The following is a 72,089-nucleotide window of genomic DNA, read 5'->3' on the forward strand; positions in this document are numbered from 1 at the left end:
GTAAGATTATTGCCGACATATGCTTTCTGTGGTCTCGCGAGATGAGTGACATATGCTTTCTCTGGCCTCGTGAGATGAGTGACATATGCTTTCTCTGGTCTCGTGAGATAAGTGACATATGCTTTCTCTGGTCTCGTGCTATGAGTGACGTATGCTTTCTCTGATCTGAGTTTTTTGCCGTGACGTATAGAAAGTATTTCTTTATTCAATTTTAACTTAAAATTTACGATGTATAAGTATATGTATATTCTTTTATATGTTATCTCATCCGGAATTTTAGATTTTATGCATTTTTAATGCTTTTTTATTTGTATGTATATTATTTTTTAACTTCTCTGTAACCTTTGTCATGTTTGTACTTGAGAATAATAATATATATATATATATAATTTCATTTAAATTTTAATGAAATTATTAATTAACTTTTTTAACTATGATAATTAAATCAATCTACCGAGAACATGTACATTGTATATATAAATCATTAAGCAATTATTTTTTTTTTATAAAGTCTCATGAAAAGTGAAAGATTTAATCAGTTAAAAATCGGTACAAAAGATGTCACAGCTAAGAAGACAATTTTATTTTCTCTGTGAAGTGAGTGAAAATTGACAATGAGATGTTATGAATGAATGAAGCCGATTCGTTGTTAATTAAGACTTGAATTGACAAGAACTAACACACTAGGTGAAAATTCACTTGTACGGATATACAAATGTGTCCCCTTTTGAACCAAAAAATGCATGTACAGAAGGATCTGTAAGGTTAGAAATTATTTCATTCGTCTAAATAATATAATTCGTCTAAATAATATAAATTTGAAAATAACATAATCATTAATATGTTAACTAATCTATCTGGGTGTGATATGGTGTAAATATGAAATATTGGTTTGTTATTGTGTTCGCGAACATTTATCACAGTGTTAAGAAAAGCAGACACAAAAATGACCTTGTGATACACACATGTTTTTATCGAACACTGACATAAAATGTTTCGCTTACAGTGCAAAAATAATTTACTTGATTTTTTTCAGAGAACATTTTTGTCGAGCCTGCGACTTTTTTCGCAGAAAGCTCGACATAGGAATAGTGATCCAGCGGAGGCGGCGACCTTAACTTACTTCTTAAATAAAAGCTTTATATAAAAAGGTGGAAGACCTGGATGCTTCATACTTTGTAGATAGGTGTCTTATGCTAAAAATTTCCGTCTGTCACATGTCTATTGTCCTTGGCCTCATTTCATGGTTCAGTGACTACTTGAGAAAAGTTAAGATTTTTTGTAATGTTAATTTTTCTCTTATTATGAGTAACAGGATAACTATATTTGGTATGTGCATACCTTGCAAGGTCTTCATGCCCGACCGACAGTTTTTACTTGACTTTGACCTCATTTCATGGATCAGAAAACAAAGTTTAGTTTTGGTGGTCAAGTCCATATATCAGATACTATAAGAAAGGTATAGTATATTTGGTGTATGTAAGGCATGTAAGGTGTACATGTCCAACTGGCAGGTGTCATCTGACCTTGACCTCATTTTTCATGGTTCTGTGGTTACAGTTAAGTTTTTGTGTTTTGATTTTTTTTTCTGATACTGTATGCAATAGGTATACTATATTTGGTGTATGCAATGATCATAAGGTGTACGCGTCCAACTGGCAGGTGTCATCTGACCTTGACCTCATGTTCATGGTTCAGTGGTCAAAGTTAAGTTTTTGAGTTTTGGTATTTTTTTTAATACTATATACAATAGGTCAACTATATTTGATGTATTGAAATATTTTATGATGTACATGTCAGTCTCACAGGTTTAATTTGACCGTGATCTCATTTTCACGGTCCATTATTCAGTTTTAAGTTTAACTGATTATTTTGTCTATTTTTCATAAGGTTTAAGCAAAAGGTAAACTATATGTTTTGAAGGATTTTAAGCTGTTTATGTCGGTCTGGCAGGTATCGTCTGACTTTGATCTAATTTTAGTTGTTCATTGGTCAATGTTAAGTTTTCGTGGTGAAGTTTTGTTTCTTAGATACTATAAGCAATGGGTCAACTTATTTAATGCATGATAGATTGATTGTAAGGTATTCATGAATACCTGACATAATTCATCTGACACCTTGCCCTCATTTTCATGGTTACAATTTACTGATAATGCTAATTGCCTTGTAATTGGTCAACGACGAACCAAAAAACAAGTCTTTAATAGGCTATTTTAATTCCCAGAATGCATCACTTTTCCGTCAATAAGTTATCAGAATACTGACCTATTTATGATGTTTAGGATGTTCTTGCGTATTTATGCAGCCTATCCTTTTCTTAGCTTCCACAACCTCAGTACATCACCCTATTTACCAAGTTTGTAATAACATGAACAACACGACGTGCGCCACATGTTGAGCAGAATTTACTTACCCTTACGGAGCACCTCAGATCACCCTTAGTTTTTTGGTGGGGTTCGTGTTGCTCAGTCTTTAGTTTTCTGTGTTGTTTCTTGTGTACTATTATTTGTCTGTTTGTCTTTTTAACTTTTAGCCATGGCGTTGTCGGTTTATTTTCGATTGATGAGTTTTTGACTGTTCCCCTGGTATCTTTTGTACAATTGTATTGTATTTATAATTTTGTTCTTTCTAGATTGTACTGAACTTTTGTTTTATATTTCAGGTGTCTACCATTTACCGTCATTTCAATTATATAACTGCGTGACTTGTAAAGGGTACATCCAAAGAAAAACTATTATTTCAACCAATCAGATTTGAGCAGATATAAGCCGTTAAACTTTGTTCCAGTGGTATGAAAATGGGATTTTCCGGGTCTATCTAAACTGAGCGTTATTGGACATTGTGTTTTAGGGATTCACTCTTAAAAAACAACGTTTTACCATGCAGAGCAATCATAGTAATCAAAGTTATGACTTAACGTGTGAGTGTAACTATGGAAACGACTACGTGTGTGAGCAAAGGGAAATGTTTATACCAGCTCTGTTTGACAGTTGAATGCCCAGTAGTCAACATATTTATCATCGTAATATTTTTACATCCTAAAAATAGAACGCCATCAACTATTCTTTTGTCAACACTCGCCGCTTCAGACTTTTTGACAGCAATACTAGCACCAATACCATTTCTGATTGGATACGCATTTAACTTTAACGAACTCATAATTGCTGAAGATTCAATTTTGGGCGGATGGATATGGCCGGAACTATACTCGAAATGTACTATATTGATGCCTCTTTCGATGGCCTCTTCTGTGTTCCATATGATGTCATGTTGTTTTACGTTTATGTTAAACATTCAAAAGGTCATTGCCCTGCAATTTCCACTCTGGACTATGAAGCATATAGGAAATAAGGCAACACTATTAGCAATATGTCCATTCGTACTTGCCGTTCTTGGATTTAATACATGGCGTACAATTACAGAAAATGGATATTTTTTCGAAGGGAACAACAGTGTTTGCTGTATGGTTAAATATACGCCAAATAGCCATATAAAAGGTTCCGTAACATTTATTGGTATGTGTCTTATGATTATAACGCTTGTGATAATATTAAGCACGATATACATTTGTTGGAAGCTAAGAACTCTTGGAAAAACATTCAGATTCCGAACGTTAGAAAAAAACAGTAAAAAGATTCCGAACGTTGAGGAAAACAGTCTGACGACTCCTAACGCTAAGGGAAATACTCCGAAAACTCCGAACGCTAAAAGAAACAGTATAAAAATTCAGAACCCAAAGGCCCAAGCAAAGATTCGCCGGTCTGCTTTCATAGTGGTATTTATATCTGTGGTATTTATACTTTCGGAAATGTTCACTTACTTATGGACAATCAACATATCAGGAATGATGTCATTCAGTCACACTCTTGACCAGTTATGTGACTCTTTAATGATATTAAGTTGGCAGTTCGGATTTTCTGTAAATTTCATTGTGTATTTTATGATGAGCGCAAAATTGAGGAAAACACTGCAGACATTTTTTGGCAAGTTATTTCGCTGTAATAAAAGAAAGAAAGATGAAAACATCTTTTCAAACACCATTACATCAACTCCTAGCTCTACGATTATCTGATCAGGGTCAGTCAACTTCCTACAATCCATTTTTGCGATGTCATCAACAGTTATAATCATGGTTACAGCTGATATAATATAGAGTGACTGTAACTATGGACAGTTTACTACCGAACCATTACACTCATTTTTTATTCTATGAATATTTTTTTTTTAAATGGGACCTTCCTTTTTCAAGGTGACCTTACGGAGATAGACTTGGGATGCGATACATAACTCTTAAAATCACCATTACGTTTGTGTCAACCATTTTCATAAAAGTATTCTAAACTTCTAGTCGACATAGATTATTTGCAATCTGTTTCAGATAAATGCTAAAAATACTTTGATGAAACTTGACTTTTACAAACGTGTTACTGATTTCAAGAGTTATCTGCCTGAACCAATGTCTACTTACTTAAATGGTCAGCTCATTAATAAAAAAAACAACGTTTGAATAAAAATGAAAACAATGGCAATCTTTTGTGAATATGTCCCGTCTTCTAGCTCCGCTCCCTCGGATATGTCATTATGACTGAAACTTTTGAATAGTTTACAAGTTAAAATCCGTATCTTGATCTGTTTAAATGGCACTTCTCATGATAAAAGAGGGGCGAACGATACCAGAGGGACATTCAAACTCATAAATCGAAAATAACTGACAACGCCACAGCTAAAAAAGAAGAGGACAAACAGACCAACAATAGTACACTCAACATAACACAAAAAAAAAACCGACTAAGCAACACGAACCTTATCAAAAACTGGGGTGATATCAGGTGATTCAGAATGGTAAGCAGATCCTACTTCACATGCGGCACCCGTTTCGTTGCTCATGTTAGTAGTAACCTGGTAATAAGTCTAATTTGGTTGGTCACATTCGTGAAAAGGGAACGAGACTGTGGTTACGACATAACGAAATATCCGTTATCATCTGTAAAACGGATATTTCATAACGGTCACCAAACTCGTGATTGAGTCTGTAAAATTTACAAAGCAATGATATCAAACCCAATTATAATTAAATAATTTATATAAACAGACACAAAGCACAGACATAGTCTAATAGCGAACGAAGCAATGCGACATTTTGTTTCATGTATGGTGCCAAAATTTATTTATTTTTTCAGATTAAAAAAAAATGGTGTTTTGGGTTAGCTCCCGCCGGTCAGGATTCACCTCAAAAGCTTCTGTTACGGATGTAGATTTGATAAAAAAAATGTAATATTACCATAGATATGATTGATTGAAAGTTTTTATTGGCCCGCACGTGAGTTTTCCTCATCACTTAGCGTCTGTCGTAGTCGCCCGTCGTCGTCCCCTTTTACAAAAATCTTCTCCTGAAACTACCAGGCAAAACTTAACCAAACTTGCACACAACAATGACCTGACATGGCTAAAAATACAACATAGGGGGTAAAATGCAAGATTCGTCTCTTATTTTGAAAACAGTTATAAATAGAGAAAATCTTACCCCAGCAAAAATGTTCTGAATCTGGAGTTCTACGAATTGTCCATGTACGTCAAAACTGTCAGACAACTTCATATAGCTGTTACTAGAAAACACCCGCGAAATATACTTTGGTTCAAAATTTTATGCATTGATATGAAGGGGGAGGGGGTTAACTTTCCAGCCTCAGTTCTGTACCCATTTTTTAACCAAATACGAAGTAATCCCCACCCTTTTCATGTTGAATCGCTGCGGTTTCACGAAAGGAAAAGCTCTTGACATATAAAAAATCTGTTGTTAAATTGCCGAGAGCGTCTAGGTAATATGTATTACAGTGTGTTTCAGTGTAATGTCAATCCTCATCTGATTGCCGAGAGCGTCTAGGTAATATGTATTACAGTGTGTTTCAGTGTAATTTCAATCCGCATCTGATTTCAGGTGTTACCGTGCTCAGAACCACCCAAATATAAGAGTGGACTGAAAATGTTACTAGTATGCAGTAATATATTAATGGGGGTGGGTCACATGCCAGCCGCTCTTCGGTAAAACTGAAGTAATCCCCCACCTTTTCATGTTTAATTGATGCAGGTCCCCGGAAGGAAAAGCTCTTGACGTGTTTAAATATGTTGTTAAATTGCTGAGAGCGTCAAGGAAATGTGTATCACAAAGGGTTTTAGTGTAAGGTCAATATTTACCTTATCTGATACGAAATGAAATAAAATTTAGCCTGGCAGACGTGCAATGACGGAAATGATGAGGCACGTAAGTTTCAGAGCCGAACGTTTTGAAGGACAGACGATCCGAACTGGCCTTTTCCCAATTTTTAACTCCCAAATGCCCGCAAAAGATCTTGAAATGAACACATAATACACTACGCTGGTCATTGTCCCTTTGTGGGTTAAAACAATATTCGTGGATTTTATATGAAAGAAAAACGCGGAACCCAATTTCAACTCTATTCATTTAGTAATATTGATTGCCCTTGAACGACAAATTTTACCATTTTTCATTTTTCATTTTTGCCTATTATCTTGAAAACTACGATGGATAGAAAGAAACTTCACATGCAAAAATAACCAAGACAAGTTCAACAAATAAATCTCAAGGTCAAAATCGTCAGGCGACTTCTTAATATTAGTGTTATTGTCCTTTGAAGATGATTTTTATGGATTTTTTGCGTGTTTGTCTTATATCGTTAAAATGATAAAATATAGATAAAACTTATATAACCAAAAAAGATCAGCAAGCCAAGATCTACAATTAAGACAATCTGGAGAAAACCTTATAGGAGTTATTGCCCTTCAATGACATTTTTTTACCATTTTGATTGCGTTTTTTGGTATATTTGACAAAAAACCTTATGATTTTAGATACATAAACACTTTAAATCACAAGCAAGATCTACTAACAAGTCAATTATTTAAGATAGTTAGTAGACTGTCACTTAAATGAAAATTTTGTTGACCCTCTTTTGTGTTTTGAGCCAAACTAAATTAAAAGAAGATAGAGACAAAAATTAACAGACTAAATAATCAGAATGCAAAATCAACAAATCAAAGATTTTTGTCTTGAATTCTATTCTCGTCTTCACTGTTGGAGAGTGTTCATTGTTTAATATTCACATAGACCAAGGTGATCGCCTCTAGTTTCTTACCAAATAGCCCGGAACCTTTGCTGACAATATTTAAGAATTTAATGCTTCTTTTTGTAGCTTCATTTGGGTGTTAAAGCGTTGAACGAAGTACATTTTTTATGAAGCGCGGAAGTGCTTCATTCTAAATATGTGCACACGGTCAACGCTTTTCCAACCCTATGAAGTTACAAAAAGAAGCATTCGAATCAATACTAAAGTCTTACAATTTCATTTTTTAGCTAGAATCATGAAAACACGATTTATCAAGGTTTTTTTTTTTTAATTATCTGTGCACTTTATTGTGGGACCTCGTGTCATCATGAATGATAAATTTTATTGTGTAATGAAGTTGATTAAGGAATAACGCGAGATGTGCAGTTAGCCAATCAGAATAACGTATTATAATGAAACATACATCTAATGTAATTATTGGTATTTATTATGTTGAAAATATCAGGGTTTAATTCTTCCTCTTTCTTTTCCCATATATTTTATTTTCGTAATGAGAGGAGGTTTTACAATTAAAAAAAAACTAAAAAACTTTAAATAGTTCTTTTTGATGATTAAGTGCTATACTAATGTTATAGCAAAACAATACATGACTGGATGGAATGTAAATCAAATCGTTTCCGTTCATTTTCGTTAATTTCCGTCATTTAATAGATGCATCTTCCTCATTGTCATCATTTTGATTTTTTGGAAATTACAACTTTTATTTTTAAACGACTTTAGAGAGCTACGCAATTTAGAAACAATTGTGCTCTCTACTTCAAACAAGCAACTTTTGTACTGAAAAACGACATTTTAAAGATGACTAATGTCTTGATGAAGATTCTGCTTTACACAGTGGACTCCTAGTTCTCTCCCTTTTAACCTACGGGCACCTGACCCAGGACTAATTAAGTCAAGGACAGGTACTCAGTCGACATTGTTTTTATTGGAATATATCAATATTAAAAGATGAATAGTACACTCTCTTCTTCGTCACTTGAATGAAGCTGGATATTGTCTAACCTGTTACCTGTTACATATTCTGTAAATTTCGCCTCTGTTAGGCGCACCACCAAATTGTGTAACTTTGGATTTAATCATAATTATCATTATTACAAGTGCTTACTTCTACACCACTACTAGTACGTATTTAAAGATTCTTACAATTTGTCAGAATGGGAAATGAGAATTCTACTGTTATATATAAGAATATTTACCAGGATCCTTACGACACGCTTCCGCTCGTACTAACTCTCATATCAGCACCGTTATCGATAGTTGGAGCGTTGTTTATCTTTATTACATTTAGTTTGGTCGATGAGGCTAGGAACGAGACAAGAAAGTTACTAGTATGTTTAACTATATCTGATTTCATCATGGCGATAAGTTCCACTGTTGGCAACGTTCGGTACGCCGTAAAATACGGAAAATCAGAAATAATAGAACTTGCCTGCCCTAGTGCAGAATGTGACTACCTTTGTCTGATTCATGGCAGTGTCAAAACTTGGGCAAACTTATGTTCATTTTTCTGGACTACAATCATTGCATTCCATTTGCTAACGAATGTTGTTTTCAAAACGAGGGAACATTATTTCACATTGAGGCTATGTGTTCATGGTGTAGCATGGGGAGTGCCTCGTAAGTATACTATTATGCTTTGCTCATCGTTGAAGGCCGTATGGTGACCTATATGGGTTAATTTATGTGTCATTTGGTCTTTTGTGGAGAGTTGTCAAAGTGGCAATTATACCACATCTTCTTTTTTAAATCTTTCATTTTTTTTTTATAATTTTATCGATTTAATGACCAAAATCAGATTATTGTATTTTGATCACTTAACACTTCGGAAAACACATTTGTGCGAGTTTTATTATAGAAACAGGAAGAAAACCCAAGGTCGCCGATCTATGTTACATAGGAAATAAAAATGAACTGTATACTTTCCGATTATTAAGTAAAGATATTTGTTTTATGCATAACTCATTGGCGGTAAAAAGTTTTAGGAGAAAAGAAAAGATATTGCGTATGACGCAAATATCAACCTGTACAAGAGAGAAACCTATAACGCAAATGTACAACGCTTGTATTGCTGTTCTTCAACACGAAGTCACAATATGGCTTTTGGCATAGATCAAAAACTTTAATCTTACCGCAAGTTATATTTTATGCCAAGTTGTTGTCCATAATTATTATATTGCTCTTTTTTCTACAACATTGTTGTGTTCAATGTTATAATTTACTTGCAAAACATGTTACCTACCTTGCAAACACAAAACAAAAGATTTCATCATTTTTGTCGGTTTTCCACAAGGATGCTATTGGTTGTTATATGTTAACAGGGAAGCAACTTGATAAATAGTCAAATTAGAATAGATTAAAAAAAAAATAATACAACCCACAATGTAAGTTAACCATTTTTCTTAGCGAACAAGTCTTTATTGATTTCCGTTTATTTTTCTGACTGCTGATTTCCTTTTTTGTCTATGTTTTTACGTTCTCAGCCTAACTATCTTCCGCCCAATTATTGAATCATTTTCTAATTACAATTTCAATAATTTAATATATTCCTTTTTAATAGATCTATTGTCTCAGTGGTTTTATGGTAGCATACCATGGAAGCTTACAATAAAAGCATATTATCTTCAATGCAATAGATTGTACAAGTTAAAAAAAAAACGTTAATATAAAAGAGAAGATGAGGTATGATTGCCAATGAGACAACTCTCCACACGAGACCAAAATGACACAGAAATTAACAACTATCGGTCACCGTAGGCGTACGGCCTTCAACAATGAGTAAAGTCCATAACGCATAGTCAGCTATAAAAGGCCCCGAAATGACAATGTAAAATAATTCAAACGAGAAAGCTAACAGCCTCATTTATATTTATAAATAAAAATAAACGAAAAACAAATATTAAGACTGATATATTTCTACGTTAAGAACGCAGAGAAAAACAAAGATTGAAAGACTTGCAGTAACAAAATGTGTCTTGATTATAAAAATGGACCATTACCTTGTTTGTCAGGGTGTTAAAAAGTTTACTTCAGTCTAATAAAAAAGAACGTTTTCATCATCTTTGATACGCCTGTAATGTTTGTCATTGGCAGTTTGACATCACTGAAAAAATCAACATCATACTCGAGTAGACCTTTCTTGATTTTCTGTTTACAGTTGTTATAGTAATACTAGCAATGGTCAATGGGGTTATAGGTGAAGATTACAGGGTCGGCAGTGGTCTGTGGTGCTGGATCTCAGCATGCATTACTCCTTCAGAACAGTTTTTCTGGATGATGGTGACGGGTAAAGGCTGGGAACTACTCATGTACCTTCTAACTGGAGCTTCGTATATCTTGTTAAAGGGATATATGATACAGAAGGTGAAATATTAATCTCTTTTTTTTTCAATAAAAGAAACATGATTTGTTTGTATATATAAACTTTTGAATAATATATAATAATATATAACTTTTTCGTCCGTTTTTCCCCTAATAAGAAAATTAACATGTATACTGATTGCTATTGGATGGAGGGGCACTTACACACGTGTTAAACCCTGCCACCATCCTTTATGTATAAAAAGAAGATGAGGTATGATGGCAAATGAGACAACCTTTTACAAGAGACCAGATAACACAGAAATTAACAACTATTTTCACGGTACTGTATATTGTAATATCGACAGTATAAATAGACAAGAGTTATCTATCTTTACATTGAATGATGCTGTGTGGCTTATCTGTAATTGTATCTGTATTAACATCTGTATTACATGATGGCAAATGAGACAACCTTTTACAAGAGACCAGATAACACAGAAATTAACAACTATTTTCACGGTACTGTATATTGTAATATCGACAGTATAAATAGACAAGAGTTATCTATCTTTACATTGAATGATGCTGTGTGGCTTATCTGTAATTGTATCTGTATTAACAGTTGCAAGACCGGACGTGTGCATTAAAGATTGTACATTCAATGGTGTTATATATTTGTCCATGCCTTTGGTTAAATCCTGTATAATCGTCCGATAGAGACATTACAGGCACGACCATCAACAATGAGCAAAGCCCAAACCGCGTAGTCAGATATAAAAGGCTCGGAATGACATGATGGGACAGACATATACATACATAATATGGCGGGATGCAAACAGTGCACCGTTAACGAACTGTAAAAAGAGCCTGCACCAAGCCAAGATAAACATACATTTCGGTGGTTGTCGTTTATTGTTATTTGCCATATTTGCTTGATTTTTGTTTGTTGTATTATAAGTATTCGTAACTTTTTTGAAAGGGCAACGCTTAAGTACTGTTATTACAACTATGCTATATTCGTTGCTAATAAACTTAATATCTTGCAAAAAAATAATATATCTTGTCATAAATAGGTAAAATACCTGTACCTTTAAAATTTTGATAGTGCTCACAAAAGTTAATTCATTTAACCTCAGGTCTTTTCATTTTAAATGGTTTACATCTTTGTGGTGTTTATGGATATTTGTCTCATTGGCAAACATTCCACATATCCTTACTTTTATATTGGTATAATGTATTAGTTTACACAATAGATTGCAACCTGATACAGTTGGACGCCATATTTCTTAATATAATGGCTCAAGAGTAACACAATAGGGACGGAAGTTATATGTTATCTTTGTGTTGCGTGCTGGTCAATTTTGGTTCATCAATTTATGATCATGGAATCGTTTAGACTCAAACCTGAACTTTGGAAAAAATAAATCTCAGCATAATCTGGGTCATCATTGCTGAGTACCAACGAACACATATTTCAATCGTTTTGATTATTTTATATATTTTCACAGAAGGGCAGTTTCGGCGGGAAAAGCTGTCCTATGAAATATAATTCTTTCAAAGTATAGCAAGTGAGAAAAGCGTAATCTTTGGAATATTTTTAAAATGTTCTTTGGTAATCAAACCACATCTCCATTTTTATTTCAATTATATAACACAAATACGTGATTTGATTTTGGAGTTTGTGTACAACACATTCTGCATTTTTCTCCAAACAAGAGAGACAACTCTGATTTTTGAATCGTTTTATTTCAATACCAAAAGTCTCCTCTTTCAAAGATACTGTTACTTAGATATATAACGTCGTCTTATGTACATTAAAATTCTAAAATAAATATGCAATAATTTATTCTGTCGTCTACTTTTTTTGTATCTAAGCTTAATCAATGCATAAATTTTTATCTTTCTTATTTTCTGGGTTTTTTTTTTAGAGAAAAGAACGAAAACAAGCTCGGTTGAGTTTTAATGATTTATCCGACAACCTCAGACCTTCAGATGGGAATTACTTGACACTGTGGCTAATAATCTATGTTCTGAGGATATGGGGAACAATAAGATTTGGTGTTGCAATGTATAAACACCATACCAAAGACCAACTCGAAAATTATGCAACGTTTGACAAAATCTTTTTCTATATTCAGTGCTTCGGGGATTCTTCACAGGCTTTCTTCTCATGTATTTTATTTTGCCTTTTAGATCCTGTTATTCGCAATTCATTACTGGCCTATCGTCGTCGACAAAGTTACCACAGACTTGATTCAGTTGTTGCTTGAATGAGGGAAACAGGACCTTTATCGGGACGTCGGGATCGGGTGTTTTTATCTCGGGATTTCGGGATTGATTCTTTTGGGATCCGGGAATTCTTTTTTCGAATTTAGCGATGTCGGGATTTAAATTTCTTTAAATTCGGGACCTCGGAATTTCATGTTTTTAAGCCCGGGATTTCGAAAGCAGGACGCCTCCGACACCCCTCACCCTTTTTGAATGTTTGTTATTGTTTTTTCGTTGTGTATATTTTGTACAGTTTTATACAATATGTTTTATTGATACATGTAACTATGTATTAACATTTTCCTTTTTATTTTAAGAATGAATAATGAGATGTGGTATGATTGCCAATGAGAGAACAATCCACCAAAGTTCAAATGCAGTTGATGTTTTAAACAATGCTAGGCAACCGTACAAACTTCAATATTGAGAAAACCCCATACCAGTTTTAAAAAAGCTCCGCCATGACACAATTCAAATAATTTAATAATAAAAGAAAAATTACGGCCTGATTATTGACATAAACTGTTATCACAGAGATATGTCTCGCCTTTTTGTTATTTTGATTATGCAAATGTTGAAATCAAAATAGCAATACCTTAACATTTTACACAAGTTATGCAAACATTCAAAGTCAATGAACCATGACTGAGTTACATGGCTAAACAATCAAATATTTCGCAAGAATATTTATAGAAATAATATTTAAATTCAACAATAGCATATTACACTGTAAATAAAAAACTTAGTAAAAGCACAGTTTGGAGTCTCCTGTAGATGGTAGCCTCATTGGTAACCATACCATAATATATGATATTATATCTAGAATCACTGAACTTTTAGAATAAAATGTATAGAGAAAGATATGTCTCCTTTTTTTTTTGTAAATATGAAAATCCTGAAATGAAAATGGCAACATGTAAACTATGCAAAACATTATCTATGTAACTATGTGCCTGTCTTTAGTCATGAGCCTGTTATTTAGTGGTTGTCGTTTGTTTATGTGTTACATACTTGTTTTTCGTTCATTCTTTGTACATACATAAGGATAGTAATGCCCTTTACCGTCAGGCGTCAAACTGCCAATTTCAGCCACCGTTAGCGTCAAATTGGTTAAAATTTTACCGTGATTGTCGAAATATATTCTTATCGTGATTCGTCAGGTGTCTGAAATAATTATCGTTACCAATATATTTGGGGGGGGGGGGGGGGGAAATTAACGTGATTCGACAAAATCAGTCAATTTTTTTATTGTCTAAAAGTGTACATTTTATCGTCATGCATCAACAATTACCGTTAACGTCATTTGGCAAGAAATTTTACCGTTATTCATCATGAAGGTACCCCCATTACTACCCTCATAAATTAGGCCGGGAGTTTTCTAGTTTGTATTGTTTTACCTTTTCGGGGCCTTTTATGGCGGACTATGTGGTATGGACTTTGCTCATTGTTGAAGGCCATAATGTGACCTACATTTGTATAATAGTTAATTTCTGCGTCTATTTGATGCCAATGCTTATAAAACTACATACTAAATATTATTGGCTTATCACGAGTATAGTTCCCTGTCGACAAACCAAAACACGAATTTAAACTTTACTTGTAAACTATGCAAAAGTTTAAAAGTCAAGACCGTACATGAGGAGGCGGAGCCAAGTATTTTCCGTGGAAATAAGATATTATAATTCTAATACAACTGCATACCAAATTTTACTGACCCACCACTAGTGATTGTCAATTGAATGACATACTCACAAACTCTTGCATGAGTGAAGCCGACACCGAAAACAGCAAACCTTAGTCTCGCTAAATTTTTTAGTATCAAAACAAGCTAGCCTGAAAGTTTTAGGCTAGCTTGTTTTGATACTAAAATTTTAAAAGTTGTGAATTAGCAACTGCCTTGGTTTATAACTTGTGAAATATGTGTAATTGTTTATTTGTATATTAATTTTGTGGCACAATAACTACTGACTGTAATATATAGAAGATTTTTATGGTTTGCAGTTGGGTTTAACCGTTAAACCTGCTTAAATAAAACTGATGTTAAATGACAAAGCACATTATTGACGTCGATCGGCAATTTTCGGGTGAACCCGCTACGAAGGTACGGAATCGGCCGGGTTGTCACGAATGGGTTGATGTATGAATGATTGTATAACAGAAGACGGTAAATATTCATAAAAGATTGCCTTTGTTATTTACCATTTTTATTAATTCTTTTTATTTATCATTTCTTTATTAATGAGCTGAATACTTAACTTAACACCTTAATATGTGATTACACACCCATTTTTGAAAAACATTTATGGAAATAAAAATTAGTGTAATGGTTCGGTATTAAACTGTCCATATAGTTATAGTCACTTTTTAAACTCAGCTGTAACAACAATTAAAACTGTTGATGACATCACAATAGTTGATTTCCGGAAGTTGACTGACCCTGCTCAGATAATCGCAGAATTAGGAGTTAATGTAATGGTGTTTGAAAAAACGTTTTCAACTCTCTTTCTTTTATTACAGCGAAATATTTTGACAAGAAATGCCTGCAGTGTTTTCCTTAATTTCGCGCTCATTATAAAATAGACAATGAAATTTACAGAAAATCCGAATTGCCAACTTAATATCATTAAAGAGTCACATAGCTGGTCTAGAGAATTACTGAATGGCAATAATCCTGATTGGTTGATTGTCCATAAGTAGTTAAGCACTTCCGAAAGTATAAATACCACAGATATAAATATCACTATGAAAGCAGACCGGCGAATCTTTGCTTGGGTCTTTGGGTTCTGAATCTTTAGACTGTTTCTCTTAGCGTTAGGAATCGTACGGCTGTTTTCCCTAAAGCTCGGAGTCTTCGGGCTGTTTTTCTCTGCATTCGGAATCTTCGGAGTGTTTACCCTCGTGTTAGGAGTCGTCAGACTGTTTTCACCAACGTTTGGAATCTTTTTACTGTTTTTTCTAACGTTCGGAATCTGAATGTTTTTCCCAAGGGTTCTTAGCTTCCAACAAATGTATATCGTGCATAAGATTATCACAAGCGTTATAATCATAAGACACATATTCATAAATAATAAGGAACCATTTATATGGCTCTTATATTTAACTATACAGCAAACACCGTTCTTCCCTTCGAAAAAATATCCATTTCCTGTAATTGTACGCCATGTATTAAAGCCAAGGACGATAAGCACGAATGGAAATATCGCTAAAAATGTTGCCTTATTTCCTATATACTTCATAGTCCAGAGTGGAAATTGCAGAGCAATTACTTTTTGAATGTTTAACATAAACGTAAAACAAACTGACATCATATGAAACCCTGAAGAGGTCAAGGAAAGTGGCGTCAATATAATACAATTGGAGTAGAGTTGTGGCCATATCCATCCGCCCAAAATTGAATTTTCGGCAATTATGAGGTTGCTAAAGTTAAATGTGTATCCAATAAGATATGGTATTGGTGCTAATATTGTTGTCAAACAGTCTGAAGCGGCAAGTGATGACAACAGAATAGTTGATGGCGTTCTATTTTTAGGACGTAAAAGTATTGTGATGATAAATATGTTGACTACTGCGCATTCAACTGTCAAACAGGGTTGTGTGATGGTTATCCATGCAGATGGAATAAACAATTCACTTTGCTCACAAATGTGGTCGTTTCCATAGTTACACTCACAATTTAAATCATAACTTTGATTACTTATATTGCTCAGCATGGTAAAACGTTGCTATTAAGTGATATTGAAAGTCCCTAAAACTCAATCTCCATGTATATACTCAGTCTAGATAGATCCTTGAAAATCTCAATTTCATAACACTGGAACAGCCGGGGTATATTTGCTCAAATCTGATTGGTTGAAATAATCAAGAAATATAGAGAACAGGTTGCTTCTTTGCATGTACCCTTTACAAATCAAGCAGTTATTCAATTGATGACGATAAATGGTGGGCACCTGCAAAATAAAGATATTAAAATAAATGAAAGTATAATCTACAAAGAACACCAGATGTTTTATCAATACTATAATATATTACAATGATATTACATGTATTAACTGGTTGTTTCTGTATTGGCCCTGCTATAGATTCGAGGTTAGCTGTATAGGATTCGAGACTCAAAGAGTCAAGGAACAATTCAGCTGACCGAAAATCTATAACAGGACCAATACAAAAACAGCCAGTTCATAAAACTTTTATTAAGTGATTGAAAGAAAATAAAAAAACCGGAAGTGAACGTTCCGTATGTTTTAATTCATAACGATACCTCCAAAATTAAGTAATGGCTTAAGAAAATTGAAACCGGAAGTGGACTTCCTGTATTAGCCAATGGGGCGATGCGGCTTTATTTTCGTATTGGCCCTGTTCGAAAAGCAAAATTAACTCTTGGTTTATATCGACAGTGGAACGTGATCAGTATTGCACATGCTGATTAATCTGTATTAGGGCTGATTTACTAATATCATTTTTAATAATGAAAAAAGATATCAATGGTTCCATGGAAGTCCCTAAAACTCAATCTCCATGTATATACTCAGTCTAGATAGATCCTTGAAAATCTCAATTTCATAACACTGGAACAACCGGCGTATATTTGCTCAAATCTGATTGGTTGAAATAATCAAGAAATATAGAGAACAGGTTGTTTCTTTGCATGTAGCCTTTACAGAGGGGGGATAGGACCTTTATCGGGACTCCGGGATCGGGTGTTTTTAAGCTCGGGATTTCGGGATTGACCCTTTCGGGATCCGGGAATTTTTTTCTTCGGATTTCGGGACGTCGGGAATTACTTTATTTAAATTCGGGATTTCGGGATTTCGTGTTTTTAAGCCCGGGATTTCGGGATCAGGACCCCTCCTATCCCCCCTCTTTACAAATCAAGCAGTTATTCAATTGATGACGATAAATGGTGGGCACCTGAAAAATAAAGATATTAAAATAAATGAAAGTATAATGTACAAAGAACACCAGATGTTTTATCAATACTATAACATGTATAACATATTACAATGATATTACATGTATTACTGGTTGTTTCTATATTGGCCCTGCTATAGATTTGAGGTTAGCTGTATAGGACCCGAGACTCGAAGAGTCAAGGAACAATTCAGCTGACCGAAAATCTATAACAGGACCAATACAAAAACAGCCACTTCATAAAACTTTTATTAAGTGATTGAAAGAAAATAAAAAACCGGAAGTGAACGTTCCGTATGTTTTAATTCATAACGATACCTCCCAAATTAAGTAATGGCTTAAGAAAATTGAAACCGGAAGTGGACTTCCTGTATTAGCCAATGGGGCAATGCGGCTTTTTATTCCGTATTGGCCCTGTTCGAAAAGCAAAATTAACTCTTGGTTTATATCGACAGTGGAACGTGATCAGTATTGCACATGCTGATTAATCTGTATTAGGGCTGATTTACTCATATCATTTTTAATAATGAAAAAAAATATCAATGGTTCCACGGAAATCTGTGGTTTCGCCTTTGAATGCTGCGGTCACTGTAAACGTGTAATAATAACTGCCTGGAGAGAACCACCGACATTCGATAGGTTAGTTTGTAATTTAATGTTTATTTTTGTATTGTTTACATATTATAACTATGTAATTTGTAGTTCTAATGAGAAATAAAATCGATTCATTCATAGGAAAAGTGACAATCTTAGTCAATTAAGAATGTATAATATATATATAAAAAAAAGATGTGGTATGATTGCCAATGAGACAACTCTCCAAAAGAGACCAAAATGACACAGAAATTGACAACTATTGGTCAATGTACGGCCTTCAACAATGAGCAAAGCCCATACCGTATAGTCAGCTATAAAATGGCCCCGAAATGACAATTTAAAACAATTCAAACTAGAAAACTAACAGACTTATTTATATAAATAAAAAACAAAAGACAAAAAAACAAATATGTAACATGTAAACAAACGAAACAACCACTGAATTACAGGCTCCTGACTTGGGACAGGCACATATATTCAGAATGCTTATCTTCTTAATATATTAATTCCCTGGATAGTTAAGTTATGAAATACTTGCTGCTGGACATGAAGCAAATAACAATAAATGGTGACATAATCACAATAAATGGTGACGTTATCACAGTATCACAATAAATTGTGACATATTCACAGTATCACAATAAATGGTGACGTTGTCACAGTATGACAACAAATGCAAACGTTTGAGAAACATATGAGGCAGAAGATAAAAAAAATAAAAAAAGGCAAATATACAATTTATAGACTTTACAAAATAAATGTAGACATGATCACTGATTCGTAATTTTTTTATGCCGGCTTTTCTACATACTGTGAAAAATGTTCGCGAACACAATAACCAACCAATTATTTCAGATTTACTCAATATAATACTGAAACACTAGTTTACAAATATATAACAGCTAATTTCCTAATGAATGTGGATATATACTTTGGTTGACTTGCTTGCTTTGTTTGTATAAATATTTGCTCATGCATTGTAATTGATATTGACATCTGCAATCAATATAACTAGGCGAAGTTACACCAGTATACATCTTATTTAGATTTGATTGGACATAATTAAATAATTAAATTCAACCTTTATACAAAAAGGCAAGCAACCAAAGTCTTCATCTACACGCATTAGGAAATTAGCTGTAACGATATATTCAATTTACATTATTACCAAATTATTTAAACAAATGAAATATTTTCTAACCTATAATTAAAGCTGCATCAGTCACTGCTATTATGTGGTTCAAAAGTGGAAATTATTGTATATCCAAAATTAAGGCTTACATGTGAACTTTTATCTTATGTGTTAGCCGTCTAGTCAATTAAAGTCTTAATTATCAAGAGTCGGCTTCATGAAAGGATTACAAAAGATCTAATTGTCAAATATCACTCAGTTAACAGAGAAAATATAATTATTGTCCCCTTTATAGCTGTGACATCTTTAAATTTTGTATCGATTTTTAGCTGATTAAATTTGTCACCTTTTCTGAGACTTTATAAAAAAAACATTAATTGAATTACATTATATACATGTATCTAATAGATTGATTTGATTAACACAATTAAAAGAGACACACGTCAAAAAACTCATTTGACGAGAGAAAGCACATATTCATGAAAAATGCAGCAAATTTTCCAAAAGATAAATAGCCTTAATATATAGCTTGATTAACTGAGAAGATACTAGCTTATGAAAACTTCGAAAAATTGACAATTTTCAAGTTTTTTCATTATACATAAATTTGTGCAATTTATATACTAAATACATGTATGAGACCACTTATATGTCTTTGGACTAACAACAGAAAAAGACAAAATACATGTAAATTGTTACTAGTCCTATAATATAAGACGCTGCAGGTTCTTCATATCCATGAACCTGTATTATAGGACTAAATTGTTAACAACAGTGTAGGGACGGAACTGTACGTTTGGGGGGCATTTGTCAATTTTCCGTCTGGCAACTTGTTATGTCTCGAATGTAGGAGCCCTGCTTGACAGTCTTTCAGATGACCAAATAAAGAATAAATATTAATAAAATGTACAGTTCCGTCCCCTCACTATGATTCCCGTATTTAATGCTAAAATTTGACAAATTGAATATCACTTACTGTGTCGCCTTGGTTAAATCACTTCCAATTAACTGTCTATCTATCTTGTGGGTATTGCCTTGGTTAGATCACTATCAATAAACTGTCTATCAATATTGTGAATACGATTTTACTTGTACCTTTTTTAATGGCTGAATGAATAAAGGGATAATATTTCTCTCACTCGTACATACGGGACCTACTAATTCACAGCTGACTGACATAATTGGTTGTTATATAACATGATTTGTTGTTACGTACGTTTTAACGGTGTCCTTTTAACATTGACTTGAACACGGCCGACACTCGGCTAACCGAGAGATTGGTCGGTTAATCTATATTGAGTATGCGGCTATATCGGCGGTTGGTCTGTTAATCGGGTTGGCTAAAGTCTGTTAATCAGGTGTTATCGAGAAAATCATTGAAAGTTCAGCATGTTTCATTGTATAACTTTCTAAATACATTTTCATCATAAAAAGTACTCATGTCTAACAAAACAATTCAATGTACTGAATTCAGTGGTATAATTATTATTTTTCTAGCTTCGATGTACGATCTATAAAATGGAAAGGCGGGTTACTCATCAATAAATTTATACACATTTTACACACATCAAATGTACACAAAATGACACATTGGTTAAATTTACTTGCATTCAATATTTTGAACATCGAAAAAAGATAGGCATTATGTTTGTTAACCATATTGATATCATTGTGTGAAAAATCTACACGAAAATCTGTATGTTGGTGACATAAATCAATCTTTATTTAAAACCTGGTCTGTTAATGGGTCGGATGTATAAAACCCGGTCTGTTAATTGGTCTGTTAAGAGTTATGAATGGCAATAAAAGTATAATTTTATTGCTATATGGGGTGTTATCGGATCAAATGAGTAGGCTTCAAGACGAGTGGCTAAAATATACGAAAACAACCCATGAGCAATGAAACATAACATATACGGAAACAACACATGACATTGAAAGTGTAATATTTAAGTAATATTAATTTCATCCAAGAATGATCGCATATATCATGTTGATTCTGTTTAATTGTCATGAATGACACAAATTTGTCATCTACATTGGTAACCAGTATATGAATCAGAGATAAACGTCGTAATGTAAATAAACAACAGTTAGTAAAATATATCTGGATGACAAAATATGAAAAATTAAGAAAGAATAATGGGTAAGATGAATAAAATGTAGAAAAAAAAAAGACATAACAATTTAAAGAATACAGAAATAAACAATACCCCCAATCCGGACCCTCATGGTATACACGAGAATCTGGATGGAAACGCAGAATATAGAATACTATATAAGGCCAGTAGAGAGTGATACATTGCTAAAAACGAGAGAAAAATAATACTTGTTTAAGAATACACACATGAAACACCGATGGATGTTGAAACAGTAACGGATTGCGATGTACTTATATTGGTGACAAATTCTAGAAGTTTACATGCGGACAACTATGTGGCAGGTTAATGCCATTTTGCGTTTTAGCGCTTTAGCGTTTTCGCCTTACATATTCGCGAAATTGCGAAGTCGGAAACGCGAAACTGATTTCTCTACTTCGCGTTTTCCCGTTATCGACTTCGCGATTTCGCCTTTTCGCTATTTCGCGTTTTCGACCTATAGAATATGAAAGGCAAAATCGCGAAAACGCGAAATGGACTTCACCGGGCACCATAGACAACTGTAGTTCTCCTCGGCACTTATGTAGAAAGGAACTAAACGGAAAAAAATGAATTGAAACTTAAAATAACCAAATGTAGCTGCATTCTCTCCTTTCCGTTTACTTCTTTAGAGTGATTTGTAAACAACATATCATTAAGTAATAGAAGCAAAGAACCAATTGGGTGATGCTGACGAATTAGGGTTTAACGTCCAGTGACAAATATCATGTTCATACAGTGGAGATCACTTCTAACCTCTCATTAAATCTGTCAGAATCTGTCAGGAGAACTGTTCTAGGACAGTACGTAGAACTGTCAGCCTGACACCTTTTAGTCAGTTCTAGGTTAGAACTGTTCTAGCTAGAACTGATTTGGTCAGTTCTACCTAGAACTGATTTGGACAGTTCTACCTAGAACTGGTCCTGACAGTTCTACCCTAGAACAGTTTTAGACAGTTCTACCTAGAACTGACCAAATCTTTGGTCAGTTCTACTTCTAGAACAGTTCTGCGGTTAGAATTGATTACAAATTCTACGGCCAGAATTGATTTATAAATTCTACGGCTAGAATTGATTTATAAATCCTACAGCTAAAATTGATTTATAAATTCTACGGCTAGAATTGATTTGGTTTAAATTTAAGAACTCTTTGTCTAAATATAAAGGCTTCGGCAAAATAGCGATTAATATTATAAAGAGTTTTGCTATTTTGCCGGTTTTAACCCCGCCATATTCTGCATGTATGTGACTGTTCCAAGTCAGGAGACTGTTATTCATTGATTTTCTTTTGTTGATGTGTTACATAAAGTATTTGTTTTTCTTTCATTTTTTGAACATAAATTAAGCCGTTAATATTGGGGGGGGGGGCATTATTATTTCATTTATTTTACATTTGTCATTCGGGGAGTCAGGATGACTCGTTTTACATAACAAAATTATCTGACCTTAATGTAATACGTTATTCCGGCCCAAACCACCAGTGAGGGATCCAGCAGTTTAAAAAAAAAAGGGGGGGGGGGCAACTAAAATTTATTGTCCTCATTCAAATGCATTGATCGTCCATAAAAAGGGTGCTGTACAGTAATTCAGTTATAATTTTAGGTCAAGAGGGACTGTAATATATACAAGTTATAGCAATATTGGAAAACAATGACCTCAAACTTTTGTTCGCATGAATTTATAGTGCCAGCATGTCCTCTTTTTATTCAAAGTATTGAATCGTAAACAAATATCAGTAGTTTTCATACTTCAGACTGAGTCGTGTAATAAAATCTTTTGACCGCATCATTCCTAACTGACCATATTTGCTCTTTCTTTCTGCAAATCTATATAGCTGTACAGCAATTCAGTTATAATTTTAGGTCAAGAGGGACTGTAATATACAAGTGACAGCAATATTGGAAAACAATGACCTAAAAATTTTGTTCGCATGAATTTATAGTGCCAGCATGTCCTCTATTTATTCAAAGTATTGAATCGTAAACAAATATCTGTAGTTTTCATACTTCAGACTGAGTCGTGTAATAAAATCTTTTGACCGCATCAATCTAAACTGACCTTATTTACTCTTTCTTTCTGCAAATCTATATAGCTGTACAGTATTTCAGTTATAATTTTAGGTCAAGAGGGACTGTAATATATACAAGTTATAGCAATATTGGATAACAATGACCTCAAAATTTTGTTCGCATGAATTTATAGTGCCAGCATGTCCTCTTTTTATTCAAAGTATTGAATGGTAAACAAATATCAGTAGTTTTCATACTTCAGACTGAGTCGTGTAATAAAATCTTTTGACCGCATCAATCTAAACTGACCTTATTTGCTCTTTCTTTCTGCAAATCTATATAGCTGTACAGTAATTCAGTTATAATTTTAGGTCAAGAGGGACTGTAATATACAAGTTACAGCAACATTGGAAAACAATAACCTAAAAATTTTGTTCACATGAATTTATAGTGCCAGTATATCCTCTTTTTATTCAAAGTATTGAATCGTAAACAAATATCAGTAGTTTTCATACTTCAGACTGAGTTGTATAATAAAATCTTTTGACCGCATCAACCAAAACTGACCATATTTGCTTTTTTTATGTGAGTCTATATAGTTGCACAGTACTTCAGTTATATTTTTTTTTACTGTAGTATATATAAATAACTGCAATATTGGAAATTAAACAAACATCAGTAGTTTTCATACAGACCTTCTAAAATTCAAACTGACCACACGCACGATACACGCACGCACGATACACGCACGGTGAATGCACGATACACGCACGATACACGATACACGCACGATGAGCGATGAGCGTTACACGGAGGATTAACGCAAAATGAATGATGAATGATGAACGCACGATACACGCACGATGCACGATGAATGATAAATACACGATACACGCACGATACACGCACGATACACGCACGTAAACAGCTAATTTCCTAATGAATGTGGATATATACTTTGATATATACAAGGATACGTTTGTCTTCACATAACCTTTTGTATTGAAACTGGACGTTATGTTGGTACTAATAGAAATGAAAGAAATTGTATTTTTTGTGATTTAGGAGTAATAGAGGCTGAATTTCATTTTATCCTTCAATGTAATAGATATACTGATTTGCGAAAAAAAATATATAAAAAAAATATTACTGGTCTATGCCATCAACTTTTAAATTAATAGAATTATTGTCAGGTGAAAACACAAAACAGCTTTGTAACTTGGGAAAGTTTATACATTTCTCTTTTAAATTAAGAAACAGTTTATTGTAATAAAAGATATTTTGTATTGATGAAACTTCTGACGTCACCTATTGTTTATTATGCATATTGTTTATATTGTTTGTAATATGCCATATGGATACACTGTACATGTACTTGATTATACTGATGAGCCGTAAGGCTCAAAGGGCTTATTCTCATTTCACCTTAGCTGTCAAATTTTATATATAAAATTAATCCCAGTTTGCCTTAGTACAAATTTTCAGGTAAACAAGAATTAACTAAGGCGAAATGGGAGCTTCTGTAAACAATGTAATTAAGTTATGTTTTGTTTTGCAATTAGTTGATATTTGTTTTTTTGATGTCAAATATTACCATTTATTATATACTTAGTAGTAAATACAGATAAATTGTATGTGTAATACAATCAATGGCAAGCGTGCTGTATCAGCCACCCGTGATGATATCGATATCAGCACGGTTGCAAAAGCTTTATCACACCTTTAATCTGTATGACGTCACGTCATCGATTGCAGTCACTGTTGCAAAGGCTTTATCAAAACCCTAATCTGTATGACGTCATTTCAAACCTCATCTGTATGACGTCATGTCACATAAAAACATCTACTTGACTGTGAGGTATATATATATATAATAAAGTGTATATAATATGGCTTTTTCAATATCACACACAGTATCAACCCTCAACCAATATAATCCCTCGAGCAGAGCTCTTGGAATTATATTGGTGTCTCGGGTTGATACGGATGCGATATTGAAAACGCCATATGATATTCTCTATGAAATACTATTTAAAAGAAGATATATTTTTTTTTATTTTTTGTTTAATTTTTTGTGTCCCACTTTTTTTTTAGTTGTTGTTCTTTTTCTGAAATTGTATTTTTTTTTTACTTGTGTGTAATTATTTTTAAACAAAGTCTTAGTAGAGATGACAAATTGGATATGGATATTTCATATTTTAATGAAAAATAAAGACAAATATCAAACTATCATAACAAATATTTTATTTCAATCAGCACTGAATTCAAAGCACAATGTTATTATAATAGGATGAGGAAAAGCAGTAATACATAAAACATGAGAAGTATTTCCATAAAGTTCATATTGTGAAATACAAGACACTAATTTACACATTTGAATGTTCAAAGTTCATTTAATTTCCAAGTTTGAGGATATAAGATGCTGCATCACCATACTGAATATAGTCTTTCGTAGCATTGTGTAGGGATTCCTTCAAAGTTGCGAATCTTTCTTTTATTTCCCTATACTTCTTTGCTTTTCCCCGCATCTTGCCACCTGCTGCATATTGTACTTTCTTTACCTCGTTAGCTGCTTGCTCTTTCTTGAACACATTGATTATTCCTTATTCTATATTCCTGTGTCTTTTTCCATATTGCTTTTGCGTAGAGGAACAAACAACCTTTGAGTTCTGCGTTTGGAAAGACATGAGATACTGCGTTTCTTGATGCACATTCAAAGTCAAGGCTCACTCTGTCTGGATGAAAGTTGAGATTATGTTGGTTGGCTACGTTTTTCAGGAGATTGAAGAATCTTATATAACAGTCAGCATCTCGATGTGGTAGCATATAGTACACCAATGGAAACATGGCTGTGCCAACAAATGCATGAATGGTGAAAATGCTGTCAAACATTGGTGGTGCTGTGTAGAAAGTTCCATCACAGTATACAGTGTCTGCAGTGCACAGTTGTCGTAGATTTTCTGCAGTTGTAAATATGAGTAGCTTGTTGATGTCACCATCTTCAGCTTGTAGAAATGATTCTCTACTTGTGGTTTGGCGAAATTTTCCTTCAAGTTGTATACTTGGTCTAGTATTTGGTATGCCTTGGTACAGTTTGTGTCTGGTACGATAGAGTGATGATCTCGTACTTTCGAAGGTAGGCAGTTTTTGTGCAGTCTCCAGGGTCTGGGCATCCCATGGTGCATCTCTGAGTTTTGTAATTTCTACATCGTAAATTGATGGTATAGGTGTAGTTTCTCATCTGCATCTAGATCTAACAGATTCTAATATCTTTCTACTATAGACTGATGCATGGTCCGGTAGGTGATTGTGTGGTTGGCCAATCTTTGAAGGGACATCATTTTTTGTGCATATTGTAGCCCTGCAATTTCTGTCTATGCACTTCCAAGAGATCCAAGTATCTCTTTTGTTGTTCTGGCGGTGTGTGTGTAGCCATTCCATATCAAATGCCTTCCTCCTCTACTGGTCTCTAGGAACTCAACATGTAGCATTGCTCCTGCCATGGTCAATTGAAAACTGATATATCTTAAGATGATGATGTATGGGTGTTTAGAGTCCGACTACCCTTCTGGATATCGCGGACTGTAGCAACCTATTCTATAGACTGGAGTCTGTCGGTCTTTTAGCCTTCATTTTACTCCGACTGCGTTGGTGTTGCTTGTACGGAGTATCAGGTCGTGCTGCTTCTGTGGCTGATTGTATTGCCTATTTGGATTGTTCAGTGATGACGGGCGATGTGTGTGGTGGTATGCGCAGTAGGTCTGGGTGGTCGATGTCAAACCCATCTTCAAAGTCGATTCTACTGCGCTTGCCTCTGTCATTGATGGAGGTGTAAAATACCAGGCGGTGGCAGGCCTTGTTGGGGTTGTAGGGACTGGTGACAATATCCCTATTGACTACAACCCCAACTGGTTTCCCTTTGTACTTAGTTGGTGTTAGTACATGTCCAACTACGCTGTCTCTTGCCTCTGTTTGTGTGTTGGTAGTTTGTTGGACTTGGTCAGCAGGTATCACGGCTGTTTTTGTTGCCTTCCACTGGTCAAAGCGCTTTGCGTCTCTTCTCCTGGTAGAGGATGCCTCTGGTTCCTTAGCCTTTGTCTTGGTCCACGTTAGCTGTACTGACACCTGGTCAGAACTTTCGAAGAACTTCCAAGCAGGTTCTTTTCCAGTTAACTACTACTAAATAGAATTAAATGGCGACTACCCTTGCGGGTATTGCGCCAGATTACCTTATATAAAAACATTTTAAGTAAATGTTTTAAATTTTTATTATTTAGGTGTTAGCCTATATTATATATTCATATTATAGAAATTTTGTGGGGTTTTTTTCCCCTTAAATTTAATTAATCTTTTTATTTAAATCTGAGCTATAGTGTGTATTTTAAATATCTTGATTATCTATTGGTTGATTTATATTACGAAGAAAAATATATGTGAGCTTATTATTCCGTTATTTGTAACTTAGCCTTCTTTGTTTATAAATATTAAAAAAATTGGTAGGTAGGTGTGTTTGTTTTTTAAACATGAAAACTGTAAGTATCATATACTTTTGGATAGACCTATCTGACTTTTACAAATATGCAAATCGTAGAAGGGGTCTGACATATTCCCGTACATGGTATACACATTAATACAATTATACCGCGGCTCTTACGTTCTTGGTAAATTGTGATTCTCTGTATATTGAATTTGACTTAAAGATAGCACCCTCTCTTATAAAAGTTTCTTGAACTTACTTTCTCTGAGAAGAAAAAAATATATATATAAAGTACTGTGTATGTATAATTAGAATCTATAATGTATTGTTGTAACATATTTGTGTGTAATAAATTGTAAGTGTTCATGTTTGCAGTTATGTACAGTATAGATATATACCAGAGAGTGCTATCTTGGTAGTACTTGATTTAGTGTACTACTTTAAAAATAAAAACTTTCGTAGAAGTTTTAGTGCCGTATATTGTCAAATTCAACGGGGTTATGTTTCTTATATTTAGAAATCATAAACTGATAAATGATACTCTCCAGCTCTGTTACAACTATTAAAAAAGCCGATATTTATAATGAAAAAAAATTAAGAAGAAAAAACGGTAAATAATATATATCTACCGAATTATTTGTTTTTGGTGTCGCCCGTTTAGACTGGAGTTGTTTCCCTTGCACTGTAAAGAAATAAATTGTTGGTAACTACTTGCAGCCGTACCACGTGGTAACCATGTGCTACAAGCATACCCGGCGTGGAGGCTGTAAACAAACATTTTCCAGTCTAAACGGATGATTTAGCAGTCGTGACTAAAAATGATAGACAATAATACTAAAACAAGGTTAGTATTTACACGGTGCATTGTTTTTGGTCGTTGTAAAATGTGCTGGTTGGTTCTTAAAATCATCATATCACAAGGACCGGGGTTCTGGCAAGCCAGTGCCCTTAAAGAAAAATATCCCACATTAAGATAACTCATCTCGTCAGTCGACCCCATGTATAACCCTATCAATATTTTAGCTACGGTGTCAATAGTTTATCCATTGACAGCAGCTGAATCACATTCCTCATAGTGTTAGTTAGGTACATATATATACATGCAGTTAATTCTTGGTGTGAGGTTTGTGTCCCCAATTTGATTTGGGATGGACCGACGAGAGAGTGATTGTGATTGATGATTTAAGGGAGATATGTCAGACTCCTGTGGCATGATATTTTACATATGATCACATGTATTTATAAGCAAATTTATAAAAAAAAAATCTATTCAATGCTAATTAATTATAAATTAATTTCATTTTCATTTCCTTACTTAGATTTTCTCTTATCAAGAGTTCATTTAATCAGTTGTTACAGATGTAATAGTATTTTGAATATTTGATATTTGTTGTCATACTTGTTCAAATCCATGAATTGTTGTCCAGTGACTAATATTACATTATTTTGTTTAAAAGTAATTTTACTAATGAATTGCAAGGCCTAAAGTTTTATATTTCTCTTTACCTATACTGATAATATCTGTAGGTTTTCACACCCTGACCAAAAGTATCCTATTTAAACAATTTTAAGCATGTTTTTACAAACTTTACACTAGAAACTAGAAATATATATATATAGCTAGATTTTCAGTATTTTCTGAATAATTTTACTTTTATCGCATACCAGTGTTTATTAAATAATCCCATATTGGGATTAGTGTCTGAGAATATCCTGAAAATAAATTTTTATATGAGAGATCTTTTACCCCTGATGATTCAAACTTTTCCATCATTTTTTGTCTTTGCGGTATGTACTTCCTACAGTTAAACAGGTAGTGTTGCATATCGTCCACTACTAAACATGTGTCACACAGTTCACTATTACATTTACCCATTGTGTATTTGAATTTATTAGTGAATATATAACTTGATCTAAGTTTAAATAGAGTTCTTTCTCTTTCTCTAGTACTCTTTGGTATGGTAATACAAAAGTTAACATGATTTTGAATAGTGTGTAGTTGTTTACTTTTTGTGTTATTTTCCCAGTATTGTTGCCACATTTTTTTTAGTAAATTTTTACATAAACATTTGATATCTTCTTTGTAAAGTGGTATACTAGTTATACATGTTTCTATTGATAGAGCCTTTTTAGCTGCTGTGTCTGCCATTTCATTACCACTTAAACCCACATGACTGGGTATCCATTCTAAAATGATATTTAAGCCTAATTTGGATCTGGTGCAATAAAATTGGTACCGTTAATTTTATTAATACCACTGGGTCGATGCCTCTGCTGGTGGACTATTAGTCCCCGAGGGTATCACCAGCCCAGTAGCCAGAACGTCGGTACTGGCATGAACATACGGATTTTTTTGTGTTATTAAAATTTGCTGTTACAAAAATATTAGAAATTATTATAAATAAAGGAATGTATCTCCCTCATGCAAAGCTCTGATTCCTTTCACGGATTTGGCCATACTTTTTGGACCTTTTGGATTATAGCTCTTCATCTTTTATATAAGCTTTGGATTTCAAATATTTTGGCCACGAGCATCACTGAAGAGACATGTATTGTCGAAATGCGCATCTGGTGCAAGAAAATTGGTACCGTTAATTTTATTACTACCACTGGGTCGATGCCTCTGCTGGTGGACTATTAGTCCCCGAGGGTATCACCAGCCCAGTAGCCAGAACGTCGGTACTGGCATGAACATACGGATTTTTTTGTGTTATTAAAATTTGCTGTTACAAAAATATTAGAAATTATTATAAATTAATGAATGTATCTCCCTCAGGCAAAGCTCTGATTCCTTTCACGGATTTGGCTATACTTTTTGGACCTTTTGGATTATAGCTCTTCATCTTTTATATAAGCTTTGGATTTCAAATAGTTTGGCCACGAGCATCACTGAAGAGACATGTATTGTCGAAATGCGCATCTGGTGCAAGAAAATTGGTACCGTTAATTTAATTACTACCACTGGGTCGATGCCTCTGCTGGTGGACTATTAGTCCCCGAGGGTATCACCAGCCCAGTAGCCAGAACGTCGGTACTGGCATGAACATACGGATTTTTTTTTGTGTTATTAAAATTTGCTGTTACAAAAATATTATAAATTATTATAAATAAAGGAATGTATCTCCCTCATGCAAAGCTCTGATTCCTTTCACGGATTTGGCTATACTTTTTGGACCTTTTGGATTATAGCTCTTCATCTTTTATATAAGCTTTGGATTTCAAATATTTTGGCCACGAGCATCACTGAAGAGACATGTATTGTCGAAATGCGCATCTGGTGCAAGAAAATTGGTACCGTTAATTTTATTGGACAGTTTACTATATATATATATATTGAATGTCATAAATTATTTGTGTTTTAACTTTAAAAATACTTCCTGTAATAGCTTTTAGTGCTGACAGTGAATCTACCAATATTACAGTATTTTCTGGTTGAAAGTCTTCTAACCAATATAAAGATAAAAGTATGGCTGTCAATTCACACATAAATATTGAAACATGATTTTATAATTTAAAACCTTTTTTTACTTTAAGTTCCGGAACTACAAAAGCACATGCATTTGTGTTGTTTTCTGGATTCTTAGATCCATCTGTATATATTTTTAAATAATTACTATACTTGTTATCAATGGGGATATTTCCTTCACTTTTAATTAGGTGAGGACTATACTTTTTTGTAATAGTATTTGTAAGTTCCGTTCTGACCTGAGGTTTTAGAACATGCCATGGTGGTGTTGGAAACTCTTTACATTTGTATACAGTATTATAGTCTACATTAAATTTATTCATAGTATCATGTGCAGTAACACAATATGGTTTTTGATTTTCCTTAATTTTTTCCTTATTAAATTCATATATAGCGTTTTCTTGTAAACTCTTTATAGTTGGGTTTGTGTCATTCAGACTTAATATATTTAAAAAAGACTTAATAATAAGACTTTTTCTTCTCAACTCATATGGGGGGTCACCAATTTCAGTCTGTAATCCACTTATACTGGCAGTTTTATGAGCACCTGCACATATTCTTAATGCTTGGGCTTGAATACTATCTAGTTTTTTCTTGACAGAGTGGGAGGCTGAGTTATAAACTTCACAGCCATAATCTATCTTTGACCTTATCATTGATATATATATTGTTCTCAGGGTAGAACAGTTTGCACCCCATTTGGTACCAGTTAACAATTTCATGCAGTTTAACACCCTTGAACATCTACTTTCTATATATTGTATATGTTTTAACCATGTTAGTCTTCGGTACTGACATGATTAAACAAACTTTACTAAAATTGTCCGTTTATCAATTTTGAAATTATTATGAAACTAAGGTTTCAACTCCCTCAGGCAAAGTTGGCTTTAGATGAATTTGGCTATTTATTTTAGGTATTTTTAACATATAGCTCTTCAACGATTTTCGGTACTTATACATCTTCGGATTTCAAATGTTTGGCTTTGAGCGTTCCTGATGAAGGTAAATCCAGAAAAGCGCTTCGGACGCAATAAATTATTAAACGTGTTGTTTTATATTTTTACATCACTGGGTCGATACCTCTGCTGGTGGACTATCAGTCCCCGAGGGTATCATCAGCTCAGCAGTCAGTGCTTCGGTACTGACATGATTAAACAAACTTTACTAAAATTGTCCGTTTATCAATTTTGAAATTATTATGAAACTAAGGTTTCAACTCCCTCAGGCAAAGTTGGCTTTAGATGAATTTGGCTATTTATTTTAGGTAGTTTTAACATATAGCTCTTCAACGATTTTCGGTACTTATACATCTTCGGATTTCAAATGTTTGGCTTTGAGCGTTCCTGATGAAGGTAAATCCAGAAAAGCGCTTCGGACGCAATAAATTATTAAACGTGTTGTTTTATATTTTTACATCACTGGGTCGATACCTCTGCTGGTGGACTATCAGTCCCCGAGGGTATCATCAGCTCAGCAGTCAGTGCTTCGGTACTGACATGATTAAACAAACTTTACTAAAATTGTCCGTTTATCAATTTTGAAATTATTATGAAACTAAGGTTTCAACTCCCTCAGGCAAAGTTGGCTTTAGATGAATTTGGCTATTTATTTTAGGTAGTTTTAACATATAGCTCTTCAACGATTTTCGGTACTTATACATCTTCGGATTTCAAATGTTTGGCTTTGAGCGTTCCTGATGAAGGTAAATCCAGAAAAGCGCTTCGGACGCAATAAATTATTAAACGTGTTGTTTTATATTTTTACATCACTGGGTCGATACCTCTGCTGGTGGACTATCAGTCCCCGAGGGTATCATCAGCTCAGCAGTCAGTGCTTCGGTACTGACATGATTAAACAAACTTTACTAAAATTGTCCGTTTATCAATTTTGAAATTATTATGAAACTAAGGTTTCAACTCCCTCAGGCAAAGTTGGCTTTAGATGAATTTGGCTATTTATTTTAGGTAGTTTTAACATATAGCTCTTCAACGATTTTCGGTACTTATACATCTTCGGATTTCAAATGTTTGGCTTTGAGCGTTCCTGATGAAGGTAAATCCAGAAAAGCGCTTCGGACGCAATAAATTATTAAACGTGTTGTTTTATATTTTTACATCACTGGGTCGATACCTCTGCTGGTGGACTATCAGTCCCCGAGGGTATCATCAGCTCAGCAGTCAGTGCTTCGGTACTGACATGATTAAACAAACTTTACTAAAATTGTCCGTTTATCAATTTTGAAATTATTATGAAACTAAGGTTTCAACTCCCTCAGGCAAAGTTGGCTTTAGATGAATTTGGCTATTTATTTTAGGTATTTTTAACATATAGCTCTTCAACGATTTTCGGTACTTATACATCTTCGGATTTCAAATGTTTGGCTTTGAGCGTTCCTGATGAAGGTAAATCCAGAAAAGCGCTTCGGACGCAATAAATTATTAAACGTGTTGTTTTATATTTTTACATCACTGGGTCGATACCTCTGCTGGTGGACTATCAGTCCCCGAGGGTATCATCAGCTCAGCAGTCAGTGCTTCGGTACTGACATGATTAAACAAACTTTACTAAAATTGTCCGTTTATCAATTTTGAAATTATTATGAAACTAAGGTTTCAACTCCCTCAGGCAAAGTTGGCTTTAGATGAATTTGGCTATTTATTTTAGGTATTTTTAACATATAGCTCTTCAACGATTTTCGGTACTTATACATCTTCGGATTTCAAATGTTTGGCTTTGAGCGTTCCTGATGAAGGTAAATCCAGAAAAGCGCTTCGGACGCAATAAATTATTAAACGTGTTGTTTTATATTTTTACATCACTGGGTCGATACCTCTGCTGGTGGACTATCAGTCCCCGAGGGTATCATCAGCTCAGCAGTCAGTGCTTCGGTACTGACATGATTAAACAAACTTTACTAAAATTGTCCGTTTATCAATTTTGAAATTATTATGAAACTAAGGTTTCAACTCCCTCAGGCAAAGTTGGCTTTAGATGAATTTGGCTATTTATTTTAGGTAGTTTTAACATATAGCTCTTCAACGATTTTCGGTACTTATACATCTTCGGATTTCAAATGTTTGGCTTTGAGCGTTCCTGATGAAGGTAAATCCAGAAAAGCGCTTCGGACGCAATAAATTATTAAACGTGTTGTTTTATATTTTTACATCACTGGGTCGATACCTCTGCTGGTGGACTATCAGTCCCCGAGGGTATCATCAGCTCAGCAGTCAGTGCTTCGGTACTGACATGATTAAACAAACTTTACTAAAATTGTCCGTTTATCAATTTTGAAATTATTATGAAACTAAGGTTTCAACTCCCTCAGGCAAAGTTGGCTTTAGATGAATTTGGCTATTTATTTTAGGTAGTTTTAACATATAGCTCTTCAACGATTTTCGGTACTTATACATCTTCGGATTTCAAATGTTTGGCTTTGAGCGTTCCTGATGAAGGTAAATCCAGAAAAGCGCTTCGGACGCAATAAATTATTAAACGTGTTGTTTTATATTTTTACATCACTGGGTCGATACCTCTGCTGGTGGACTATCAGTCCCCGAGGGTATCATCAGCTCAGCAGTCAGTGCTTCGGTACTGACATGATTAAACAAACTTTACTAAAATTGTCCGTTTATCAATTTTGAAATTATTATGAAACTAAGGTTTCAACTCCCTCAGGCAAAGTTGGCTTTAGATGAATTTGGCTATTTATTTTAGGTATTTTTAACATATAGCTCTTCAACGATTTTCGGTACTTATACATCTTCGGATTTCAAATGTTTGGCTTTGAGCGTTCCTGATGAAGGTAAATCCAGAAAAGCGCTTCGGACGCAATAAATTATTAAACGTGTTGTTTTATATTTTTACATCACTGGGTCGATACCTCTGCTGGTGGACTATCAGTCCCCGAGGGTATCATCAGCTCAGCAGTCAGTTCTTCGGTACTGACATGATTAAACAAACTTTACTAAAATTGTCCGTTTATCAATTTTGAAATTATTATGAAACTAAGGTTTCAACTCCCTCAGGCAAAGTTGGCTTTAGATGAATTTGGCTATTTATTTTAGGTATTTTTAACATATAGCTCTTCAACGATTTTCGGTACTTATACATCTTCGGATTTCAAATGTTTGGCTTTGAGCGTTCCTGATGAAGGTAAATCCAGAAAAGCGCTTCGGACGCAATAAATTATTAAACGTGTTGTTTTATATTTTTGAATCAAAAATCATACCTTGAAACTTGACTTCTTTAACAAATAACAATATTGTTTCTCCAAGTTTAAGTTTAATACAAGGGGAACTATTCTTACTAAATATCATAGCTACAGTTTTTGTTTGTGATATAAGGAAACCCCATTTATCACACCAAGTACTAATTGTATCTATATCCTCTTGTATTCTTTTTTGTAGATATTTATTGCTTTTGCCAGATAACCATATAGCACTGTCATCTGCAAATTGTGACATAGCACAGTACTTTAAATTATTGGATATATCATTTATCATGATGTTAAATAGTGTAGGACTTATACAACTACCTTGTGGTGTACCATTCTGAATTATAAATATTTCAGAGTAAGTATTATTAACTTTAACTTGTATTGTTCTGTCACTAAGAAAATCCTTTACCCATCCCAACATATTACCTCTTATACCTAGTGAGGCCATTTTTATTAATAACCCTTTTTTCCAAAGCATATCAAATGCTTTTTGGAAGTCTATAAATACACCAACTGTGAAATGTTTTTTGAGAAATGCTTTATGAATATCATTATCAATTCTAATTATTTGTTCCATAGTATTTCTATTTTTCCTAAATCCACTCTGATTTGGTGTGTAGAAATTATTTTTTTCTAGATACCACCGTAGTCTATTATTGACCATTTTCTCCATAATTTTTACAAAGTTAGATGTAAGGGCTATTGGTCTATATGACTGTGGGTCTGTGGGTTTTTTTCCAGGTTTAAGTACTGGAGATATAATGGAATGCTTCCTTTCACTTGGAAGTTTTTGTAAAAACCAAGCTCTATTAATAAAAAGTAATAACACAGACAGTGATTTGTCTGTAAATTGTTTGAACATAGAATACGTAATTTTGTCTTTTCCAGGGGAGGTATCAGATGTATCACTGATAGCGTCTTTTAATTCTTGCATAGTATATGGTTCATTATAACTATCAGAGTTATCCTTATAGTAGTGTAATAATTTACTGTACTCCTTTTGTTCTATATCTTGTTTCTGACTTTTAAAATTGTCAGAAAATTATTATCATCACTACTGACTTGAGCATAATTTGTAGCAAGTATATCTGCTTTGTCTTGAGTACATTCATATTTGGTATTATTATATAATAGGGTTGGTAAATTAAATTTTTTAAATGTTTTACCCAACATTGATTTTACTTTTTTCCATACATCTGACAATTTACTATCATTATTTAGCGTGCAGCTTTAATAGTTTTCTGCACGCTCTTTCTTTTTCTCTATATATAGTAAAATCAGTACCAAAACCTGTATGTTGGGCACGGTTTTTACAAATATTCCTTTCTTTAACACTTTTAGTGCATTCATGTGTCCACCATGGTACTTGTGGTTTTTTGGGTTTATTATTTTTTAATTTGACTGGGATGCACTCCCCAGCTATTTGGAGTATTTTGTTTGTTAGTCTTGAACATGTTTCTTCTATATTGTCAGAAATCATGTCAGGACTCAAATGTTCATTACATTTGCTGGAGAATGCCTCCCAGTCTGCTTTCTTATTATTATATACTGATTCAGAATCATCAGTTAGTATTTGTTTATGACTAAAATTAATATTTACAACATGATGGTCACTGCCATAAGAACTAGTGAGGTCAACTGACCATGTTATTTTACTAGCTAGACTAGAATTACAAAAAGACAAATCAATAGGTGCCAGTTCTAATGTACTGGGGTTACACCTTGTACCTGTACCATCATTAAGAAGTACTATATCTTTATACTCAAGGAAAGAGAACAACTCTCTTCCCTTAGTATCTGTATGTTTACCACCCCACATAGTGTGGTGGGCATTAAAGTCTCCACACAGTAAAAATTTTCCCTCTATTTGGTCAAATATATTATTATATTGTGGTAATTTGGTATCTGATGCTGTGTCATAAAGATTGACCAGTGTAATATCATTATTATCAAAATTAAATTTAATGCATGATATTTCTAAATTACTATCAATATTCTTTTTCAGATATGGGAGGTTTTCTCTGACATATATTGCTGTACCTCCATGTGATATAGTATTACGAACAGAAAAATCAGCTATTTTATAACCCATTACATGTGGATGGTCTTGCTCGTTTTTACACCATGTTTCCTGGAAACATATTATATCGGGCTTTATTTGCGACATAGCTATATACTCTGCAGCATTATTGTGAATACCACGACAGTTCCAATGAACAATACTGAACATTATGTTGTATATTAGTAAACTAGTAAAGTTAGCCATTATAAGCACAGATAGAACATATAACATTACTTTTGTTAATATTTTATGATTTGTATAATACATTATAGCATTTCTGTTGTTACTCTATTGGCCAATTGAAGACCTTTCGAAACATCATAATCAAATCCAAACATTTGTTTGGTTGCCATCGATACGAAACCAATAACTTTTTCTAAATTAAGTTCACTTGTTGGGGTTTGGGATGTAAGTATATTAAGCATTGCAACACTTATAATTGGGATTACTTGGTCTATTATATTGGTGTTTTTATAACCTTTTTTGATATCAGTATGTTCAGCTTCTAGTTGCTGACCAACTGGTCTTGCTTTAGCTTTAGCTTTCACTTGTTTATTTGCCTCATGCAAGGTGGTGTTGTCTCTTTTAACTACCTTGAGAGCTTGTTTTTGTTGCTCCCTTGAGTGACAAAGTTTATAGTTCGATGGATGGTCACCTTTACAATTTACACACTTTGGGGATTCTGTGTTACATTCATTGGATTGGTGGTCCTCACCACATTTCCTACATTTTCTTTTATTGCTACAATTACCTGCCATATGCCCATATCCCTGACATTTATAACATTGGATGGGATTTGGTACATATAGCTTTATTTTGTAACTATTGAATCCAATATTTATGGTTTGGGGTAGTATTGGAACATCAAAGATCAGTTTGACTGATCTTGACGTTTTTCTTGTATTACTATTTTTATCATAGTATGTTAAACGTGTTGCCTTACTAACTGTTTGACCTTTCATGACTGATTTTAAGTCTTCATCCTCAATATCAAAGTCAAGCGGCACGTTGTATATCACTCCAGCTGATGATGTAGTCGATTTGGGCAAACTTGACCTAATCGACCATTCACCAATGGAGGTTCTTTGTTGGATGGCTTTCCATTGATGTTTATCTTGGCACTCGATAAGTAAATTGCCGTTTGCGAGTTGCTTTAGATTTTTTGCAACTCCTACCGAATCCGATAGGGCCTTTTGAATTTTAATGGGGTTTTGTCTTCCATGTTTAATGGATGGGTTAATACTAGCTAATATGAGCAAATATTTGTTGGCGGCATTTTGGAGGGAGGGTACTCTAATAACTGTGTTGTTATGGGTGGTAGCGGGGGAACCTGTTGCTACTCTTTTACGTTTTTTAACTTGGGTTGTCCATGAGTGACCCTGTTGACTTTCATTGTCAGTAGTTTCTAGGTCACTACTGCTCAATGCGTTGTAAAAATCCTCAGTTCGGAACTGAGTATTTTCTGACTCGTCCATCATGGCGGACAAGACAAAGGTAAACAAAGAAAAACTATATATATACTGTAAATAAGGTTAAACAAAATAAATTAGTATCTATTATTTAAAAGATTATATTAATCTTACTTGTATACAACAAAATAAAGTCGATACTCAATCTGAAAATGTGAAAATGAACAATAAATAAGTATAGTGCGGTGCTATAAAAAACACGACCGTGATGATCCGGGACTCACAACCCATGAGTTAACTTCATGGCTGCTAGTAAGGCATTCAATTCATCTGGAATTTCCATTATGATTGTCCAAAAAGTTAGTGAGTTGTGTTCAGCTGTGATTAGTACAAATACTACGATACGATATATCTTAAGTGGATACACTCACTTTTTTATACTTAATGGAAGAATGTGAATAGTTCTCAATTATCATTATTAATTATAAAGAATTGTGCAAGCCATAGATTGTGAAGTGACAAATAAGAGTTATCCCAAGCCAATTGCTGAGTTTTCATTGGGAAATTAATTTGAACCAAGCTTATAGAAGTCAAAGTGTACCATGTATTATCTTTATTATATATAATTAAAACAATTTTAAAAACAATATTTATTATTTTATTTATTTTATTTAAAATTTCTGTAATATATTTAAATAAGTCTGTGGGAAAATTCATACAATTGATACTAAATAATGTTTAATTGTAGATTTTTTTTTTCTGAAATCACAATTTTTTAAATCATAAAAAGTGTCCTTTTATAAATAAATATTAAAATAATAATCCAAGAGACAATAATTCCTAATTACTTGTTGTTTATATTGTTTTAAAAACACAGAGGTTTAATTTGTTTATTTGATTTTTTCATATAAATTCACATTTCGCCTTAGTACAATTCCCATATCGCCTTAGTATTTTTTTACCTTTTTTACCTGGAATTCACAACTAAGGCGAAATTGGAACACAACGCTCAAAGTTAATAAAGAATTTGAATTTGACTTTGATTGACTTGCTTGCTTGCTTTGTTTGTATAAACATTTGCTCATGCATTGTAATTGATACTGACATCTGCAATCAATATAACTAGGCGAAGTTACACCAGTATACATCTTATTTAGATTTGATTGGACATAATTAAATTCAACCTTTATACAAAAAAATTGTAGGGGTTCCGCGGAACCCAGTGTCTCGCCTACTTTTGCTGTAAATTGCAGGATCAACAAAAATGAGGGAAAAAATCAATAAAAATATTCCGCTTGATACCATGTTTGGATTGTAGGAAGCTTCTGTCCAAGTTTGGGAAAAAATCCTGGATAGTTTATGAATCTAATACATGTTTTAAAAACTTTAACTGCAAACTGGGAGAAAAACTAAGTCCATTTATAAGTAAAATACAGATACACAGGTACAAAATGTTAACAAAATTTCCTTCTAGATACTAGCTTTTGATCATAAACAAGCTTCTGAACATCTGTATCGTTTTAAAAGACCCAATAAATTCAAAAGTATCATTTATCAACACCTTAAGAAGCACAACCATCCTTTTAAATATTTAGCAGTTCAACCTTTAGAAGTAGTAAATAAGCAGCCTGGTGAATCGCATTCAAAGTTTGTACGATCACGGAAAATAATTGAATTAAATTGGATTAAAAAATTACAGACAGTTTACCCTCTCGGTCTAAATGATAATATCATGGGAATTGGTAATATATCTAGAACCAATTCCGTTAACATTTTGGATATAGTTTCTAAAACTGTTCGTAAAAAACGTTCGTAGAACAAATCGCAATCAAAGAAAATTTCGGGCCAATCATACCAATATTTCGGACCTAATTTCTATTTCAAAAAAACAACGGCAGACATTATCTGTTAACAAAACTCTGTTCGTTACCGGTTAATAAGTTAAATAAAATTTTGGAGGATTGCAACACAATTTCATATAGCAGTCCTAAGGATGAAATTGTTCAAATTATTATGGCATATTGTTATTCTAAATTATTTCCCAAAATTTATCGCCCTGAAGATCATAAAAAACATTTTATTAAAATTAAGTATGTCAATAAAGGCTTTGATTTTGTAAATATTGCCGGTATATTTAACGACCATTCTGTTAAAGAACAAATTCCTGGATATTTTGACAATACTGAGCTACCTCTTATTTGTTATATTTACAAGAAATCTACCCGGAAATTTGTGTTTAATTATGGTCAATTGTGTAAAGATGTTAATATCAGTGAAAATACACCTACTTCATGTAATTGCAGTAATTCCGAATATATTTATGGCCCCATTTCCCATGTTATAACAGGAGATCTTAACATCGTTCAAGACCGAGAGTTAAAATCATTCCCCAGTAAAGGACCTAAATATCGTCCCCCGTCAATTATTAATTGGAATGAGTGTCGTAATATCATCCACGACTCACTCCATACTTACTGTATGAAATGGAGAAAACGGGAAAAAGCTGACAAAAAATCTTTGGACCCTTTTTTTAATTCAGTAATGAAGATAGTTGATATACGTATTCAACATTTTAAAGAACATTTTACTATAAACCATTACAACAATAAACCTATTTCTGTATCAAACATAAACTAAAAGAACTAGCCAAGGAATTTGTTTTTGTCCCGGTAGATAAAGCTGCTAATAATATTATTATTGTTTGACGTAAATTTTACATTGAGGTTCTGAAAAAGGAAATCACCAATTCACCAACATTCCAACTGACTCCATTTTCAGAAAACGAAATCTGTAACAAACATAAACTTTTAGGCACCGCTTTACAAGCAGAGCCAAATACAATGAAAGTCCCAACTATGTATTGGCTTCCGAAGCTACACAAAACCCCTTACAAATATAGATTTATTTCGTCTTCAAGCCATTGTTCAACTACTTAATTGTCTATTCTTCTTACCAGCACACTTGGTACAATTAAAAACCTGATAATAAATTGTTCAAATAAGGCCTTCGAAAATAGTGGAATAAATTACTTTTGGAGTGTCAAGAACTCGTTGGAAGTACTTGATAAATTGCATGCTTATATTGGTGATTTTGAATCTGTTCAAAGTTTTGATTTTTCTACCCTGTATACCACATTACCTCACATTCTCATTAAGAAAAATTCACACACCTAATTAAATGGGCATTCAAAAAATCAGAATGTGAATATATATGTTCAAACTCTTTTAGGTCATTTTTTAGTAGCAATAAACAAAAAAACTATGTTAATTGGACATGCTTTGATACTATATATGCCCTTGAATTTTTACTAGATAACATTTTTGTTCGCTTTGGGGATTCCGTATATCGTCAGATTATCGGAATTCCAATGGGGACTAACTGTGCACCACTTATTGCGGACCTGTTTTTGTATTGTTATGAGTTACAATTTATGACAAAAATAAGCAAAGACCCATCGAAACAACATCTGATAAACAAATTTAATAATACTTTTAGATATTTGGATGATATTTTGGCTCTCAATAATGACGACTTCAGTATGTATATTAATGAAATTTATCCTGTTGAACTTACTTTAAATAAAGCTAATACTAACAATGACCACTGCCCTTTTCTCGATCTTGATATCTATATCACTAATGGAAAGCTGAATACTAAAATTTATGATAAAAGGGATGATTTTTCATTTCCTATCGTTAATTATCCGTTTTTAGATGGTGACGTTCCCTTGTCACCATCTTACGGTGTTTATATATCTCAACTTGTACGATTCGCTCGTGTATGTAACAATGTTTTAGATTTTAACGAGAGAAATTTATGTATTACTGAAAAATTATTACACCAGGGTTTTCGATATCACAAAGTAGTCAAAGCATTTACTAAATTTTATCATCGGTATAAAGACATTATTCGTAAATTTAGCTCAACATGCAGACTTTTAATACGTTCAGGTATTTCACATCCAATTTTTTATGGTAATATTCTTTATAAAGCACAAAGGTGTCAGTATTCACCTCAGAAACATACAAAACCTTTGAATAGACTTATTAACATGATTAAGAAGGAACATAATTACGATACTGTTGTCAAGTCATTAAAGATTGCATATTTTGGCGTTAATATTGAGTCACTGATAAGGTCTTTGCATCGGAACTAAACACATTTATTCTAAAAACAGTTGTTGGCATGACACGGGTTATGTTCTTCTCATATATGTTATGATGGTATGATACTAAACCCCTAACGGGAAGGATTGTGCCTGATGTTCATATGATGAAATCATAATCTTTCAGTCAGTTTAGTTGAAGTCTGGAGCTGGCATGTCAGTTAACTGCTAGTAGTCTGTTGTTATTTATGTATTATTGTCATTTTGTTTATTTTCTTTGGTTACATCTTCTGACATCAGACTCGGATTTCTCTTGAACTGAATTTTAATGTGCGTATTGTTATGCGTTTACTTTACTACATTGGTTAGAGGTATAGGGGGAGGGTTGAGATCTCACAAACATGTTTAACCCCGCCGCATTTTTGCGCCTGTCCCAAGTCAGGAGCCTCTGGCCTTTGTTAGTCTTGTATTATTTTAATTTTAGTTTCTTGTGTACAATTTGGAAATTAGTATGGCGTTCATTATCACTGGACTAGTATATATTTGTTTAGGGGCCAGCTGAAGGACGCCTCCGGGTGCGGGAATTTCTCGCTACATTGAAGACCTGTTGGTGACCCTCTGCTGTTGTTTTTTATTTGGGCGGGTTGTTGTCTCTTTGACACATTCCCCATTTCCATTCTCAATTTTATTCTGTCTTAGTTTGGTACAAATAAAAAATAGTATAAAAAAGTTTTTAAAAATTTAACCGCAGAGTGAATGTGTTGTTTCCTGGCAGAAAAAAAGTCCATTAAAGTAAAATCTGGAAAAAATGGATTTGTCATTTTACAAAATTTACTTCTGGATACTATCTTATGATCATAAACAAGCTTCTGTCCAAGTTTGGTACAAACCAAGGATAGTTTAAGAAAGTTATTAAAATTTTAAAAACTACAACCACAGAGTGATGTAATGTTTTCCCGCAGAAAAACTAAGTGCATTTACAAGTAAAATACGGAAAAAATGGAATTTTATTTTCACAAAATTTACTTCTGGATACTATCTTATGATCAAAAATAAGCTTCTGTCCAAGTTTGGTAGAAATCCAGGATAGTTTAAGAAAGTTATTTAAATTTTAAAAACTTGAAACACAGAGTGTATGTAATGTTTTCCCGCAGAAAAACTAAGTCCATTTATATGTAAAATACGGAAAAAATGGAATTTTATTTTCACAAAATTTACTTCTGGATACTATCTTATGATCATAAATAAGCTTCTGTCCAAGTTTGGTAGAAATCCAGGATAGTTTAAGAAAGTTATTAAAATTTTAAAAACTTTAACCACAGAGTGTATGTAATGTTTTCCCGCAGAAAAACTAAGTCCATTTATAAGTAAAATACGGAAAAAATGGAATTTTATTTTCACAAAATTTACTTCTGGATACTATCTTATGATCATAAACAAGCTTCTGTTCAAGTTTGGTAGAAATCCAGTATTGTTTAAGAAAGTTATTAAAATTTCAAAAACTTTAACCACAGAGTGAATATTTGTGGACGCCGCCGACGACACCGACGACGACGGAATGTAGGATCGCTTAGTCTCGCTTTTTCGACTAAAGTCGAAGGCTCGACAAAAAGGCAAGCAACCAAAGTCTTCATCTACACGCAATAGGAAATTAGCTGTAACGATATATTCAATTTACATTATTACCAAATTATATAAACAAATGAAATATTTTCTAACCTATTATAATTAAAGCTGCATCAGTCACTGCTATTATGTGGTTCAAAATTAAGGCTTACATGTGAACTTTTATCTTATGTGTTAGCCGTCTGGACAATTAAATTCTTAATTATCAAGAGTCGGCTTCATGAAAGGATTACAAAAGATCTAATTGTCAGATATCACTCAGTTAACAGAGACAATATAATTATTGTCCCCTTTATAGATGTGACATCTTTAAATTTTGTATCGATTTTTAGCTGATTAAATCGGTCACCTTTTCTGAGACTTTATAAAAGAAAACATTATTTGAATTAAATAATATACATTGGCACTCACACCACATCTTCCTATATCTATGTATCTAATAGATTGATTTAACTAACACAATTAAAAAAGTTTAATTGATAATTTCATGAAAAATTTATAGAAGTCACAGGTAAAAAAACTCATTTCACGAAAGAAAGCACATATTCATGAAAAATGCAGCAAATTTCCCAAAAGACAAATAGCCTTAATATATAGCTTGATTTACTGAGAAGATACTAGCTTATGAAAACTTCGAAAAATTGACAATTTTCAAGTTTTTTCATTATACATAAATTTGTGCAATTTAAAGTAAAAAGATACTATACATGTAAATGAGACCACTTATAAATACGTCCTTGGACTAACAAAAGAAAAAGACAAAATACATGTAAATTGTTACTTCTTCTTCTTCTTGTTGTCTCCGTATAAGATTCCTTTATAAGGATCACCACCATAAGTTATGGCGTATAAAGGAAGCATTTGGAGCCTGTATCGGTACAGATTAATGTGAGCATTTGCCTATCCAATTCCCCAGCCAGGCCGTGACAGGTCTTATTACCAGAAAGTTAACCTTCCCTAAACATAATAAAATATAACAAAATAAAACATACCGACTCACACACTCACCTGATTCGCTCAGTCCTCAAAGTATAAAAAGTGTATTCTAGTTCTATAATATAAGACGCTGCATGTTCTTCATATATCCATGAACCTGCAGCGTCTTATATTATAGGACTGAATTGTTACCAACAGTGTACTAGGCACGGAACTGTACGTTTTGGGGGCTTTTAGGGTTCATTGGTAATTTTTTCATCTGGCAACTTGTTATTTCTTGAATGTAGGAGCCCTGCTTGACAAACAAATTTAAAAAAATAAAAAAAAATTACAGTTCCGTCCCCTCACTATGATTCCCGTAAGTAATGCTAAAATTTGACAAATTGAATATCACTTACTGTGTCGCCTTGGTTGAATCACTCCCAATTAACTGTCTATCTATCTTTTGAGTATTGCCTTGGTTAAATCACTATCAATAAACTGTATATCAATATTGTGAATACGATTTACTTGTACCTTTTTTAATGGCTGAATGAATACATGTAAAGGGATAATCTCTCTCTTACTCGTACATACGGGACCTACTAATTTACAGCTGACTGACATAATTGGTTGTTATATAACATGATTTGTTTTTACGTACGAACAGTCTCCGGGACAAGTTTGCAATCCCGCTGAGTGCAAAAGTTGTCACCTTAATTTTTGAAGTTAAGTCAAAATGAAGTTGATAACTTGGTTGGTATTGGTTCCCTGATATTTGTCCTAAAAATGTTTGGCTCTAGCACCACTGTTGAAAAAGTTATGCCCCTTTTTTCAACAATTTCCTCAGAGGAAAAGTAGTTTTCCTCAAGGGAAATCAAATTTCCCTAAAGGAAAAAGATTTTTCCTCAAGGGAAATTGTTTTTTCCACAAGGGAATTTGCTGCATAAATATTTCCTTTGAGGAAATTCTATTTCCTTAGAGGAAATTCTTTTTCCTTAGAGGAAATTATTTTTCCTTTGAGGAAATTCTTTTTCCTTTGAGGAAATTTGCGGCATCAAATTTTCCTTTGAGGAAATTCTATTTCCTTAGAGGAAATTTGCGGCTTTAAATTTTCCTTTGAGGAAATACTTTTTCCTGTGAGGAAATTTGTAGCTTCAAATTTTCCTTGGAGGAAATACTTTTTCCTGTAAGGAAATTGTTGACAAACACTTTTCCTTAAGGGAAAATTCAAGACAACAAATTTCCTCTAAGGAAATCATTCTTCTTCAAATTTCCTCAAAGGAAATTTCTGAACATCAAATTTCCCGCAAGGAAAAGTTTTCCCTTATTTTTAAATTGTTAAACATTTCTTCACTATACCATGCATACAAACAGTATGAATATGATTTTTACAAGACTGAATAATTGACATGATTGATACAAATAATATTTAAAACTTTAATAAATGTTTGACTCAACATTTGAATGACATTGAAAATTAATACAGTCTGACTGTTTAGGTCTAGGTATTGTTCATACTTTTTATATAACTTTAACTTTGATTTATAAAAAAAAAATTGTACCAAAGGATTCTGTTTTCTTTGTAATTGTTTCAACACAATACATTAATAAGCAACCAATTTGAATGTCATACCATTTGTAGTGTTCTAAAGAATTTGTTTATATTTGCAGATTAAATAATAAAATAAACACTTTTCCTGTTATTTTAAATTAAAATTTTCTTCTGTTTCAGCTTGTGTAGTTATTCAATCCACTCGTAAGAATTCAGTGAATACATAATTCCATTCACTAATATTTTCCTTCAATTCTAAGAGAAACATTTTTGCAAATTGTTCTTCAATGATCTTCTGTATATTTGATATGAGGGAGCAATGTAAATGAGTGGATAAAGCTGGTGTTCCTTTTTTCAACAACAAAATAGTACTTTTTCTGCATTTCTCCTTTCTTTCGACTAATATATATAATATGTTGTTGCTTTTATACAATAGTGTTTTTGTTTATCTATGATAGAACTCCATTTTGTTGAAGGCCATTATCATGTGATTATGATGAAATTTCCTATTTCTTTTTTTGCAGGAAACCACACATTCCAGTTCAACTTCCTCTTCAGTAAAGACCTATTGGTCATGAAAACAAAGATGTCTGATAACCTATAAATACACAAAATAAACAAATAAAATGTTATAAATGGAGAGAGAAACAGCAATAAAAGTTTATTTTGTCATGTTTATTAACATTTTAAATATATTTCCTTTCTTTTCTTGCATTAGTTTTTATGGATTTCTAACTTAAGCTGTCAGTTACTGTGAGTACTTAACACTTTGTGTCATTTCAATTTAGGGAAATGTATAAATTTCTTGCTAACTGTAAACCAACTTATTTTCGCGAGCGATTTATTTTCACAAGCAATTTATTTTCGCATTTAGAAATATAACGCGCATATAACTCGCCGCGAATGTTTTTCATATGTATCTTCCCTTATTAAAATACATTAAGTAAACTTAAAAATTGTGAAAAATAAATAGCTTCGATGTAGACTAGAAAGTATAAAACACAAAAATAAAGTATTCACGAAAAATTAGTTGGTTTACAGTAGTCCAGTCTGTGTTTGCAGGAAATTTACATCATTAGTTGTCTGGTGGAGAGTTGTCTTATTGGCAATCATGCCACATCTTATTTTTATATAATCTTGCCATATATTCCAATTGTGCCTGTCCAAAGTTTCGGAGCCTGTAGTGTTTGTCAGTTTACTCAGACACTTAAATTTAGTGGATGTTGTTGTTGTTTCATACTGGTCATATTTATATTTTGTAATTTATTTTGTTATAAACTAGGCAATTAGTTTTACAGTTTGGATTGTTTCAATTTTCATCTGAGGGTCTTTTATAGCTGCCTACTTTGACTATAGGGTATGGATTTTCTCATTATTGAAGATCGTCACAGGCCTACTATTGCTTTCTTAAAGCCATGATCAATAGTTTTCATATCTAATATACCACATCTTTTAATTTTTATAGTAATCATGAAAATCATCTTTCAAGTTCAATAACTTTTTTAAAAACAAAAGTGGCGCCCTTACCATTTACGTTTAGTTGGCTTCTGCAAATTTTAAATTGTCTATCATTTCTGCTGTTTAATAATTTCTCTGTATCTTCTATAGTTCTTGTCCTATACATAAAAGAGTAACAGTTATTATTGAATGACATCTTGCATCAATATTTTTTTGCTGTTTAATGTACATGAAGTATATTAATGTGTGTTTAATAAAAATCTGTAACATGAGTGCTTGATAAGCTTGTTGCCCTTTTAGCTGGTCTTTATGCTTTAAATGAATGTTAAAAATCAACTAGAAAAACTATGAGCACTGCGCAAAGTAGACCACTCCCCCCTTAAAAAAAGGACATGCACACACAGTGGTATTCATTGACATAAAACATGAAGATAATTTGGCTCCATTTAGAGATATCTTGATTACAATTTTAAGGCTGTGATTTTTTAACAAATAAATTTCTAAAACCTTTCAAAGTTTGAAAATGGACAGATTTTTAATAACTTTCCAACAACTAAAGTTCCTTAACTCTGCATCTTATACAAAAATATACATGATAAATAGGGGATGATACTCCAGCTTGCATATTACATTGTATTAATTATTCAAAGTTTTAAAGGAACATAGCTGAAGAACGGTAAAAGATTTACTACCAAAATTTGAAATTAATCTGATTTTGTGGTAAAAAGTATTGTTTTAAAGTTTAATAAAATTTGGTTTAGGTAAACCTAAGTTAGAGGACAGAAAACGAAAAATTTATTATTTTGCCATTTTTAAAGAATATAACTCTAGAATAGAAAAAGAGACACTACCAAAATTCAAGTATTATGAAAATTTTATGATTAATGTATTCTAATTCCAAGATTATCTAAGACATGGTTTGTTTGAATTAAAAAAGTTGGAATAAAGTACCTGCTAGAATTCAGGAGAATTAAAGCAAATCAGGCTATCTTCTAGATTGTCAGACAATTGACCATTTGACTGTAGAAAAGGAATTTTCTTTTTCTTATTTAGCTATTTGTTTTCTCTGTCTTTAAAGTCATTAGAAACGAGTAACCAATGAAAAATAATCTTCCTCCAATTCTTGAACCAATGCATACAAACATCATAAACTTAGTCTTCTATTCAAGAATTTTCCATTTTTTTCGCATAAATTTCGTTTTATAGTAATTTTTTTTTTTCAATCGGTCTGCAGTGTTGTTGGGAAAATATGGCAGGTAATTAATGTTCTTGTTTTGAAGCCGAAGTTTAATGATTGTCACCTGTTTGTCAACAATCAACAAAAAAGCATGCAAATTGAGCACGTGTTTAACATGTTAATTCAGATAATAGTTTATTTTAAGGACATCCATGCGTATTGCGATCACCGGATTTTTACGAGATGGGTCACACTGAGGTCACTATGCATATGGAAAATATGGAAGGAAGCAATTAAAATAAAGTAAACTTCTTCCAAATATGAATAAATTAAAGAATTTTCTTCAGAAAAAAGTTGTACATAAGTTTTATAATGAAAACTATCCATTGAGTTATAAAAAACATATGCATTATTTTTTTTTATTTGAGGTTTCTTATGACTTTAATATCTACAGAACTAAGCCAATTTTTTCACATATTTTTTTTTGTCTTTTCTCTCTTGTTATTTAACATAACAAAAAAAAAACAAAGAGAAACTGACAATGCCAAGACAAAACACAAGATGCAGAAAAGAAAAACAAAACAAAACACTTAGCAAAACCAACATCACCAAAAAAGTAGTGTTAAATTCATGTGCTCAGTCAGTCAGTGAGAGTTGGCAGATCCTGACCCACTATATTTATGCTTAAAAACCTAAAAATCATAGAGTACTAGACATATTTTGTAAATACTTGATTAAAATGTTGTCATAAATAGCATAGACAGCTCTTAGGGACGACATCAAAAGTTCAATGTAGGATACAAAACTTAATTCACATAGTTTTTTCGCTGACCCCCCTACCCCCCTTCTTAACTTAATTTGGGAAAAATTGATTTACCTATATGGATATATGTAAAATCGATTTTAGATTAACAAAACTTGCAGCAATGTTGACCCCCACCCCCAAACTATTCGATTTAAGTTTTTTTTATCCTACATCGATCTTTTGATGTCGTCCCTTAGTCTTGAGAACCACATGTGTTAATTGTGTGAGTATAAATCATGCACAAGATTTGACTTCTAAAAGCCTATATATGAAAATTTTCTGAAGATATTGCACGCATTTATTAATATGACCAATTTTAAGAAATGCACAAAGATGTGAGATGATTTATATAATTGTAATTTCAGGAATTTACAGAAGAGGCACTGCATTTTGCACTTTTCTACATGTCAGGAGCCAGAAGTTATGGCCATTGTGACCTCTGTATGATTTTTATTTTAGTTTCTTACTTTATATTGAGGAGTATGAGGTCCATTATCATTATCACTCAACTAGTATACATTTTTGTTTTAATGGCAAGCTTTCAATGGCAAGCTAAAGCTAGCTCACAGACACAGATCCAGGGGGTTCGAAGGTTGGAACCCCCTTTTATTTTTGACAATCAATGCATTTGAATGGAGAATATAGTTCGAACCCCCCCCCCCCCCCCCATTTGTCCTGGGTTAGGAACCCCTTCTTTAAATGGCTGTATCCACCCCAGTCTCAGGTTGTGGGATTTTCTGGTTGCATTGAAGACCCATTGGTGACCTTTGGCTGTTATCTGCTCTTTGGACAGGTTGTTATCTCTTTGACACATTCCCAATTTCCAATAATAAAATAGCCTTGCAAGACGTCATAATTATTTGGACTACAGTAGGTTTTCACCACCATCAACATAATTTTTTGGCTAAAGATTGTCGCACTGTGGAAGAAACGAGTTTGGCGCGTTAACAAAAATATAATTGTCTGTGCTGACAGGTTAGCATGTGTGCATACCAATATTTAAATTTTCTAAGCCTTCTTTCTGAATATTTTGTCCATTTCTTGGTAAAATACTGTCAGACCTCGAGTGTTGTTGTTTTACAAAAACGATCAAGTAATGTAGGGGAGAGAAACTAACTTAAAAGACCAAAATAAGCCACAACTTATGGGGGTCTCATTGGGGGTTTTGTTGACGGATCCCGCTTAGTTACTTTTTTTTTAAACACTATGAAAGTAAGCAATTCTGAAATTTTGATATTTTTGTAATTTCCCGCGTCCCGCTAAACTTCCTTTCCCGTTTTCACGGCACAATAATTTGACTTTCATGTGTCACGCTTATCCGCCTCGACAATCCCGCGTCCCGCTCATACCCCCCTTATAGGTACATAAATAGTTTACTATGCAGTCAGTAGCCAAATACACATGTATAATATACTTTTAGACGACCTTAGACTCATTTCACAGAAAAATCGAAAATACTCATTGGTAATGAACATTTTAGATCACTTAACATTTAGATTTTATAACTTTAAACAGAGACATATAATATACACATCTTCTTCTTATTCTTCTTCTATAGATTTTTAAAAGATTATTTAATCGAAAGATGATAATTTGTCAATGAGTACCTGTAACCCGGTACTGCATTTTTTTTTTTGTTGCACGCGTCAAGAAACAGTTAAAAGTGCATGGATCTGACAGAGCTTTGAAGAGCTTATTTTCTCGTATGATCTATGTCTGCTACTGTGAATGTATTATATATATTTATCACAAAAAGCTAGTGCTCTTTTCCGTTTTCTTTTAATATAAAGCCCCACCCTTCCTCCAGCTTATCTGATTAATTTACGATCACTCTGAATGAAGAAAGTAAGAAAGTCACAATTCTTATATCAGGTATTTTAAATTCTGATCGATAGTTGTACGTCTCATTACGAATCATTTAATTATTTTAATTCAAAGTTCAAAGTTCAAATATTTATTGTCATATAAACTCTGAACAATAAGTTTGTGACAAATAATATAAACATACACACAATACATTTAAGAAACAAAACCATGAAAACAAAAAAAGCAAAAAAGTAAAACAATCTATCTATATGATATATAAATATATTTTATAAATAAATCAAGAGTCCCCTGTCCTCAGTTCTAATGCCTGTTTAAAATAGGACCCTAAGCTTTTTACTTCTTTTGAGGTTGATGGACAAAGAAGATATTTAATTTTTTCATTTTCTTGCCAGGACATAAAATCTGGCATATGTTTAATTACATTTCCTATAAAGTTATCTCTTAGTTTAGCAATTTTTTTGCAGTATAAAATAAAATGGGCTTCATCCTCCATTGTATTACAGGATGTGCATAGTCTTTTTTCTCTAGGTATTTTTAAATGTCTTCCTTTTTCTATCATTAAATTATGATCGCTAATTCTCATTTTTGTTATGTTCCTTCTCTTTTCAAAAGATTTACAGTTTAAGTAGTTTTCCATTTCTAAATTTTGCTTTAAACTTTTATATACATACAATTTACTTTTTTTATCTATTTTTTCAAATTTTTGTTCAAATATATTTGTGTAGAAATTTAAGAATTGATGTTTTAAGGTTTTTTTTAACAACTTTGAGTAATTTTTTCTTTTGTTTTCCTCAAGAATGGATGCTTCCATATTTACCTCTTTCAAAATATTTTTAACATATGTAAACCAGGTATAGCAACCTGAATTATCTAAACTTTTAGAAAGTAAAAAGGATTCGTATAATAATGGATTAATTTCAGAATTTAGTAATCTTGATAAGTAAAGTATACTTGAGTTTTTATATGCAACTCTAGTGGGTATCTCCCTAGCTCTGTTCTCACAGCTATGTTTGATGAAGATTTTCTTGTTCCGAGGATATATTTACAGAAAGACAAATGTAATTTTTCTAAACTTGATTTATCAGTAAAATTAAGGGGGTCTATATTTGTTTTGGAAATATTTGCACGTTTTTCTGCTCTAAATTTTGTAACATAAGTATCCATATAAGTTATTTCTGAATTATAAGTGGCTATTGGTTTAACTATAGAATCAAAAAGACTGCAAGCTACTTTAACTGGCAGATTATTTAAGGAACCAGTATAAGTTTTAATGGCAAACATCACTTTCCTTGCTTTATTTACAAGCTCTTCAGAGCTATGCAATAAGTTTCCATTTGATTTCACAAGAATTCCAAGAAATGAATACTCAGAGACATTTGACAAACTTTCATTTTTATATTTTGATAAAGATGTTTCCACTTTTTTATTATTTTGCTGCAGAATCATTGTTTTAGTTTTATTAATATTTAAAGTTAATTGCCATTTTTCACAATACTTTTCTAAGTTGTTCAGACTATTTTGTAGGCCTTCTTTACTTTCAGATAATATTAAAAGGTCATCAGCAAATTGTAAAGATCCTACTTTAGTATCAATTAGTTCTAATGGACAGCTATTTTCATTTGAAAACTCTGCATCTAAATCATTAATAAATAAATTAAATAAAGTAGGACTCAATGAATCCCCTTGTTTAACCCCTTGTGTGATTTCAAAATATTCTGAATGCCACTCTTGATGCTTGAAGGCAGATTTTGTTTCCTCATACTGTCCTTTAATAATATTAAATATTTTTTTCCCTGCTCCTGCCTTATACAGTTTATAAAGTAAAGCTTTTCTCCAGACAGAATCAAAAGCCTTTTTTAAATCTACAAAGCAGGCATATATTTTATTTTTATTTTTGCGTAAGTATTTGTTTATTAAAGACTTAAGCACAAATATACTATCAGAGGTTCTGTGATTTTTTCTAAAGCCAAATTGAGTATTACTTATAGTATTTTCCGTCAGTTTAATCAATCTTTCATTTAATACAGCATTAAACAATTTTGGTAAGCAACTTATCAGAGATATTCCCCTGTAATTATTAGGATAAATTTTTACTCCTGATTTATGCAATAAAATTAAGTATGAGTATTTCCATTTTCAAAATAAGGTTAAACAGTTTAACAATACTTTTGATAGACACATTTTTACTAAATTTTACTATTTCATTTATAATGGTATCTGGCCCAGGCACTTTTTCTTTTTTTAGCTTACTATATAACATTTTTTATTTCAGAGTATTTAATTGGAGCATCTGTTTCTCTATTAGATATTATGTTTTTTTCAATATTAACAAGTTGTTTTTCTATTTCCCCTTTCCATTTTATATTTACAAATGTGGGTTTTCCTTGGTCCTGAATATGCTTCGTAATTATTTCTTCATCTTTTAAAATTTCTGGCACTTCATTACCAGTATTTTTTTTGTTTTTCATTCCTTTAAGTATTTCCCAATAATCTTTAGGTTTCTTATCAAAACTATCTGTTAATGAGTTAAATATTTTCTCTCTGTATTGTGCTTTTTTAAATTTTACCATTTTTTTAAAACTTTTTAACAATTCAAAAAATTTCTGTTTAAGTTGATTATTTGGACATTTTTTAAGTTTATTTCCAATCCTGTTTATTTCTTTTTTTGTCTCATATACACAATTGTCTGACCATGCCTGTCTATATTTTGTTCTCTTACTTTTAATTCTTTTTGTAATTTTACAAGTAATATCAGAGATATTTTCAAAAATGTTAGTTAAATTTTCAGTTGCACCATCAACCCCTTTTTGATTTTCCTGATACTCATTTAATTCAAACTTCATTATATCATTTTTTATACGCTCTGACATAAGAGCTTTAAGTAGCAAGTTATGTGAATTTTCAGTCCATTTATATCTTTTAAAATATTTCCATTTTTTTTCTATATGACTTTTAAGGTCAAAAGTTTGTTTTATATTACAATTTAATGTTAACTGAATCTGTACATGAACTGACAAGTAAGTAAAATCATCAGTTTTAAAGTATTTCACTGAGGACAGGAGACTTTCACTTATTAATGCATAATCTACAGCACTGTAACCATTTATTGACATATAAGTATAGTAGCCTAGGCTGTCCCCTATAAATCTGCCATTTAATATGCGTAACCTTGAGGCAATACATAGTTCTAATAAGGATTTACCTTGTACATTTGTTACATTATCTTGATTGTTTCTAGAAATTTCAGTGTCAACTTCATAATAATTTGGTATTAGATTTTTAGCATCAAAATTATTTATTTGACAAGAATCTCCTGTAATAAAATCAGGACATTTACCAGTCCTTGCATTCATGTCCCCCATTAAAAGTATTTTTCCTTGTCTTGCAAAAGTACTGATCTCATTTTCTAAAAAGCTATAATCATTTTCAAAATAGTTTGAATTTATAGGTGGAATGTATAATGCACATAAATATAAGTCTTCTTTGAAACCAAAGAATTCCTTTTCAAGATTTTGTACCATTAATATTGGTTATACCTTTTGCTATTTCTTTTTTGTAATAGACAATAATTCCTCCACTATGTCGACGTGCTTTTTTTTTCTTTTTGCGTATTTTTGAGAAAGTATTATAATTTGATATGTTATAATCTTTACACTCCCCTTTCCAGGTTTCAAGTAATATATTTATGTCACTTTGAATTTTATCTATAAAAAAATCATCTTGAATTTTGTCCCCAAAGCCACGCACATTCCAAGCAGAAATAGTTAAATAGCGTTTATTCTCATGAGTTCCCATGATCAAATTCCTTCCTAAACTAAATGTTTTTGTAAAATAATTAAATAAATGGTCTGAAAATAAATCATTATAAGTTTCATTGTTATAGTTTTCATTTGAGTTTTTCTACTGCCAATTAATGACTTTTGGTTTATCTTTAAAATATAAAACTCTCTTTGTCATATATATGATATATTCATATTTCAAAACATTTACCATACATTTGTATATATAAGAAATATCAAGCAATAAACAATATGTCATCATTTAAACAATATCTGAGGACAAAGAAAGATAACTCAAAATTTTTGAATAAGCAAGTAAAAAATGTTTGTTTTTTTTCTTTTCTATTTTCTGTTTTAAAATTATTTCTTTACACTTACATCCAAATATATTGATTAAACATGTTGAATTCCAACTTTAAAATGATTGTTTATGAATTACTTTTTTTAATATATATTAAATATGGTAAATTTTCTCATTGCCTTATGATTTATGGTAAACAATTAACATATAAAATAACACTTTTGAGTTTCTCTTTTGTCAGTTTGATCTGTTATCCAATTTTACCAACCTTCTTATTTTTAACTATTCCCAGGTATATCATATGTATACACATTATAATATCTATCATATTTCTTTTAATATATCTACATGATAATATGAAAAATATTAAAAAAACTTAATTTCTTACAAATTCTTAGGCTTATCTATTTTGCCTAGTTTAACATGTTTAACCAAAAATCAAATATTTAAAAATGTCAACAAAAGATCTTTATTTCTTATTACTTAATAATGTCCATCTCTCATTCCACTAAACATGTATTCAAACATTTTGTACATGTTGTCCCTATCATTGTTCATGTGCATGTGACTAGTATTTGTATTATATGTATATCTGGTATTGGTATTATCTGTATATCTGTTGTTTGTACTATCTGTGTATCCATTGTTTGTATTCTCTGTATATCTATTATAAGAGTTATGCTTGTCCTGTCTGTAACCCTGATATCCATTTGCATCTCTTTTATTGTACCCACTTCTATTCTGGTCATAATTTGACCTCACTGAATAGCCATTGTTGAAGGACCTTGGATAATTTTTATCATATCTAACTGATAACAGTGGGTTTAAGATTTCCTTAACACATCTGACATAAAGCTTTACACCTTTAAATTTGGATGAATACCATCATAGAAATCTGAATGAATCATATTTTCAAATTGTACATAGTGTAACCCAGTATCAACACAATAGTCTCTAAGTAAAATATTGTATAGACCAATTTTTTCATTACATGCATCAGCTTTGTTTCGGTCACCAAGATAATATCTTGGTAAAAGTTCCCCGATCACAACTGTAGATTCTGGTAGAGTAGATTTAAGTTCACGAACACGTAGTTCAACCTCTTGTAGTACATCATCTGGTGTTTTTTGTTCCAAATCATTTGATCCTATTTGTAACAAAACATTTTTAGCATGTACTGTTCCCAATTTCACAAATTTTGTTGCTCCCTCTACAGTTTTATCTCTCAAAGTAGTGATTTTCACTTGTTTATTCTTGTACATTTTTTTACCATCAATGTCTTTTACAATTGATGATCCTATGACCCATAAATCCACTTTTTGTATGTTTGTGTTTTTGGATTTTTCAATACTATTTCCAGACTCTTTTTCTATGATACTTTGTGTATTGTTATCCGACTGTGTAACACTTTGTGTACATCTTGCTTTAAACAGATCTTTCATTTCAGAACAGGTCTTGTTTACCTCTTGTATTCTCTCTAATGTCTTGAAATTTGTGTTAACACCTATCCTTAAATCCATAAAATGTCTATTTATTTTTTCCAGGATATTTTCCTTCATTTCTTTTGTTGAATTTTCCAATTGTTTTAGACCACTGTTTTCTACATGTAAATTCCCATGCATTTCCTTTAATTGAGGATTTATTTCTTCTTTTATCTCTTGCACTTTCATTTCTATTTGTGTTGTCTTTATATTCAAACTATCTACTATCTTGCATATTTCACTACCTTGATCCTTAACTCTTTGTATTTCTTTGTAATTTTCAGCTAATTTTGAATTATTCAAAAGATTTTGAGCTTTATTTTCCTTGTAATTTTCATTTGTTGAAACAAAATCTAGCTTCTCAACTGATTGGTTAATCTTGTGTACTTCTGATTTTATTTGGTCTATATCTTCAAATTTTGTTATGATTTTTTCACACATAATTGTTAGATTTTTGATTTTTTCATCCCTGACAATGTGTTCATTCTCTAACTTATGGAATGCTGATTTTAGTATTTTTATTTCATTTTCCTGTAATTCCATTTTCTTCAGTACACCTTCAAGTGAATTTTCATCTTTGCCATCATCTTTATTACTTGTATTATCTTGGTCATCTATGTTTATACATGCGCTAGTTTTACCCACTTCAGGCTCTTGTATGAGATCATCATTTGTTTTGTTCAAACTGTTAATTTTTGATTGTTGAATATGATTTGAGTTTGTGATGTTTACCTCTTTTACTATACTTTCTTCCTCTATTTTATTGTTTTCTTTCTCTACAAATTCTCGTTGGAAAAAATTATCATCCATTTCAATGTTTTTTATTTCTTTAACAACATTGACCGACTTATCCCCCTTTGTACACACTAAATTATCTACAACTTTCTTGATTCTTGGGAATTCAAATTTTACCCATTCAGCTGTTAGTTGACCCTGTACTAATGCGGTATTTGTTGTATAAAATAAAGTAATAACAAATTTTTTCTTTTTATTTATTGTTACATTTGCTACGGACTTGAACAGCTCCTTTTGCGGAATTTTCCATTCAAACGTACGTTTCTCGTCGTTGATTGTCACTACCCTCGATTTTTCGTCGTGGTCTGTCCACTTTACATCTGCTTTGGTTTCGTTCCCCAAGTCTATAAAATATCGAGTTAATAATGCCCTCCTCCAGACAAGCACGCTGTCCTTATTCAATTTGAACGATGCTTGGTTGGACGACTTTGAAAAGTTTATGTGTCCGTCTTTATGGGGCGAGTTTCCCCGCTTTTTTGTACTATTTGCCATGATTTCAATGTTTGTAGCTTTGGACTAAATTGACTCCAATTTAACGCCTGTATATTTTGTATTGTATTACCAATTGACTTATTTTCAACTCTCAGTCCTCTCTGACCATTTTCAGACCATCTATTTAACTTCTTACTCGTAGGGGCTACATCGTGTGTATGACATGGAGGCCGCCATTGATTAATACATCTCCTTATTTCAACAAGAAAGCTTTATTTATATGCGGTATAGTGATGAATGTCTATCATGCAGCATGGTTGTAAATAATTGTTAAATGCAGCACAAAGATACATCATATATCACACTGAAGTCAATCCGCATGTAAAAAAAAAATCCTACCAAATGACTAGTAGTCTACAAAAAAATCAACTATAGCATACCAAAATATATAATTTGTAAAGACTTGCATGCGATTAGGCCTATAGCTCTATATTCCTATAGATCTCATAACCATACGAAAAAAAGGCAGATTATGTGTGTGTATAAGTTTTCAGAAAATTTCACAGAGACACTTCCTAATCAGGTGATATCAAAATACCAATTTACAAATACAGATCTTCTGCCTGTTGTATATTGCTTACTTTGATTGTATATAGCCAAACTACCACATTTAACAAATTACATCGTAAATATACATGTTTGGTGCGGATGGCAGAAATTCAAAATTGATCCTTCAAGAGACAAGCGAATGTTGGAGATACTCGGTCATTCCCTATTGTTAAATACTGATTAAAACCGTGTGCGCCTAAACAGTACTAAAAAAATGATGTACATGTATGTTCCAGAAGACAACAAATTAACAAAATTAACAATAAATACGATAGGTAGGTCTTGTAATTGAGACCGCCCGTAATACGGTCGGAATATTTTCGACTGCCACAGAAAATTGGCATTATACCAGGCTACTAATACAGCCGGGTTCTGCAGAAATACCGTAAAGGACCTCCTTAGTGCACTAAAAACAAAAAAGTGCACTAAAGACCTTGACATAACGACCTATAACTAACATACGTCCTTGCTTGACATCAGTAATAAAGTTATCTTTCATAGACGGCAGTTATGACTTGTATTCTCTTTTTCACCAACTTGAAATTATACCACGCTAAACCGTTAGTTAAACAACCACCATTAATTAATCAATAAGTAACGATCAAGAGACAATTGTTTTTTGGATAAGGTCGATTGAACATGATGATTGGGAAATTCCGAATTTGCAATAAGCCGTTGGTCACGTGCCGAGACTCGGCACGCGCAGATTAAAAAGTTATTTAACATCTTTTGAATGACACCAAACTTTATAAATTTATTTACTCATATCCTCCATGTTCTTTGGGGTCTTATAACATCGTTTTAATGTCCTTAGTGCAAAAACTTACTTCCTTTTGTACTAAGAAGTCCTTTGCGGTATTTCTACACACGGCTAATACAGTCCACTCGAAGGGTTGTTGCAAGGATCCCCATTCGTACGTGGCTGAGCACAGCCCAATGGACGTTCCACTATCCTTCTACTAAGGTTTTAATGCCGATCAGAAGAAGACCTGTAACGACGTCGCTATTTCTTAATATAGTTACTCTAGTTTGCTGACAAATTCGCTTCTTGTTCCATTGAATATAAAGGAAATAGTTATCTAAAATATATTTTTTCTTTCTTCAAAGATTAATAAATCAATTAGTTAAAATGGCTATGTATATGGCTTCATCGCTAGGCTAAAAAAGAATTACCTAAACTGATAAAAAAGTAATTAATTTGAATTTGTTTCTAACTTTTTCTTATATATATTTGAACAATTATAAAAACATTATCCTTGCTTATTTGTCCACTTACTTAAAAGGTATGGCCAATTTCCGGTTTATTTGTTTCGTTATTTGGTTCCTATATGTTCAAATAAATTGATGAATTTGATTTAAAATCTTTGTTAATATAGAAAAGCAAGTTAATCTTCTCATCTGCACGATAGTCCCTTCTCTATTTTGGGGTTGAAAAAAAAATATCTTTAAAAAATGCGGTTTTGAGTCTATTTCTTCATTTTAATTTGGTAACACGTTAATAGAGACATATAATTCTGATATGTCTCTGACGTTAAGCAATAAGTGACACTATATGATATGGTATATTACCAATACTAAGGCCATACATTTGAAGCTGTTCAAAATTCTGTACATTATAGGTACGTGTATCAGATCGAACATTTTTTTTTAATTGTATATATAAAAAGAAGTACTATAAGCAAGGACTTGTAAAGTAACTTCTTACTATACAAATCCTTGCTATAAATTATCTAGTATGAATGTCCACTGGACCGACCGTGCAAGTGCTGTATAGCCAGTCAAGGTCCTTAAAAACTTCCATTTGTTGTTGTCCACTGGAAATAAGCTCTTTAAAACACGAATCACCGTTTACTTAATGCCACATTTATTTGTTAATATTTTTAAAACTTTTTCTTATGATTTTATCATAATATCTTTTTTTTGAAATTTTCTGTGTGGTTGAACATGAAATTGACACCGATGCTACAAAGAAAATTTATGTAATGTCATCTGTTGCAATATATACTAAGTATTACACGTGGACAGGATGTTCCCCAGAAAATAAGTTATACACACCCCTAGGGTATACACACTACTGTCATATTGAAAATTACTGGGTCACCTGTAAGATGGTAATCAGCCATGCAACTAATCAGGTGACTGACCATGTCACTATATACAATTTAAAAAGTTTATCTTGAGATTAAATTGAAATATTCATTTTGATTAAAAAAATTAAGAACTAAAGGATTTATCATTATTGAATGAATGAATCAATCTTTATTGCATTAGCAACAACATTGCTTTAGCATAATACAAGGCATATATATATATATGACAAATATGACAGAATACAGAAAACAATTAAATAAATTAAATAATGCACTATTATGAAGTGAAATAATTTAACCAAATCGTATTATTTCCAAAACGATTATATACATATTTTTTTTTTTATCTATACCGGGAAAAAATTGAAAACAGTATTTATAATTTTAAATTTATTTTATAGAAGTCCTTGTAGGTCTCATGAAATGGAACTCACGCATGCCTAATAATTAAGATTTATAAATTTATTGAAAAATATAACAAATATTTAGTCTTGATATTAAATTACAGTTACCTTTCCGCGATATCATTTATTTGATATTAATTGTTTTCGCCAAGAAGTGCTGCTCATTATTCAAAGTGTTTCAGACAAGATGTTAAAAATAATAATGTGCAAGATACTTTTTTCGATCATCGTGAAATGATAATTGTAATTCCCATTCCTCCATGCACTCTACCCCTGTTCAATTGTATATTTATAATTCCTCATGCTTTAATTTACCCCTCTTTGTGATTACCGTTATGCCAACAGAAACCCGGGACTTGATTTACATGTAAAATCAGGGGCGGATCCAGCCACGATAAAGCATGTAAACATGGTAAAGGGGGTTCCAACTGCATGTCTCCATTAAATAAGGGGTGTCGTAAATTTTCGCTGGGTTTCTGTTACCCCACCGTTTTCATATAATTTAGATTTCAAAAGTGTATAACTTTTCATATATTGTGTAGGTTAAAATGTTATTTTTTCCCATATTGTTTGCGTTTTGCAATGTTTTGTTTGGTGTGTAATCATGGTAATGTAACGGTGCACAGTCAGGGGCAGATCCAGCCTTTTAAAAAGGGGGTGTCCAAATAAATGTCCCCATTCAAATGCATCGATCGGCCAAAACAAAAGGGGGGTTCCAACCCCCAGAACCCCATCCTTCGACCCGCCACAGAATATAAATATTAATTGTTATTTAAAAGTCATTTACTGGTACTAGATCCGAGCACATGTTTTGGGATATGTCTAATTTACCGTATATAACTGCGAGAAAATGAATAACACACCAGCTGATAATTGTCTCTTCTCTGCTAATTAAATATTCACTCTGATTTACTTGTGAGACCACCGACACTAACATGACTAATAATTAACTCAAAGTTAAAGGTGCTCCGTTACTGGGAAGATCATATCGGATCCGACCAATTTATTGGTTCCATTCCCCCATATAAGTCAACACGGCTCCTTAGAAAAAATGCATTGCAATGCGTCATAATTATCTGGACTACTAAGTACTTCCGTATAACTTCGAAAACAGACAATATTTTATTTCACTGGATGAAACTGGGCTGACGGATTTTTTAAAGGATTGGTAATTTTTATTTTTTACACAAATTTACATGGCAAGATTCTTCACCTTTTTCACCCTACAAATCAAATGGTTGCCGTACACATTGTTACACCTACACGAACTGAAAGATATGCATGTAAACATTTGGTATCATTTTCCGTGACAACTCTTCATCAGTGACCTGAGTGTAAGGATGACAGTGGCAGATCCAGAACTTTTCTTTTTTTTTGGGGGGGGGGGGCCTTGCTCCAGTCATGCTTCAGTGATTCTCGATATAATTATGATAATCAACAAATTTTTCACACGAAAAGAGTGGGGGGGGGGGGGGGGCTTTCCCCTTAATTATAAATCTCTATTTTCAGACATAGGGTCATATAAATTTGCCTTTTGAAGAACTGAGATTAAAAACATGAGACGGCTAACGAGTTTTCAGCTAATTTACATCATTGTACATTAAAATACATCATGAACATACATGTACTGAAATACACAATTATATATAGAGCCATTTAAAAAGCTATTTTTTGCAATACTTAAATAATGCCGGATCAAATCTTGATAATATATGTACCGGTAGTTGAAATTGTTAGCTTTAAACATTAAAAAATGAGCACCCAAAGTTTAAAAATAAGAATGACCATTTAGTCTTTAATGTATGTGCTATTGCCATGAAACCAGGTCATTGTAGGTAAACTGTCATCTATTCCCTTAAATCTGAGTTCACGCCAATTATTAATTAATTAAAATTAGAATTAAAATTAGTCGAGTATATCTACTCTATTAGGTCTCTAGTTTGGATAGTGTATAACGTGCAAATTAAAATCATACTCCTTCAAAATTTATTTCTTTAAATATTATGGATGAAATAGCAAGTAAGGGATGAAAATAAATTGGATATATGTTGCAATTTTGTTTAGGTAAAGTAGTGATTTGGGATAGTTTGAAAAGGTAAAATATTAGTATGTCAAACTTAATTATAGACCCTTTAAAAATAAAATTATCTTTATTTTGAGTTATAGCTTATAGATTTTTCTATAATGTTGATCAGAGGCGGATCCAGCCATTTTAATAGGTGGGGGTCCAAACCCAGAGTAAAGGGGGGTTCCAACTATATGCTTCCATTCAAATGCATTGCTTGGCAAAAGAAAAGGGGTGGTTCCAACCCCCAGACCCCCCCCCCTTGGATCTGCCAATGTTGATGTGGTTCTGTTCCAAAAGTAGTACACTGCACTGTAAAAGTCTTTTGTTGGATAGAGCCAGTGCAATTTTTACCTCACTGTTGTTATGGAACAGTAAGATTTTGCCATCACTTGGTGTCTGTTGTTGTTCGTCGTCGTCTGTCTTGTGTTCTCCTCTAAAACTACTTAACCAATTTCTACCAAACTTAAGCTGAATGATACTTCATGTTATATCTATGGGTATCTAAAACACAGTTTTTGTTGAGGCTGCAACTTAAACTTTTGTTGCAGAAAGCTGGACATTGGGATAGTGATCCGGCAGCGGCGTTAGCTTACTTCTTAAAAGCTTTATATTTTAGAAGGTGGAAGATCAGGATACTTCATACTTTGTATATATGGATGCCTCATGTTACAAAGTTTCCGTCAGTCACATGTCCAAAGTCCTTGACCTCATATTCATGGTTCAGTGACTACTTGAAAAAAAGTTAAGATTTTTTGTAATGTTAAATTCTCTCTTATTATAAGTAATAGGATAACTATATTTGGTATGTGTGTACCTTGCAAGGTCCTAATGCCCGTCAGACAGCTTTCACTTGACCTCAACCTCATTTAATGGATCATTAAACAAGGTTAAGTTTTGGTGGTCAAGTCCAAATCTCAGATACTATAAGCAATAGGTCTAGTATATGCGGTGTATGGAATCACTGTCAATGACTGTAAGGTGTACATGTCCAACTGGCAGGTGTCATCTGACCTTGACCTCATTTTCATGGTTCAGCATGTTCAGTGGTTATGACCGTTATAGTTAAGTTTTTGTGTTTTGGTCTGTTTTTCTCCTACTGTATGCAATAGGTCTACTATAATTGTTGTATGGAATGATTAAAAGTTGTACATGTCAAGCTGGCAGGTGCCATCTGAACTTTACCTCATTTTCATGGTTCAGTGGTCAAAGTTAAGATTTTGAGTTTTGGTCTTTTTTTCTAATACTATATGCAATAGGTTAACTATATTTGATGTATGGAAATATTTTATAATCTATATATCAGTCACCCAGGTTTTATTTGACCTTGATCTCATTTTCAAGGTTCATTGCTAAGTGTTAAGTTTTTTGTGTTTTGTTCTGTTTTCTTAAACTATAAGCAATAGATCAGCTATATTTGTTGCATGGAAGGACTATTAGGTGCACATGCCTGCCTGGCATGGCTTATCTAACCTTGACCTATTTTTCAGGGTTCATTAGTCAATGTTTAGTTTTCTTGGTTAATGTTAAATGTATGTGCCAGTTGTAATAAAGCTTTATATTTAGGACTATCAACATAATATCAATGATTAGCAAAGAAGGCGAGACATTTCAGCGTGTGCACTCTTGTTGTTTTGTTTTCTGTTTCGTCAAAAAACATTGTGATCATGGCTAAACATTTTAAATAAAAACTTAGGAGGAAAGGTAGTTTTGGCTTTTATCTCAAAACCCAAATAAAAGGATTAAGAGCAAATCTGACACAGAGTTAGTTGTTCATTATATGATTATAGGTGAAGTTCTATTAACATTAAATTTTCAGACAAGTGTAACAACCCATTGTTGAGTTGCTGCCACTAGATTGGTAATTTTAAGGAAATATTGCAGTTTTTATACGACTGCAAAAAGTTTTTTGTGATCATATATTGGTATCGTGTAGTCGTTGTCAGAAGCCATTTGGTTTTTGCATAATTACTTTAGGATAAGTTAATAGAAATCTATGAAATTCAAATAAAAAAGGATGGTTGGGATTTATTTTGGGAATTTTTGTCCAGAGTTTAGGAATTAGGCATTTTAGGGACCAAAAGGTTCCAAAATTGAACTTTTTTTGATTTTATAGAAATTGAATTATGGGGGTTCTTTGATATGCCAAATCTAACTGTGTATTTAGATTCTTAATTTTTTGGTCCTGTTTAAATTGGTCTACCTTAAGGTCCAAAGGGTCCAAAATTAAACTTATTTTTATTTTAACAATATTTAAATTCTTGGTGTTCTTTAATATCATGAATATGCTGAATCTGGACATTTACTTAGATTTTTTATTATGGGCCCAGTTATCAAGTTGGTCCAAACAGGGGTTCAAAATTTTACTTTGTTTAATTTCAACAAAAATTGAATATATATACATGATATATGGGGTTCTTTGATATGCTGAACATGCTGAATCTAACCATTCATTTAGATTTTTGATAATTTGGCCCGTTATCAAATTGGTCCACATGGAGGTTTGAAGGGTCCAAACTTGAACTTTATTTGATTTCATAAAAAAATGATTGATCATGGTGATATGCTGCATCTATTAAACCATGTATTAAGATTTTTAAAATTGGACCATATTAGAGGTTAATTGTCAATTTAAAAATTTTAATTACTTGGACCACATTCATTCTGTGTCAGAAACCTATGCTGTGTCAAATATTGAATCACATTCCAAATTCAAAATTCAGAGCTGTATCAAGCTTAAATGTTGTGTCCATACTTGCCCCCAACTGTTCAGGGTTCAACCTGTACAGTTGTATCAAGCTGAGCCATGCGTAGCATTTTTATTGGTTATTATCTTGAATCTTATTTCTGATAAAGATATATATACTGTAAACAGCAAATATAATTCGCAAAGTAAAGTCTACAAATATGATATTAATACACCAAAAATTGTCAATTGACCCCATAAGGAGTTATTGCCTTTTAAAGACAATTTTTCACAATTTGTTCATCTAGTTTGCTCAATACTCTAAAGAATCTTCTCCTTTGAAGTGACATTGCGGAATATATTACAGCCAAACTTGGACTGAATGAGTTTCAGAGTAACTAGTTTAAAGTTTGTATTTTATTTCCTTTTAGGTCAAGAAACATAGTCTCTTTATAGTTACATGGCTAAAATGGAACATAGGGGTAAAATGATCACAAATGGAAGATTGATGCAAAAAATTTCAGGTGAGCACTTCAGGCTCTTGCGAGCCTCTTGTTTAATTGCTTCTGTAAGTAATATATATATTAATTTGAAATTCTGACGAGTGAGACACATGCAGATTATACTGTAAACAATATTTCGGAGTTAAATTTAGTCAAGCAAACAAATCATATTAGAATATGCGAATCATGTCTTTGATGTCCAATGAAAAGTTAGTACAAACACGAAGAAAAAGTATGAGAATGTTTGTTTTTTAAACTATTGACCAGGGTGAACATGGTGAAAGTCTTTGAAAATAATGACTGGCAAAAAGTCTGTCAAATGAAATAGCACAAATATTTGTGCATTCTTTTAAAATATTATTGTATATATAAAAGAAAAACACATACTGATGTTTAATAATAGTTTTTTCTCTTTTTAGGTTCAGGACAACATGGACAAGAAATATAGAAAAATAATGAAAAATATAAACAGTTACGATAAAAATGAGTGTCAAAACAAGATAAACAGAATACAACAAAGCCTAAATGGTAAGACCACTTCTATATATACTGTAAATTCAGAAATTATTGCTTGCTTTTATTGTTGTGATTTTTCACGAATGGACAACGTATTGTGATTGCAAAAAAAAATCTGCATAAAGATCTATATATATCATGTATATATATATATATATATATATATATATATGTTTCTGTTATCAAAACATGAGTTCTTATTTTTGCAATACTCACTAGTCACATTATTCCCATTACTAAAAACATGAAAAACCTCTCAATAATTTCTGAATTACAGAATTAAAAATAGTTGCCTTTGAATGATGACTTATATAAAAATAAGAAGATGTGGTATACAGGGTAAACGAGTGACTTATCCACCAGAGTTCAATAAGGTGGATGCAAGAAATTAAAGGCCAATGATGGACCAGCCTTCAATAATGAGAAAACACAGTTTAAACACTTCCTTTATGGTCAGCCAATAAAGATCCCAATATGAAAAGATTTAAACAATCCAATTTAGTTTAACATGTTCAAAGTCAATAACAAACAAAAATAAATCATGTCTGTGAGCACTCAACCTTACCATAATATTTGACAGTGGTTCAAATTACACAACATATGAACATTCTATAACAACTATTGCAAGTGGCTCAACTTTAAATATCACTGCAAGGCACTAAACAACGAATATTAAATTTGGACACAAAACACTGAAATAAGAGAACTCATAAGTACGAATATCAAATGAAAGTTTCTCAAAATGTTCATTAAACATGATAAAATAAGCTTATTTATATTGCTGTTTTTTTGTCCATTTAAAGATTTTTTTTAATTTTGTTTATTTATAGGTCAGGCATCTTGGTTTTTATGATCATCAACAGGTCCTGCAGGGTCTATACTGAAGAGGAAACCTAATTGTTAATACTTTTCTACATAATGTGCTAATTGTATTAAGTAATGTGAAATGAACTGTGTGTTTTTCTATTTTCTAAAAAGAAATAGAAAAATTCTACAAAATTGCTATTAACAAATTGGAGTGCTATCAAAGATGCACAAGAACACAATTGTTTAAAATGTAACAACCTACATATTCACTGATGGATAATGGAGAAATTAAGAAAACCATAGTATCTTTGTCATGTTTGTTGTCGAAATAAACAACTGCCTTATCCATTCATGTACATGGCTCCATCATATCAAATATACAGAGAAGATGTTTGAAGAACAAGTTGCAAAAATTTATTCAACCAATTGAAGGAAGATGTCTTGTGGATGGAATTATTTATGCACTGAACTGTTATGTAGGGGGTCGAATAATTGTACACAGCAGTTGAAACAGAAGACAAGTTAATTTAACATGAAAAGTGTTTATTTTATCTAAAATGCAAATATGAGCACAATATTAATAACATCAAAAGTGGTATGATATTCATAGCGTTTTGCTTATTATTGTATTGTCTTAAACATGTTAAACAGTCAGCCTTTTGTTTTTGTATGTTAAATACTCACCATGAAAATTTGTATTAAAGTTTTAATTATCTTTTGTATCAATAATTCAGTCTAGGAAAAATTATATTTATACTGTCATGAATTTTCCATAGAGGAAAAATAGGGGAAAACATTTCCTTAAGGGAAATTTGATGTTCAGAAATTTCCTTAGAGGAAATTTGAAGAACAATGATTTCCTTAGAGGAAATTTGAAGAACAATGATTTCCTTAGAGTAAATTTAATGTCTTGAATTTTCCCTCAAGGAAAAGTGTTTGTCAACAATTTCCTCACAGGTAAAAGTTTTTCCTCCAAGGAAAATTTGAAGCTGCAAATTTCCTCAAAGGAAAATTTGAAGCCACAAATTTCCTCAAAGGAAATAGAATTTCCTCAGAGGAAAATTTGAAGCCGCAAATTTCCTCAAAGGAAAAAGAATTTCCTCCAAGGAAATAGAATTTCCTCTAAGGAAATAGAAATTCCTCAAAGGAAATGTTTATGCAGCAAATTCCCTAAGGGAAATCTTTTTCCCTCGAGGAAAAAACAATTTCCCTAGAGGAAAAATCTTTTTCCTTTAGGGAAATTTGATTTCCCTTGAGGAAAACTACTTTTCCTCTGAAGAAATTGTTGAAAAAAGGGGCATAACTTTTTCAACACTGGTGCTAGAGCCAAAAAATTTTAGGACAAATATCAGGGAACCAATGCCAACCAAGTTATCAACTTAATTTTGACTTAACTCCAAAAATTAAGGTGACAACTTTTGCACTCAGCGGAATTGCAAACTTGTCTCGGAGACTGTTCGTGACGTTTTAACATTGACTTTAAAATTCTTTAATCATTAAGCTTTTATCGGTTTAATCTGAGTTAATTGTTATAATAATTTTAGATTCAATTTAATGCAGAGACATGATATAGCATGTCATTCAATTCAATTCAAAGTATTTTATTGTTCAAATATCAAATATACATTAAACCAAGGATTTGTATAGTAATAATCCTTGATTTGTCTCGTTTGAACTTTTTAATACCATCATCAAGTTCTTTTTCCGTAACTGGAGAATCAAGCTCATTGAACACATGCAGTACCTGTATTTTCGAAAACCTGGTAAATCTTGCGGGTTTATATCTGGTTTTGAAGTTAATTTCTTAAAATGTTCTTCAAACTGCTCTAAAGTTATATAAGAATGTATAACCTTTTTACGTTTCTTAAATTTCCTATAGAATTGTTTCGGATAAGTCCTTTTTAACAAATCCATCATGTTACCTCTTTGATTCTTATATTGTCTTTTCAGTTTATTTTCAAGCCACTTATATTTCAGTTTTGCTAAATTAAGACTGAGTCTATTTTCATTGGACCGTTACTTATCAAAAGTTCCTAGTGCCTGTTTGTAAGCATTATATAAGTTTTTACATTTACATGTAGCGACTGAAGTTATAAGTAGCCTACTTTTCGCAGATGATATTGTTTTACTAGGGAAAACTGAAGAATTTCAAACCCTATTAGATATTGCCAGTGCATTTGTTTCTAAATAAAATCTACAGTTTAATGCCAACAAATCAAGTCTTAGTTGTAGGGAAAAGACTTAACGCAAATAAAAAATGGTTTCTAGGAGATGTTTAAATTGATGAAGTAAACGAATACAAAAACTTGGGAGATTACTTCTCAATAACGTTAAAAGTTCATCATTATATCGAGAAATACCTAAAGGAAAACTTTGAAAAGAAACTCAAGTATATTATTCGCGTCTTAGGAGAACACGTCGATTTTAATCGGTTTAATTTTGGCTGTGCTCTGTGGATTTCGGTTATACTGTACGTCCATCCATTGCTCATGCTTGTAGTTTATGGTATCCCACGTCAAAATCCAGAACCGAAATGCCAGACAGCTGGCAGTACACAGTCGCAAAAGTTATAATAAACTCTAAAAGGAACTTTCCAAAATGCTCTGTGTTATCGGAGTTAGGGTGAGAATCTTTAACAAATTTCATGGACCGTCAAAGGATCTCATATTTTGTTAAGTTAGACTCTCTACCTGGTACAAGATATTGCAAAATGATTTTTACCGAACTTAAGTTATCGAAAAATGAATATTTTAATTATATAAATGGCATATTCCAGTCCACTGGACCATTATATACATGGAAACGTTAATATAAAAAAACATTTAATAGGTTTTTTGGTATTGATGCTTGTAATAAACTGAAGTCTGAAATTCTAGAAAAGCGAAGCCTAGGTGATAACCTTTCATTTTATGTAACACAAACAAGACACTCGTATTTATCAAACGTAGATGATTTTTGGGCCTCTCGTCTGAAATTAATGGCTAGAACGAATTGTCTTCCATTGAATCCTGTTTTATTCCGCATGAA

General features: G+C 32.5%; 2 protein-coding genes and 2 long non-coding RNA genes across 4 annotated transcripts; 2 read left to right on the forward strand and 2 right to left on the reverse strand.

The window, feature by feature from the left end:
- Window positions 1-7,808: 7,808 nt before the first annotated feature.
- On the forward strand, window positions 7,809-13,572 carry LOC139501628 (G-protein coupled receptor 157-like). Its single transcript, XM_071290757.1, has 3 exons — window positions 7,809-8,762; window positions 10,300-10,505; window positions 12,374-13,572. The coding sequence occupies exons 1-3, from the start codon at window positions 8,300-8,302 to the stop codon at window positions 12,713-12,715; spliced, it is 1,011 nt and encodes a 336-aa protein (XP_071146858.1). The 5' UTR covers window positions 7,809-8,299; the 3' UTR covers window positions 12,716-13,572.
- Window positions 13,573-28,663: 15,091 nt separating this feature from the next.
- On the forward strand, window positions 28,664-37,968 carry LOC139501525 (uncharacterized). The gene is made up of 3 exons (XR_011658593.1): window positions 28,664-28,817; window positions 35,846-36,010; window positions 37,661-37,968. It is a non-coding gene; the product is annotated as an uncharacterized lncRNA (long non-coding RNA).
- Window positions 37,969-47,207: 9,239 nt separating this feature from the next.
- Window positions 47,208-51,931, reverse strand: LOC139501160 (uncharacterized). The gene is made up of 3 exons (XR_011658477.1): window positions 51,761-51,931; window positions 48,855-48,943; window positions 47,208-47,925 (listed from the first exon to the last, which is right to left on the reverse strand). It is a non-coding gene; the product is annotated as an uncharacterized lncRNA (long non-coding RNA).
- Window positions 51,932-57,531: 5,600 nt separating this feature from the next.
- LOC139501982 (uncharacterized protein MCAP_0864-like) lies at window positions 57,532-58,965 on the reverse strand. The gene has a single exon (XM_071291296.1). It carries the CDS (start codon window positions 58,963-58,965, stop codon window positions 57,532-57,534), a length of 1,434 nt encoding a protein of 477 aa, XP_071147397.1.
- Between the last annotated feature and the right edge of the window lie 13,124 nt (window positions 58,966-72,089).

Source organism: Mytilus edulis, chromosome 13, assembly GCF_963676685.1.
Source record: "Mytilus edulis chromosome 13, xbMytEdul2.2, whole genome shotgun sequence".
NCBI lineage: Eukaryota > Metazoa > Mollusca > Bivalvia > Mytilida > Mytilidae > Mytilus > Mytilus edulis.

What these genes read in the sequence shown, in the direction of transcription:
- LOC139501982 (XM_071291296.1), bottom strand. Translation starts at nt 58,965, where the DNA reads ATGGATGATAATTTTTTCCAACGAGAATTTGTAGAGAAAGAAAACAAT.
- LOC139501628 (XM_071290757.1), top strand. Translation starts at nt 8,300, where the DNA reads ATGGGAAATGAGAATTCTACTGTTATATATAAGAATATTTACCAGGAT. An exon ending in TGTAGCATGGGGAGTGCCTC is followed by an intron (nt 8,763 to 10,299) that starts GTAAGTATACTA and finishes TTCTGTTTACAG; the next exon opens with TTGTTATAGTAATACTAGCA. An exon ending in AGGGATATATGATACAGAAG is followed by an intron (nt 10,506 to 12,373) that starts GTGAAATATTAA and finishes TTTTTTTTTTAG; the next exon opens with AGAAAAGAACGAAAACAAGC.